Consider the following 72,089-nt stretch of genomic DNA (forward strand, 5'->3'; position numbering starts at 1 on the left):
GTTCACGTACTTCTGAAGCCTGGCTTGGAGAATTTTGAGCATTACTTTACTAGCATATGAGATGAGTGCAATTGTGCGGTAGTTTGAGCATTCTTTGGCATTGCCTTTCTTTGGAATTGGAATGAAAACTGACCTTTTCCAGTCCTGTGGCCACTGCTGAGTTTTCCAAATTTGCTGGCATATTGAGTGCAGCACTTTCACAGCATCATCTTTCAGGATTTGAAACAGCTCCACTGGATTTCCATCACCTCCACTAGCTTGGTTCATAGTGATGCTGTTTAAGGCCCACTTGACTTCACATTCCAGGATGTCTGGCTCTAGATGAGTGATCACATCATCATGACTATCTGGGTCGTGAAGATCTTTTTCGTACAGTTCTTCCATGTAATCTTGCCACCTCTTCTTAATATCTTCTGCTTTTGTTAGGTCCATACCATTTCTGTCCTTTATCGAGCCCATCTTTGCATGAAATGTTCCCTTGGTATCTCTAATATTCTTGAAGAGATCTCTAGTCTTTCCCATTCTGTTGTTTTCCTCTATTTCTTTGCATTGATCGCTGAAGAGGCTTTCTTATCTCTTCTTGCTATTCTTTGGAACTCTGCATTCAGATGCTTATATCTTTCCTTTTCTCCTTTGCTTTTCACATCTCTTTTTTTTCACAGCTATTTGTAAGGCCTCCCCAGACAGCCATTTTGCTTTTTTGCATTTCTTTTCCATGGGGATGGTCTTCATCCCTGTCTCATGTACAATGTCACGAACCTCATTCCATAGTTCATCAGGCACTCTATCTATCAGATTTTATACAATATTGTAAAGCAATTAGCCTCCAATTAAAATAAATAAATTTAAATTAAAAAAAAAGACTGGAAAGAAAAACTTAACTTTTTCATGTTTCAGTTCCTCATTCCTCTGATGAAAAAAAAATTAGTATCTAACATATATATATATATATGTGTGTGTGTGTATATTATATATATGGTATATGTGTATTTTTATAGAAAATTTAGCAGATTTCACATGGAAGGTACCATGAATTTGTGTTGTAAGCATCTTTGTCCTGGATCCCTATGATTCATTCTTCGATATCATTAAACTTCATTCCTTTGCAGATGCAGTGTTATGAGAACATGTATCCTGATTTCATCCCTTAGTTTCACTTTCTTTCATTTTTATTCATTTGCAATGTGACCTACCTTTACCATGCCCTTATCTTTATTTTCAGCGCCACAACTGCACTCCAGTCCGCTAGCTGAAATTCTGGTATAATATCCATATGTATTTCAGTACTTGAAGTATATATAAGCTGGTCTTTCTATTTAATCCCTAAGCCTTATGCCAAAATTGATAAGCATTTATTATTGTTCACCTGGAAAGAAAACAACTAGTCTCTATCCACTCTAATTATATCTCTGATTTGTTGCTCTCTCGGAGAAGACAATGGCACCCCACTCCAGTACTCTTGCCTGGAAAATCCATGGACGGAGGAGCCTGGTAGGCTGCAGTCCATGGGGTTGCTAAGAGTCGGACATGACTGAGCAACTTCACTTTCACTTTTCACTTTCATGCATTGGAGAAGGAAATGGCAACCCACTCCAGTGTTTTTGCCTGGAGAATCCCAGGGAGGGGAGCCTGATGGGCTGCCATTTATGGGGTCGCACAGAGTCAGACACGACTGAAGTGACTTAGCAGCAGTAGCAGGAGCATGTTGCTCTCTAGGTGGTTAAAGGTGAATAAGTAACTTAATTTCTCTTGATCAAGCAGAGAGCCCACAGTAACATGTGCTACGCTGTTGCAGTAGCAGTTTTTTCACAGTTGTTTAGTTTTTGTAATTGGAGTTACTAAACTCAGACTCCCTCCATATTGGGAAATAAATTGTGCTCTGATATTTTGAGCTCCTTGATAAATGGGCAGTGGTAATAGAAGAGTCCTTAGCACTTAGCCTATTGACTGACTATATTTGGCACTTAATATTTATTGAGTGATATGTCATAGGTACATGATGTGGCAAAACCGTAGAATACAAAACATACTGATCTGAAAAGGAGTTAGATGAAAAGGTTAAGATGCTATTCATTTTTAAAAATTATTTTAGAAAGACTTCCCGGTTTTCTAAAACACTATTTAAATAAATTTATTTATTTTACTCTATGTTTTTGGCTGTGTTGGGTCTTTGTTGCTGCGCCAGCTTTTCTCTAGTTGCATTGAGGCAAGGCTACATTCTAGCTGTGGTGCACAGGCTTGTCTTTGCTGTGGTTTCTTGGGTTGCAGAGCAAAGGCTCTAGGGCGCATGGGCTTTGGAGTTGCAGCACATCAGCTCAGTGGTTCAAGGTCCCACACTCTAGAGCACACATTCAAGAATTGTGGAGCAAGGGCTTATTCATTCTGCAGCATGTGGGATATTCCCGGATCAAGGATCGAACCAGTATTTTATCGACTGGTGGATTCATTACCTCTGAGCTCCGAGGGAAGCCCAAATACTACTTTGATGCTTCTCTTTGGTTTATAGGCACGCTATAGTCTGAAAACAAAAGTTACAGCAGCTGGCCTTTTCTTTTGCGGGAATTCACTGTTTAGATTCATTCGGTTCAGTTCAGTTCAGTCGCTCAGTCATGTCTACCTCTTTGAGACCCCATTGGACTGCAGCACAGGCCTTCCTCTCCATCACCAACTCTTGGAGCTTACTCAAACTCATGTCCATTGAGTCAATGATGCCATCCAACCATCTCATCCTCTGTCGTCCCCTTCTCTTCACACCTTCAATCTTTCCCAGCATCCTTTCAAGAGTCAGCTCTTTGCATCTGGTGGCCAAAGTATTGAAGTTTCAGTTTCAGCATCAGTCCTTCCAATGAACATCCAGGACTGATCTCCTTTAGAATGGACTGGTTGGATCTCCTTGCTGTCCAAGGGAATCTCAAGAGGCTTCTCCAACAGCACAGTTCAAAAGCATCAATTTTTCGACACTCAGCTTTCTTTATAGTTTAACTCTCACATCCATACATGACTACTAGAAAAATCATAGCCTTGACTAAACAGACCTTTGTTGGCAAAGTAATGTCTCTGCTTTTTAATATGCTATCTAGGTTGATCATAGCTTTCCTTCCAAGGAGTAAGAGTCTTTTAATTTCATGGCTGCAATCATGATCTGCAGTGATTTTGGAGCCCCTAAAAATAAAATCAGCCACTGTTTCCCCATCTATTTGCCATGAAGTGATAGGACTGGATGTCATGATCTTAGTTCTCTGAATGTTGAGCTTTAGCCAACTTTTCACTCTCCTCTTTCACCTTCATCAAGAAACTCTTTAGTTCTTCTTCACTTTTTGCCATAAGGGTGGTGTCATCTGCATATCTGAGGTTATTGATATTTCTCCCAGCAATCTTGATTCCAGCTTGTATTTCATCCAGCCCAGCATTTCTCATGATATACTCTGCATATAAGTTAACTAAGCAGGGTGACAATATACAGCCTTGAAGTACTCCTTTTCCTATTTAGGTTCATTAAATTTTCTAAAACTCACTCATAACACAGAAACACAACTGTCAAAAAACATGCTGACAAAGGAATGAAGCTTGCTGTATTTTGTAAACACGAGAAGAAAATGTCACTATTTAGTGTCCCATGGACACTACCAAGATCAAAAATCAGTCTCTTATGAATGCCCTACTATACACTTTTCTCCATAAATCCTGAGCTGCTTTGATTAGTTCAGTTCAGTTCAGTCACTCAGTCACGTTCAACTCTTTGTGACCCCATGAATCACAGCACACCAGGCCTCCCTGTCCATCACCAACTCCCGGAGTTCACTCAAACTCATGTCCATTGAGTCGGTGATGCTATCCAGCCATCTTATCCTCTGTCATCCCTTTCTCCTCCTGCCCCCAAATCCTCCCAGCATCAGGGTCTTTCCCAATGAGTCAGGTGCTCACATGAGGTAGCCAAAGTATTGGAGTTTCAGCCTCACCATCAGTCCTTCCAATGAACACCCAGGACTGACCTCCTTTATGACGGACTTGTTGGATCTCCTTGCAGTCCAAGGGACTCTCAGGGGTCTTCTCCAGCACCACAGTTCAAAAGCATCAGCTCTTCAGGGCTCAGCTTTCCTCATAGTCCAACTCTCACATCCATACGTGACCACTGGAAAAATAATAGTCTTGACTAGATGGAGCTTTGTTGGCAAAGTAATGTCTCTGCTTTTCAATAAGCCATCTAGGTTGGTCATAACTTTCCTTCCAAGGAGTAAGCGTCTTTTAATTTCATGGCTGCAGTCACCATCTGCAGTGATTTTGGAGCCCCCCAAAGTAAAGTCTGACACTGTTTCCAGTGTTTCCCCATCTATTTCCCATGAAGTGATGGGACCGGATGCCATGATCTTCGTTTTCTGAATGTTGAGCTTTAAGCCAACCTTGTCGCTCTCCTCTTTCACTTTCATGAAGAGGCTTTTTAGTTCCTCTTCACTTTCTGCCATAAGGGTGGTGTCATCTGCATATCTGAGGTTATTGATATTTCTCCTGGCAGTTTTGATTCTAGCTTGTGCTTCTTCCAGCCCAGCGTTTCTCATGATGTACTCTGCATAGAAGTTAAATATGCAGGGTGACAATATACAGCCTTGACATACTCCTTTTCCTATTTGGAACCAGTCTGTTGTTCCATGTCCAGTTCTAACTGTTGCTTCTAACTCTATGACCTGCATACAGATTTCTCAAGAGGCAGGTCAGGTGGTCTGGTATTCCCATCTCTCTCAGAATTTTCCACAGTTTATTGTGATCCACACAGTCAGAGGCTTTGGCATAGTCAATAAATCAGAAATAGATATTTTTCTGGAACCCTTTTGCCTTTTCCATGATCCATCGGATGTTGGCAATTTGATCTCTGGTTCCTCTGCCTTTTCTAAAACCAGCTTGAACATCTGGAAGTTCACGGTTCATGTATTGCTGAAGCCTGGCTTGAAGAATTTTGAGCATTACTTTATTAGTACATGAGATGAGTGCAATTGTGCGGTAGTTTGAGCATTCATTTGCCAAAGAATGCTCAAAGAAAGAATGCTTTGATTACTTCTTATCAAATAAATGCTTCAGTTATCATCAAAATCTCAAGGAGCTATGAATGCAATAAAATATTTCCTTTTGGACAAATTATTTTATTTTTCGATAAAAGGAATTCCAGATCTTGCAGGGCTTTGAAAAAAAATCATAAGGTTTATCGAAATGTGGCAGATTTTTCTGATACATGTTTTCAAGGCAATTGAAGATACTCTTGAAAAGAGCATTTCTTAATCAAGTTATTTCAGAAACACTGTAGGCCATGACCCTACTTTGGGGATTAAGAGTGAAGTTATACATACTGATGTATCTGAGGAGAGTTTTAATAAAGAAATTGTACAAGATGAATTTGCCAATGATTCTCAAGCTTATTGGACCTTAGAACTCCCTTTATTCCTCTCCTCCTGTTTGTAGCTTGGGTACCACTGATATTTTGAATTTTTTTTTTTTTATTACAGTTAACTTATATCAATTCTGTGAAGCCCAAATGTGGAGAAATCATATTTTACCTTTTTATAATATCCACAGAGAATTCTAGAGTAAACAATTAGATTCTAGAATGATCTCTAGCATTATAACTAGAAATGATAATGGCTGGCTCCTACATGAAATGTCTGGCTGGCTCCTACATGAAATGTCAAGAAATGTCTTTCATCAGCAGCATTATTATTATTTAATTATGCTCATCTGTATGAAGAGTGCTGTCACTTAAATACCCTCCCTGTGTAGTCTGATAAGTAATCATCACAAGGAGAATGCAATTGTGAGCAAAGACATGGAAAAAAGGAACACACGAGACTTTTTTTTTTTCTCTTTGGATCATCTCTTCTCTTAACTTTTATGCCTTGAGATAGTAGGAACACCATAGTGAATGCTCTCCTTGAAAAAACAAAGACTATTTCAAACAATCTATACATTCAGTGAAAGTGCATTTGATTGGGTCTATCCAAATGTCATTGTTGCAGGAAGGGGTCCCTTCTAGGGCCCAAGAGGGGCTCTTGTCTAATGCTCAGAAGTGAATTGTCTGAGGAGAAACATATGCTGACAGCAAGAGGCTTTATGGGAAGGGGAGCCTTGGAGGAGAGCAGCGGGATAAGGGGGCCCAGGAGAGCTGCTCTGCCACATGGCTCACAGTTGCAGGTTTTAAGCTGATGGGGTTAGTTTCCAGGTGGTCTCTGGGCAGTCATTCTGACTCAAGGTCCTTCCTGGTGGTGCGCACATTCCTCAGCCAAGATGGATTCCAGCAAAAAGGATTCTGGGAGCTTGGTAGGACATATGGGCTGGAGTTCCTCTCTCCTTTTGACCTTTCCTGAATTCTTCTGAATGGTGGTAGCTTGGTAGTTCCTTGTTCCTTACCAGGAGTTTCTGTTGTAAGATAACCCATGCAAGTGGGTACTAGGGCCTGGCCAGGGAGGGCAGTTTTAGTCAGTGGTCCCCCTGAAGTTAATCAGCTACAGTCCAAGACTGAGGCTTACTTGTGAGTCAACAGTCAGGGTCAGGCCAACTTGCTGCTGCTGTGAGCTTCTTGAGTCATCATTTTAGGCCTCACTGTTTCACTTGAACAGAGACAATTTCTCTAACTTAATTTAAAAATTTACCTTCTTTCTAATATTCATGTATCATCACCTTCTTTTCTGTTCAGATGGTATATATCCTGCTTCTTTCAAATTAAGAAATAGCAAGGAATTTCTGGCTTTGTGTGTTTTTTGGTCTCCACTGAAAAGGATTTTCTTAAGGGACATGGAGAAAACATTTTTGAATAAAATATTCAATGATCAAATAAAAATATGCAGAGGAAAAGTTGCTAAGGTGCCTCTTGTTCTGTCAAATGGACCCATCTCAGCCCATTTTTCTCTTGTTCACAAAGGGAAGGTAAAACTTTGACATTTTATTCTAGAATAATATTGTTAAAGTTTAATATTAGATGGTTCTAAAGACAAGAATAAATTTTAATGGCCGAAGACAAAAGCTAGCCATTTGTGATAGCCACGATAAAGGGAAGAAAAGGAACTGGTAGCACAAAAGTTTCAAAATGCAAGGCCTTTTATTTATGAACAATTCTTTCTCTTTTATTTTTTTCCACTAGGAATAGTTCCGTTGCCAGTTAGGATATATAAGGAGAGAAAAAAGCTTTGTTTCAATGGTAACCCAAAACTGACAAAATAAAGAAAAATTGTACTTTTCTAAGAAGGTATAGCAGAATGGTGGATTTAAGAAGCAAAAATAAACTGAATTTCATAGAGAAATAAACCCTTCAGAGAGGAGGAGGGTAGCTGCCATGTCCAGCTGAGGGGTCATTGCTAGGTTTGGATGAAGACTATGCTGCTGGGACTGAGGACAGGGTGGGCCAATGGAATGGACTGTAGGTTGGAAGAATCCCAACTCAGCAATTACACCTCTCCACCCCTCTCACCATTGAGTTTAAAAGAAACCTGGTAAAGAAGACTGCTAAGTAAAGAGAAGTCACCTAGTCTTGCGCATTCTCCAAGTAACTAGAATCAAGAACTTGGTGGAATCGAAACCACTGATGAAGTACACCAATCTGGAACTTCAGTCAAGTCTTCCAGCTTGAATGCAAACAATCATAAAAAACTAACAGAACAAATCTGACATCAGAATAGAGTCAAGAAATAGATCCATACTTATATAACCCATTGGTTTCAACAAAAGTGCCAATGCAATTCAAAGGGGTAAGAAAATCTTCTTGAAAAAATGATGAAACAATTTGATATCCATATGGAAAAAAAAAATAATGAACTGACCTGTCTCATGCACCAAATGCAAAAATGAATTTGAGATAGAGTATACCCTTAGTGGAAAAGTTAAATTGATATAACTTCTAAAAGAAAGGTGACATAGCAGGCTGCTTCTAACTCAGCATCTCTTACTGCTGTCACACTTGCCTGGGTCAGACATTGCAACCATGTCCCTACCAGCTTTAGCCTCACCTTTCTTCAGGGAGAACATTCAGAAGACCAGAATGATGACCTTGAGGCTCTTAAAAACCAGGAGAGAAGAAACATTCATGTTATTCCATGATGTGGCTATGGAGTTCACCCAGGAAGAGCGGCAGCTGTTAAGCCATGCTCAGAGGACCCTGTACAGGCACGTGATGTTGCAAAACTACAGCAAACTGGTTCTCCTTGGAAATTCCGTTTTCCAAACCAACACTTGTCATCCTGCTAGAGCACGGAGAAGTGCCCTAGAGAGAGGAGACAGGACATTGGCAAGTTTAACAGCTATTAAGCTTGAGGAAAGGCAAGACAGTGATGGAAATAGAGTTCCTCTCCTTTAAGAAGCCACATCTTTTAGAAACAGACAAAGCATTAAAGTGGGTAGAAATCTCAGGATGCTGATGCAAAGACAGAAATTTCACTTTATGCCTCTTCCACTCTAGACTTCTGTATTCAGCAGTTACAATAACATGTGCTGCAGGATCATTACCTTCCAATCTGCCCAGGTTTGTTTTTCCTAGAACTCTCCAAAGAGCAGGTCTCTGCTCAGCAGATCAGCAGCAGCAGCCGCAATCATTCTACTATAAAAGCTGCTGCTGTGAATAGAAGGTGAAGACAGAGAAGGGGGCTCCGAACCCTTGTTTAAGGACAAGGAAGAGAAATACTTCAAGAATTTTCTCCAGCCCACCTAAAGAACAGCTATTAAGCTTGAGGGAAGGCAAGACAGTGATGGAAATAGAGCTCCTTTCATTTGAGAAGCCAAACCTTTTAGAAACAGACAAAGCATTAAAGTGGGTAGAAATCTCAGGATTTGATGTAGCCAATTGTGGAAATTGTAGGCTTGTCTTTAACCAAGAATCAACCCTCTTTAGTCATCAGAGGACCCACTCAGGAGGAAAGCTGTACTTTTGCCGTGAGTGTGGCCCAAGCTTTAGCTATAAATCAGCTGTCATTATACACATGAGCTCACACATAGGGGAGAAGCCTTACCTCTGCACAGAGTGTGGACAAGCTTTTAGCCAGAAGTCAAACATAGCGACACACAATAGTGAACTCTGGGGAGAAGCCCTTTGGATGTGATAAGTGTGGGCAAAGCTTTAGCCAGAAGTCATCCCTCATCAGAGCTTCCCTGATAGCTCAGCAGCAAAGAGCACGCCTGCCAATGCAGGAGATGAAGGAGACATGGGTTCCATCCCTGGGTCAGGAAGATCCCCTGGAGGAGGAAATCGCAACCCACTCCAGTATTCTTGCCTAGAGAATCCCATGGACAAAGGAACCTGGCAGGGTATAGTCCATGGCATTTCCAAAGAGTTGAACACAGCTGGGTGACTAAACAACAATTGCTTCTCTCATCAGACACCTTTGAACACACTCAAGGGAGAAGTTCTTTGTGTGCCAGCAGTGTGGGTGAGTCTTCAGGGACAAGTCAAACTTTACCACATATCAGAGGACCCCCTTGTGAGAGAAGCCTATCTACAGGGACTGTGGGAGACTTTTTGGAAATAAATCCACTCTCAGCAAACACCCTTGCTGAGGCTTCCCTTGTGGCTCAGCTGGTAAAGAATCTGCCTGCAATGCAGGAGATCTGGGTTCAATCCCTGGGTTGAGAAGATCCCTTGGAAAAGGGAAAAGCTACCCACTCCATTATTCTAACCTGGAGAAGTCCATGGACTGTATAGTCCATGGGGTCACAAAGAGTCGACACAACTGAGGGACTTTCACTTTCACTTCAGCAATACCAGAGGATTAATTCAGGGGAGAATCCTCACTTGTGCAGTGAATGTGGCCAGAGTTTAATTACAAGTCAGATCTGGTTAAATACAAGAGGACACACTTAGGAGAGATTTTTGTGTGTCCAGGGTATGGACAAGGCTTCAGAGATAAGTCAAACCTTACTTTACACCAGAAGACGCACTCAGGGGAGAACCTCCGTGTGTGTGTGGAGTGTGGATGCAGTTTAGGGCTAAGTCAGCTCTCATTACACACCAGAGGACATGCTTGGGAGAAAAGTCTTACAAGTGCAGGAAAAGTAGGTGAGGATTTAGGCATAAGTCTACTTTCATTGCTCATCAGAGGACACATTCAGGGGGGAAGACTTTTGTGTGCAGAGAATGTGGTCAAGGCTTTCGAGGACACACTCTAGGGAACAGGCTTATGTTTTCACTGAGTGTGGACAAGGCTTTAGCGAGAAAGAAAATCTAGTCAGACACAGGCTAGCCCACTCCAGAAGGAAGCACGGAGTGGATGCCAGGAGTGTGGACAAGGCTTTGGCCAGAAGGGAGCCCTCACAAAATATCAGAGAACACACTTGGGGGAATCTCAATTGTGTCCGACTCTTTGCCAGCCCATGGACTGTAGCCCACCAGGCTCCTCTGTCCATGGGATTCTCCAGGCAAGCATACTAGAGTGGGTTGTCATTTCCTTCTCTAAGGAATCTTCTCAACCCAGGGATTGAACCCAGGTCTCCCAGATTGTAGGCAGATTATTTACCACCTAAGCCACCAGGGAAGCACACACTTGAGGAAGGAGCCTTATGTTTGCAGTAAATGAGCGGGAGGCGCCAGGTAGAAGTCATTCCTTGTTAGACATGGGAAGACTCACTCGTAGAGAAATGTTATGGCCAGGGAGTGTAGATGAGGCGTTAGCAATAAATTACACCTCATCGAGCAAGAAAAAAACCAGCTTTAGGGGAAATGGCAACCCACTCCAGTATTCTTGCCTGGAGAATCCCATGGACGCAGGAGCCTGGTGGGCTACAGTCCACGGGGTCGCAAAGAGTCGGACATGGCTGAGCAACTTGACTTCTTTCTGACTTTAAGTAGGTAAGGGGTAGAGGGTGGGCTTGAGATGAACTCTCACCAGGAGACAGGAGAAGACTTTATGTATAAATAAAGCAGTGGTTCTCAGCTAGAAGCGTTTTTACATAACTAGGTGACATTGGTGATGTCTAGAGATATTTTTTGATTGTCACAACTAGGAGATTGCTACGGGCACTTAGTGGTTAGAAGCCAAGCATGCTGCTAAGCATTTTATAATACAGAGGACAACTCCCCACCACAAAGAATGATCCGACCCTAGAAGACTTGGACTCTAAGGCTAGCTCTGGCTTCAGCCCACCGCCGGCCAGTATTGTCTTGGCAGAAGGTTTCTTATACTGTGCAGCAGCTTGGAGCCTTCCTCCCAGTCTCTCTCCATCCCCCTCTCCTCCATACCCAGATCTGAGGCCTCTCTCTGTTTTCTTGTCCCTTTTCCATTTGTTCTCATATATAGTTTCTCCAAAAGTCTCTTGCACATCTAATCCTATCTGTTTTCTCAGAAAACTTCAACTAACACAATTACAAAGAAAAAAATGATAATTTTATATGTAATTTTGGCCTATGTCACCTTAACAAAGTTAACCACTAATATCAGGACAGATTGACATCATCATCCTCCTACTGGGATTCATTGGAAGGGACACTATGGTGCTTTTTTTTTTTTTCTCTAAATATTCCTGTCATAGAATGTATAACCCAAATATTGTCCTAAGAATTAGACAAACAAGACAACTTTGTAAGTCAACTATACCTCAATAAAAATGTTTATTTTTTAAAAATTCCAAACAAAAGTAAATTAGATAAACATAATTTTATTATTAGATAAACATAAAAATATGCTATGACACTGCTAGTGTGTGCATACATGCTCAGTCATGTCCAACTCTTTTTGCAACCCCATGAACTATAGCCCCAGGGTCCTCTGTCCATGGGATTTCCCAGGCAAGAGTACTGGAGTGGGTTGCCATTTTCTTTTCCAGGGCATCTTCTCAACCCAGGGATTGAACCCATATCTTTGACTTAGCAGGCAGATTCTTTACTACGGAGCCACCTGGGATTGCCCTGCAAAAATATCAAGGTCAGGAAAGACAAAGAAAGGTTCATAAACTGTTTTATGTTTTAGGAGACTGCAGAGACATAAACACTTAACACAATGCTTCATATATGATTGGATCCTGGAGGGAAAAACATGCAGTTACAAAATACTATGGATCAGGGAATAGTGTTTAGTCAATATTGCATCAGTGATAAATGCAATGTAAGGTAGTCATGGAAGTCATGCCCCCAGTCTGGAAATGCACATGTGAGTTTTTAAGGATAAAGGGGCACAGTGACCCAGCATATTGACAAACTGCTCAGAAAAAAAATGGTCTCAAAGTGCTCATAGAAAAAAAAAAATGTATGTAAAATATAAATACGTTTTCTAGTAGGAAGGAAGAGGAGAGAGAGAGAACGGATGGAACAAATTTAAACCATTGGGAAATCCAAGTAAATTATATCTGATAATGCCTCCTACCTTCATTGGCTTCCCTGATGGCTCAGATGATAAAGAATCTGTCTGCAATGAGGGAGATACAGGTTTGATCCCTGGGTCTGTAAATCTCCTGGAGAAGGAAACGGCAACCCACTTCAGTATTCTTGCCTAAAGAATTCCGTGGACAGAGGAGCCTGGTGGGCTACAGAAGATAGGATCACAAAGAACTGGACACGACTGAATGACTAACACTTTCTTTTCTTTTCTCCTTTCCTTACAGTTTTCCCTTAAGTTTTATATTACATCAAAATAAAAATATTAGCACAAAATAAAAAAGAAGGAAGGAAGGGTAAGAAAGACAGGAAGGAAGGAAGGTGGGAAGCAAGGAAGGAAGCTCCTGGGGTATTGTGTTGGTTGGTAGTTGGAGCACTAATTACAGTTAAAATTAAACTTGTAGCACAGCCCAGAATAACTCAACTCTTACAGAAATTAGAAGGATTAGCTCTTACCCTATAAAGGAAAAGGGCTTGTATTCTCTCAAAATATCAATATATTAGTCTCTAACAGTTCTTTAAAATACAGTGTTCTGAATATAATGAAAAATTAACAGATACAGAATAAAGTAGGCAAATGTAACCTTACTGAAAAGAAAATAATAGAAGTAGGCCAATAGATCACCCAGTTACTGGAAATGGCAGCAAGGGCTTTAAATCAATTATTATAACTATTTCAAAGAGTTTAGAGGGATATTTCAAAAATATCCTTTCATAAAGAATATTTCAAAAGGAGAATCAGAACTTCAAGAAAAGGACCAAATATGAATACTAATATTAAAATATTCAATATCTGAAGATTTTCTCCAGATCTGCCAAAGCAGTAAAATTAACTGCCATTTTCTTCCATTTCTTCCTGAAATAACTTTCATGGAGATGCAAATGAGTGATTTAAATGAACCCAGAAATAACATTAGAAGGGAGCCATTGCTTTGAAAGTTATTCATCACCTTATTCTTTAGAACTGGGAAAGCTAGTCACTAAACCCTGATCCAGTCAACCACGTGATGAAGATGCACTAAATTTAAATTTTTTTCTCATATTTTGGGCTCTAAATAAAAATGACACTACTTATCTCAACTCTGCCACTTGCTTCCGAAACAGATGTGCTTCAGTTATTCTTGTTTAGAAATGATTTTATTTCCAAATTTAAAACAAGATACTTACTTTCTCTTAAGACACCTGCCTAGTTTTCTTTTCAAAATATTTAATAAAAATCTTATGTCATCTTTTAGCTTGAATTTTTAAGAACTTACATCATATTCTAACTAGAGCAGAAATGCTCTTTTACTGTCTCTCTTTTCCTGTCTCTATTTGTCTCTGTATTTGCCTGTTTCTCTCTCTCTAATGTATGTAAACCAACCATGTCTCCTAACTTAGTAAATATCACATCTTAGCTTTTGCAACTTCAGTTTTGAAGGAGCAATAACCAGTATAAATTTTCATTGTTGACCCATTTTCATTAATCAATATTCCCATATTAAGTTAGGCAGAAAACATTAAAGTAGATAGATGTGATCCACTTATTGTTGGGATTAAAATGAGTGAAATTTCCAGGGAATTATTAGCATTTATTATAGAAAATGACCCTGTAATAGGTATAATATAATCAAGATGTTCTGAGTAACTATGATTCATATTCCTTTTTCAGCTTTCTTTGACATCAGAGAATGATCTGAATCAACCTCAGTTCACTGTGTTAGTGTAAAACAAATACCATTATTGGTTCAGGGTTTTAAAATTTTATTTTTTTCTCCTTTTGAAACTGTGAGCTTATATGACTTTATTTTTTTTGTATATGTTAAATAAAACTTTTGAAACAAAGGCTCTTACTTTTGATCACACACATACACACACACACACACACACACACACACGCATCCCAAAATCTACAATTTCATATGAGATTCTTGTTGAGAACACTTTCCTTGGAAAAGTTTGGCACTAAATGAGCAGCAAAGACACAAGACTCATTCTTATAGGCTTTACATAATAATTCAACATGTGCGATCTTGGATCACTCTATGACCTCTGCTCATGCTCAGACATTGCCTTAAGAATCTAACACTTGGAACTAAAATCAAAATATGAGAGGAGTGAGGCATAGGCGGTGCTAATCTGGAATAGTGCATGTGAGACTGGGTAGTAAGTTTGTCCACAATATCTGCATGTCAAACTTTTCTCTCTGGAGCCTCCCCAAGCAAGAGTAGAAGGAATTTAGAGAGAGGAATGTCTTTCTGTACATTTGATCCTCAGATAAACATTTTAATGGATTTCTGTAAAATCTAGTTTAAGGGAGAATATCCTCTGTCAACTGTCAATTTCAAGATGCCAGCTATGATATTCAATAGAACGGAGGCCACAGGAAAATACCTGGAGTAATTAAGGTGAATTGCCTTTCTTGGCTGGTGGAGAATATACTGGTAGATTTGGATATTGATGGCTTTGGTTACCTCCTACTTTTCTCACCTTCTTAAACTCAGGAAACTTAGTCATAATTGCTGTTTCTATGCAGTACCTTGGCAAATAATGACAAATAAGCTGCCATAATAGTAAGAACAATCTTTCAAATACACCAGGCAGAGTCACAGGAATCTTCTTGGTTCAAATTCTGGCTCTGTCTTCTAATTGGCTCCATGAACTTGGATGACATTGGCTATCTCTGAAAGTTTAATTTCCTTTTCTTCGATGTTGTTAAGATTAAATGATACTGTATAAACTAGAATTATGGTAAGCAGTCATTTAAAAATACTCTTTTCCCTTTGCTGTCTCCTCCTTAACTTGTCCCGCTCGCTTAAATGGACAAGAAACTTTAAGGCTCTAGGACAGCTGCACCTACAGTTTCTTTTATGACCTTGACCAAGTCATGACACTTCTCAGAGTTTCTGTTTTGCCACCTGCAAAACCAAGATCATCACAGCTGACACTGGCTCACTGTGCTGTGACGATGAATGTTGTAACATCCATAAAGCAGGCTGCACTCTGGGAGAAGCCAAGTGCCACTTGCAATAAAAATAACAAGTATAACATTAAAAAATATTTATTTCCCAGGTACTCTCTAAAGAGATCTGGGCATCTGTTGCCTCGGACATATTGGCCTTTAATTAAAAACAAATACCTGCCAGTTTTCATTAAAGTCCATTTTAGCAAATTGTTACTGTCTGTGATATACCTACTGAGTCCTTGCAGATTAACAACATGCCGCTGGGATAAAGCACTGTACCACGCTGGCAGGAAGTGGAAAACACCACCAGGGCAACTCTGTGTACAGTTATCATTCAGCCAACAACACTGCTCACCAAGATTTGATCAACCTTGCCCTCAGCAAAGATTAAGCATTTTAAGTGGGAGATTTTGTGGGAAATTTTGATCACACTCTGTCTGATAGCTGTATGTGCTGAGTATATCTGGTGCAGTGAATCTTTTAGTGTTAGGTTTAAGCAAATCTACTACTGTCTTGCTTCTTATTAGTATCTATTGAACATTTTCACCATTGCATTTGAGGTGTTGATTTATTATCATACCTCTGAGAAAAGTACTGTTGACATTAGAATGTTTTTTTAATGCAATTACTTAAGAGATGAGCAAAACAATGTGTGCAAGTACATGGCATGTGCTTGTTAAGGAAGCCAGAGAGTTTTATAATATTAGTATGTCCTCACTTTTACAAATGCCTCAGCTCTCGTGGGCTAGAGATGGTTTTCTACAGAAGGCTCTTTAAATAATTGGAAGTGTTTCTCCTAGTCAGACTTGGTTGGTGAACATTTTCTACTGAATGCTGAGTGAGTCAATGAAACTCATGTAAAGCACGGTCTCTGTATTCACGGGTAGCATGCTGGAAAAAAAAAAAAAAGAAAACCTTTATATGAACGTCATTCTCCGGATTGAAACAGAAAGTGTAATATAGCTAATCCTCTAAATATGTTGGTGGTCAAGTTATTAACTAGTGTGTAAAGAGGAAAACTATTTTGATTAAAATTCAGGGCCAAATAATAATAGGAGTAAGAAAAGAGACAGAGAGAGAATTAGAGGAAAAATAACTGATTTTCAGAAGAATCCTTTGTGCTTTTATGAACAGCCTATTGAAGATATGTATCAGTGATGTGCAAAATTCAAACAACACCTGTTCTTCAATCTTCTGCAGACTCAAATGGACTTTCAACATTTTTTTCTGTAAGATTTGAATGTTTCTTTAAAATAGAATGATTTACCAAAGACTGCTTTACTTACATAAGAAAACAAATTAAGAGGAAGGAGAACAAAAGGGATCCTTGTTTATAAAGCTGAGCCTGTTTAGAATGTGAAAGGCAAGCTCACATTCAATAAATCTGAGAGGCGCAGTGCTGGTCACCTCCCACCTGAACTCTCCCCTTCTGCCATGCTTCTACCCATCCTCCGCAGAGATGTCAGGCTAATATTTCTAAAGCATCTTGACTCCCAGCTGTTTTACAAATAAATGCATTCAAAGCCTTCCATGATCTCAAGTGCAGTTGATTTTATGATCTTTCTACAGCTTCCCTGGTGCCTCAGGGGTAAATAAATAATCCACTGCAATGCCGGAGACATGGGTCAGGAATGCAGGAGACCCTGAATCAGGAGGATCCCCTGAAGAAGGAAACGGCAATCCTGGATGATCCCATGGACAGAGGAGCCTGGCAGGGGGTTGCCAGTCCATGGGGTTGCAAAAAATTTGACACGACTGAGCAACTGAGCATGCACGCACTGCTGCATTGTACTTGGTTGATTTTCCAGTCTAACTGATCTGCTGAGTCATCCTCATGCTTCCTGACTTAACACCCTTTTCCTCACATTTCCCAAAGCATCGACATAGTTTTGACTTTTCTGTTTCCATGTGTAATGGATATTTTTTTCTGTATTATTGTGACTACTTCTGCCCCATAAGCCAGCATTAATTTTTCTCTCTTCAGAAGTTTCATAGCAATATAACTGGCCTTTCATACAATGTTACATTATATTCTGTACTATAATTACACACACCATCTATGTAGATGCTTTCTATCCTCCACTAAGCCTAATATTACATATGGTACAAAAACTTCCTGAGGTCAGAATTCAGTTTGTGGTTATGCCTGCTCAGTCCATCTACGTCCGAGAGCACATTATATTTAATAAAATATATATATAGCTTATCAAATAAATATAAAAGGAAACATTTTTATCCTAATTTCATCAGTTCTTCTTTCATTGGGTGTAATTTTATATTTTGTTTGCATATTTCTTTATTTAGTTTTGTTGAAAATTACAAACTTGCTTTATAGCCCAGAAAGAGTAGATAAAAGTACAGAAGGCTAGAAAAGCTGGCTTTGGTATCATCAGGATTCAGGTTTTAGAGGATAGGGACCAAAAAGGCAATTTCATAGCAAGAGCAACTCAGTTAATATACTGCCGCTCAGAAGAAATGGAAACCAAGTGGTTTTCTACTGAACTGTCCAGATAGAAAGTGAAGTCGCTCAGTCATGTCTGACACTTTGCGACCCCATGGATTGTAGCCTTCCACACTTCTCCGTCCGTGGGATTTTCCACTCAAGAGTACTGAAGTGGGTTGCCATTTCCTTCGCCAGAGGATCTTCCCGACCCAGGGATCGAACCTGGGTCTCCTGCATTGTAGGCAGACGCTTTTACCGTCTGAGCCACCAGGGAAGATGGAATTTTTCAGAAAAGGGCCAATAATTGGTCTAATTGGTCCACGAGGCTTGTCTTGGGAAAGATGTAACTACTATTTGCACTCTGCCTCTGAAACACTTCCTTGCCTCGTGAAGACACAGTTGCAGTGAAATAAACGAGAGGGCTATCAGGAAGGAAAAATAGAGCCTGTCAAAGACAGGCACACACCCATTACTGAAGATCCATCATGTAGAGGCATTAGGTGAAATGAGGAGACGATCGCTATTATTTTTCATAATCTGTAATTAAGGAAGGTCTTCTTCAAGTGTGTTATTACACTTCATTGTGATGCATTAGACTAAGGCTGTGTTTACTGCTCAAAGGGAATATCTTGCATAATTTTCCACACGATTGCCAGAAAATACCCCCAGAAAGGATATAACACCATTTAATTTTGCTCTAATCAGATTGTGGGTAGGCATATACTCAGAAGTATCCAACTTTCTGACTCTATGTATGAATGGTGTGTCTCTGAACATCCCAGAGGCAGAGATAGCGCCTGCAAGGGTATAAACAATTTCCTTGCATCTTAGCCAGATCTCGAAGTCCTTGGTCATAAAAGTAATTCTGGGTTATAAGAGGCAGACACATACAAACAAACCCAGATAAATATGTGTCTCTGCATGCTTGCTTAGCCACTTCAGTAGTGTCCGACTTTTTGCAACCCTATAGACTCTAGCCTGCCAGGCTCCTCTGTCCATGGGGTTCTCCAGGCAAGAATATTGGAGTGGGTTACCATTTCCTACTCCAGGTAATCTTCCCAAGTCTCCTGCCTCTCTGGCATTGACAGTCAGATTCTTTACTGCCGAGCTACCAGGAAAGCCCAAACATGTGTCTCTACCCTAGGAGACTTTTAGGCACTGTAGGTGTTTATCTAAACATTCCATGATTGTGGTGATAATATTTTTGAAATGAATTCTATTAGTGTTTTGTGGTTAAAGTTTGAGGATGAAAATTAGCCACAGTCCTTATACTTCCCCCATGTCCAAAACTTGAAATCAACAAAAATACAGAGGCAGGACATAAATGCTTTATTTCACCTTTTATGAAATGCTTCTGCTCACTCTGCCTCACTAGTTCTCTTTTCTCTAGCTGCCATATGGATTCCTAGAGCCACATGAGAAACTTCCTCTGCTCATACCAAATTAGGAACTGTTCTCCTTAGGATTGTTCTAAAAAGCAGATTCATTCTTTATTTTTTAATAGATCATCAAATTAAAAGTTTAGGCAGTAGTGCAATATAATAATAATATTTATTAGATAGTTACAAGTACTTTGTATGAGTTGACCAGCTAAGTCCAAGTATTTTGCTTCTTATAGTTGTACAGCCTGGCAAAAACAAATTGAATAAAGCAATACATATACCATCACTCAGCCACACACAGACAAGTGAGACCAAGAAATTTAACTTAATCTCATAAAAAATATTTTTCCCAAATCTTTTTGCATTGAAAGCTCCCGTTTTATCTGATGTGCAGACATTAGTTCCTATAAAACACAGTTATCTTTCCCATTGTTCCAAATGCTAGCGAGTTAAAGTAATACAGATCTTGAAAAGAGAAGATCAAGCACCAGCCTGGTATACTGGAAAAACTCTTGAGAAAGCAAACAGAGACCCAGTTTTCAGTCCTATCCTTCACTAACTAGCCATATGACAATAAAAGTTTTTAACTGCCATGATGGATCTTTCTCTCTCACTCAAGATATGTTCCCTTATCTGTACATGAGAATGTACAGAGAATCTTTCATAGTAGAAAGACTAATGGAATCATGAACACCTGACTTAAGGTGTCAATTATGTCCACTAGATGAGTAAACTATAACTTTCTTAACCTAAGTGAGCCACATTTTCTTCATCTACCAAATAAGGAGTTGAACCAAATCTTTGAGACACTCTTATATATTAATAGTATAAGACCTAATGTAAAACAAATAATTACACACACACACGCCATATACACAGATACACGTGGGATTTATTTCTATGTGCTTTAGTTGTCTGATATTGAGAGAGTCACTTGGGTTAGAAGTATATTGGGAAGAAGACGATTGCTGCTTGGCAGGAAAGCTATGGCAAGCCTAGGCTGTGTATTCAAAAGTAAAGGTATCAGTGTGACGACAAAGATCCATATAGTCAAGGCTGTGGTTTTCCCCATAGTCATGTACAGATGTGAGAGTTGGACCATAAAAAGGCAGAGCGCCAAAGAATTGATGCTTTCGAATTGTGGTGCTAGAGAAGACTCTTGAGAGTCTGTTGGACAGCAAGGAGATCAAACCAGTCAATCCTAAAGGAAATCAACCCTGAATACTCACGGGAAGGATTGATGCTGAAGCTGAAGCTCCAGTACTTTGACCACCTGATAAGAAGAGCTGACTCACTGGAAAAGACCCTGATGCTGGGAAAGACTGAAGGCAGAAGGAGAAGAAGGTGACAGAGGATGAGGTGATTGGATGGCATCATCAATTCAATGGACATGAGTTTGGGCAAACTCTGAGAGATGGTGAGGGACAAGGAAGCCTGGTGTCCTGCAGTCTATGGCATCACAAAGAGTCCGACACGACTTGGAGAAAAACAACAAAAATACTTGGGTTTTGATAAAATGTGTCCACCTTGTGATTGTTAATATATGTGGAATTTTACTTTTGAAATATATAGATTGACATCAATTTAATACCTTTTCCTTAGAAAAAAATGCAAGTTGATCAGAACTTCAACTATCAGTAGATGTGTGATATGTGCAAAGAACATTAAATATGAAATAAAACCAATAAAACCAAATGTATGTATTCTGTTAATCTTCTCAAAGCTTATTTTTTCTGCAAAATGGCCCCCAAACAATCTTGTTATTTTGAGAATTTGATAGAGTCAAATTTGCAACAAATTTCTGAGGTGAAAGCTTTTGGCTTTTTAAGATAACAGTGAGCTAACTTTATTCAATGTATAACATGGGAGGGCTTTCCAGATGGATCAGTGATAAAGAATCTGTCTGCCAAGTACACAATGTGAGTTCGATCCCTGGGTCAGGAAGATCCCCTGGAGAAGGAAATGGCAACCCTCTCCAGTATTCTTGCCTGGGAAATCTCATGGACATAAGAGCTTGGTGGGCTACAGTCCGTGGATTCGCAATACTATAGGACACGATTTAGAAACTAAACAACAAGAATGACAAAGACAGATCCTTGAAGCCCACCATCTTTTCCTTTCTTCCTTTTCCTGCCCCATCACCCACTGCTGGAATGGAATCCAGAGGAGTCATGTGAGCACAGAGCACTAGGGAATTCAAGCTGGGTCAGGTTACACCTTCCTGCACTAGGATTGAGCTGGAATAAATGTAAGCCATATCTAGGGATTGAAATTGGAGAAGGCAATGGCACTGCACTCCAGTACTCTTGCCTAGAGAATCCCATGGACAGAGCCTGGTGGGCTGCAGTCCATGGGGTCACAAACAGTTGGATATGACTGAGAGACTTCACTTTCACTTTTCACTTTCATGCATCGGAGAAGCAAATGGCACCCCACTCCATTGTTCTTGCCTGGAGAATCCCAGGGACGGGGGAGCCTTGTGGGCTCCCGTCTATGGGGTCAAACAGAATCGGACACGATTGAAGTGACTTAGCAGCAGCAGCAGGGAGTGAAATACAGAGAAGTGGTAAACATTGTTCTCAAATTGAGTTGTCTGTGAGGGCGGCCAACAAATATATGGGTTTGTTTTTTGCTTACCTCACTTAGTCATGTTTTAAAGCTCCACAGGGACCTTTTCTCTCCATCCAGTAGGTAATGTGTGCTTAACATTTTAACAATGACCTACTATAACTCCAAAACAGAGGATTTTAATGATGAGATGTGGAAGACAAAAGTGTTCACACAAGGAGTGGGGGAGACTTCCTTTTCTGAATCCAGGGTTGGGTTTTGCTCTGTGATGAAAAATAGTGAGTATTAACTATATGTTGGAGGACTCTTCCCTCCCGTATATGAAGACCATATCTCTGATGTTAATGTGTACCGTATCAAAGACTGACAGGTAACAATTGAAATCACTTAAGATGCTATAACTGGCTCTCATGCATCCAGGTTGGGGAATTTGAATTCTTAAGAACACAGTTTTCCTTAGCATTGAGATGCTCCTATGATGTACTTGAGTAAGAGGCCACAAATGAGTCAAAAACCCTCTCTACAGCTCTGCTGTACCAGGAAACTGACACCTGGGAAATTCAGCAATCTTACTTAATGTAATAACTGCTTGTCAGTTTCAATAGAATCATTTAAGTTCTACGTGTTGTTGTTGTTTAATCACTAAGTCATGTCTGACGGTTTTGGGACCCCATGGACTGTAACCCACCAGGCTCCTCTTGTTCATGGGATTTAACAGGCAAGAATTCTAGAGTGGTTTGTGATTTCCTACTCCAGGGGATCTTCCTGGCACAGGGATCAAAACCATATCTCCTGCACTGGCAAGTAGATTCACTACCACTGAGCCACTTGGGAAGACCCTAAGTTCTATTTACTAATCAATGAATTTTTTTCTGCTTTCCTCTTTTTCTCTCTCTTTTCTTCTATTTTTTAAAATTGTGCTATTTCTGCCTTATCACAACACATCACACTATTTTTACATATAATGTATTGTAGGCACAAGTTAAAAAAAAAAAAAGAAACTTGCCAAGTGTACTAAACTAGAAGATATTTTTAGTGAATCTTATTTTTTGACTTTCAAAGATGCTTTCTTTAATTTGAAACATAATATTTTCCGTAGTACTTGTATATGTATGTGCCGTAACTAACATAGTTCTATATGTACAAAAGTAAAGTATCTTCTGTAACCTCAGGGCGATAATTGTTTAGAGCAATTAATGTTAGTAGTATCTTCTACTGTAAGAATGTTTTGAAACAGTTTTCCTAGAAGTGGGCATTCTTTTACTCATATTCTTCTACTGTTCTCATTTGTAACTCTTCTTCTTCTCTCTTGTCACTTCAAAAGTATTTTTGTGAATTCTAGTTTCAAAATTCTACTAAAAAGACATATTTCAGCCACTGATTCCAAAACCAGATTCTAATTTTTTCAGCTCCTTATAAAAATGGTGTACTGGAAGTCACTTTTGAGATAAAATCTGGTTCAAAAATGTATATGCTTTAGAGACCTCAGAAGAAAGTAATTTCTAGTTTTCTCCTTAACCATAATGATTGAAACATGAAACATTTGTGAACGTTCTTTAATTTAAAATCTTCATCCCTATATGTACATTTATTCATATATTTCAGTCGAGAGATATCAAACTCATTTTAGCTGTCAAGATAGATTTTATCTCCCAGGTCTCAAGTTTCTCATTTACAAAGTAGGGGTAATGGTAATACTTTCCCCCTTTTGTTCCTAAAAATATTGCAGCAATGAAGGTTCACCTGAAACGTGTAAATTTTCTCTGATTTTCTCTGGTGGAGGACATGACAACCCACTCCAGCAATCTTGCCTAGAGAACCCCATAGACAGAGGAGCAGGCCATAGGGTCGCAAAGAGCTGGACACGACCGAAGTGACTTAGCACACACCCATGTTCCATTTTCTTCCCCATATTGTGAGGATTATATTTGATAGTGCAAAAGTGTTTTGAAAATGTCAAGGTTCTATACAAATGTGATTATCTCTGATATGTAGGTCAATTTGGCTGGATGACACAGTATTCATGGTGCAAGAATCACCAATTTAATGTGATACATTTAATTTGAAATTGTAAATTTAATGTAGTTTAATTCAAATAAACATGTAATTTTTATTTATTTTTTGGACTACAAAACTTAGTGTATTTATTATCTGACTGTTGAAAAAAACGTTTGCCAACCCCAGACCTAGAAAAATGCACATTTGCAGTGGAATTCGGCATTAATAAAATTAAAAAATAAAATCCGGCCTGTTTAGTGAAAGCTGGACTGTGAAACAGTGGCACAGACACACGCACTCAAACACAGAACAGGAGCAGAATATTCAACTACGGTAATGTGAAGTCAGTGAAGTCGCTCAGTCATGTCTGACCCTTGCAACCCCATGGACTGTAGCCTACCAGGCTCCTCTGTCCATGGGATTTTCCAGGCAATAGTACTGGAGTAGATTGTGATTTCCTTCTCCAGGGGATCTTTCCAACCCACGGATTGAACTCGGGTCTCCAGCATTGTAGACACACACTTTACCGTCTGAGCCACCAGGGAAGTCCAACAGTAATGTGAGTTCAGAGCAAAAAATAAATTTAAGCCATGATTTAACTTACCAGTCTTTAAATCTAGAACTGATATTTAAGTGGTACACAAAAAATGATTAAAATGGGTTTTCTAAATGTTGAAATATTTTCATCATAAATCTACTCTGCTGAGTTCTCAAGAGCCCCACCACGCTGGTCTTATCCTACTTGCCTAAGACATGTAAGGACCCAGCTTCTAGGGATGAAATCCTGGACCAAAAGGGTCTTCCTGGCCCCTGTTTCAGTGCTGAAGTAGCAACTGTTCTCCATGATTGATATTTTAACTCTACCCTTCTCCCTAACTCTTTCTTGAGGCAAAAGATGATGGATGGATCAAATTCGGGTTCATCCTAAACTGGATAATTTGACCTTGTCCTCCTCTCCAGCCTCAGTATCTCTTATCCACCAGGATCTACTCTTAGAGGCCAGTAGTGGGGGGCTGCTGCAATATGCCTTGACTCTGGGTTACTCAGAGCTATTTCCTCTCGCTTTAGAATGCTTTTCTGTCTCCTTCCTCACCTGGCTAATTCTTTTCATCCTCATCCAGCTCAGATATTGCCTCCTCCTGGATGTTTTCGTGCATATCTTCAGGCTTCTCCTGTGTATTCTCTTAACACCATGCATTTTTCTCATCTAGATTGCTGTCACCCTACCCTGTAGTTGCCTGATTTTGTGCATATCTTTCTTTCTAGATTTATGTTTCTTAGGCAGGCATTTGTTGTTCATTGCTTAGCATATGAATAAATATAGCTAATATGTGGAGGTGAAGTACATATCAGGCCCTCAGAGGTTCTACATAAATTTTATCTTTTAAAACAATTATTTTGAAGAAAAAAATAAAAATTCAGAGAGATGAACTAATTTTCTTGAATGTGTACTTCCTAGACTTTAACCACAGCCTCTCTGATTCCTTTGTCATTATCCTTTTAGCAGTATCACTTTGCGTCTCTGCTGCTGTGTATGCTCAGCTGTGCCCAACTCTTTGCGATCTTATGAACTGTAGCCTGCCAGGCTCCTCTGTCCATGGGATTTTTCAGGCAAGAATACCACAGTGGGTTGCCTTGCCCTCTTCCAGGGGATTTTCCTGACCCAGGGATCAAACCTTTGTCTCATGTGTCACCTGCTTTACAGGCGGATTCTTTACCACTGAGCCACCAGGGAAGCCCAATAAGTTTCAAATATATTCTTTTTTATTTAGCTTCTAAAAGCACTGAGTGTTTGTGTATGTCCCACTATTCAATTTGATTTTCTCCATTGAAATCTGAAAAAAAAAATTGTAAAGTAGTATATCCTACATTGAATTCTTGGGAAACAAATGGCATATGAGATCTAGAAATCAAAATCAAAATTGGCTTAAATGTTAAAATGCTCTTTGAAAATAGTTAAAATTCTGAGACTCTTACTCTTAAAAGCTTTGTGCTTCTATACTCACCTTTTATTTTTTCTCTCTATTGCATCTATGCAGTAATCTTCTTTAAAGGTGTAGCTTTTAAAAAACCGTTTACAATTTTCATGCTTACACAGAAGAGTGACATTCTCTTCACTTTAATGGAATACTATGTTCCTAATATATCTCTCTAGCTTGTCTTTATCAACCTGAAATCTGTGGGAAAATTATCAAACATAGTGTGGCTTGCGATCTCATTGATTATGTTGTGGTCTCTCTTACATTTTATAATTGAAGAGCACATAATGAATATAATAAAGAAAGCCTCGAGAAGGAAATAGCAACCGACTCCAGTATTCTTGCCTGGAGAATTCCAGGGACAGAGGAGCCCGGTGGGCTGCCATCTATGGGGTCGCACAGAGTAGGTTACAACTGAAGCAACTTAGCAGCAGCAGCAGCAGCATACAAATTAAGCTGGTAGATATGCAGAATGGGGAACAACAGGCTGATTCCAAGAGCCATACAGTTGCTGTTGAATTTGGGCAAGTTATTAATCGCATTGGGACTTTATTTTTCTCATTGTTAAGAAATATTGAAATAATCAATTTGTATGTGAGTGCACGCTCAGTCAGGTCCAACTCTTTGTGACCCCATGGTCAATAGCCTACAGACTTCTCTGTCCACAGAATTTTCCAGGCAAGAATATTGGAGTAGGTTGCCATTTCCTTCTTCAGGGGATTGAACTTGCATATCTAAGGTCTCCTGCATTGGCAGGCAGATTCTTCACCACTAGTGCCACCTTGGATGCTCAAAATAATCTCTCTCTCTCTCTCTCTATATATATATATATATATATATATAATATTTATATAAAACAATTAAAATTTAAATATAAAACTCAGGAAAGAAATATAAAACAAAGAAAAGTTTCAAAAGATCAATCAAACTTAAATAAAGATAGGATTTGGGGAATAAGGCATTGCCACTCTAATGGTAACAAGCATTAAAAATATTTGATTTTTCCTCTCAGTTTTCCCCATCTAGTTTAGTATGTAACAGACACATACAACACAGTATAGATGGTGCTAGTCTTTGGTAAAAAGGATCACAATGAACTAAGATATCAATGTCTCTCCACTAGAAAATAGCATAAGCTCAGTGCCATTTGCTCCAGGACAGGTTTCTGTATTTGCTGTTGTGTTCTAAGCACTATAAACAGAGACATGGTAGATAAGAGGTATTTAGTGAATGATGCTTTCTGTTATGATTTTTAAATAAACTATTTGCTAGATAAGTTTTACTTTCACAGCAAAATTGAATGAAAGGTATAGAGATTTCCCATATACTCCCACCCCCAACACATATACAGCCTCTCCACTAAAAACATCTCCCACCAGAGTGATACATTAATTACGCTGATAAACTGACATTCAGTTCAGTTCAGTTCAGTTCAGTCACTCAGTCGTGTCTGACTATTTGCGACCCTGTGAATCTCAGCATGCCAGGCCTCCCTGTCCATCACCAACTCCCGGAGTTCACTCAGACTCACATCCATTGAGTCAGTGGCGCCATCCAGCCATCTCATCCTCAGTCGTCCCCTTCTCCTCCTGCCCCCAATCCCACCCAGCGTCAGAGTCTTTTCCAATGAGTCAACTCTTCGCATTAGCTGGCCAAAGTACTGGAGTTTCAGCTTTAGCGTCATTCCTTCCAAAGAAATCCTAGGGTTGATCACCTTCAGAATGGACTGGTTGGATCTCCTTGCAGTCCAAGGGACTCTCAAGAGTCTTCTCCAACACCACACTTCAAAAGCATCAATTCTTCGGTGCTCAGCCTTCTTCACAGTCCAACTCTCACATCCATACATGACCACTGGAAAAACCATAGCCTTGACTAGACAGACCTTAGTCGGCAAAGTAATGTCTCTGCTTTGACACAGCATAATCACCAAAGTCCATGGTTTATATATTAGAAAAACTCTTGGTGTTGTACATTCTGCGAGTTTGGAAAAATGTTTAATGGCTTGCATCTAACATTATATTGTTTTACAGAATAGATTCACTGACCAAAACTCCTCTGGAGTATGTCTTTTTGACCTTCCATTTCTCCTAGGCAGAAAACCACTGATCTGTTTACTGTATCCTAGTTTTGTCTTTGTCAGAATGCCATATAGTTTGAATCATACAGCAGGTAGTCTATTTAGAGTAGCTTCCTTCACTTAATAATATGCATTTAATTTCTTCCATGTCTTTTCATAGCCTCATTACTCGTATCTTTTTAGTGATAAATAGTATTTCTTTTTTCTGGGTGAATCACAGTGTGTTGATCCATTTACTTACTGAAGGACATATTGATTGCCTCTATGTTTTGGCATTAGAAATAATACTGCTATAATATCCATATGCAAATATTTTGTGAATACAATTTTCCAATTCATTTGCATATACACTCTGTATACACTCATCTATACCTGGGGATAAAGACCGAAACAACTAAGGACCTATAGCCCCTGACATTGCTAAGCTATTAAACCAATGACAGCAATGGCCTACTTTCAGAATTTCTGTTATGTGATAAAAATAACCTCCATTTGCTTAAATAGACTTCCCTGGTGGCTCAGAGGGTAAAGCGTCTGCCTGCAATGCAGGAGACCCGGGTTCAATCCCTGGGTTGGGAAGATCTCCTGGAGAAGGAAATGGCAATCCACTCCAGTATTCTTGCTTGGAAAATCCCATAGATGTAGGAGCCTGCTACAGTCCATGGGGTCACAAAGAATTGGACATGACTGAGTGACCTCACTCACTCAGTATTTATTTCAGCAATTTTGCTTAAATCACTGAAATAAAAATGCTTTTATTTGCAAATGTCATGGTTGTCTATGTTTGAGGGAATCACCAAAATATCTGGAACTGATAAGTGATTATAACAAGGTTGCAGGATATAAGATTGGTATATAAAATCAAATCCATTTCCTATACACCAGTAATGAACAAGTGGAAACCAAAATTAAAAACACAATACCATTTACCTTAGTGACTCCCAAAATAGAACGCTTAGGTGTAAATCTAACAAAATATGTGCAAGATCCATGTGAAGAACACTATAAAACTTTGATGGACAAAATCAAAGATGACAAAATAATATCTTCCTAAACTGACATCCAGATGAAATTGAGTCTTCCTGTTTGTGAGCATGAAATAGCACTCTACGCATTTGGTTGTCTTTGATTTTGTTCATCAAATTTTTGTAGTTTTCCTCATATGGATCTTACACACACTCACGTATATGTCTTCTTTTCTATTTTCATTCTCCACTGACTCCTGGCATATGCAGTTTTATGTAAGTAAAAGAAAATAGAAGAAAAAAAGAAAATTAATAGAGAAATAATGTGATGGAGTAAGATACTGTATCATTTCAGAAAACAAATACAGAGAAATATATCTTCTATTAAGAAAGGGAAAATGTGTGAGCATGAGTGTAGGTTCCTATAATGCGATGACAAGTAAGGAGGGGCAGACTGTTGAGAAATCTCTCACCTGAAACTTCAGATTTCTCCATAGGAAGGATACAAGATCATTTGTCACATATGTGCATCCATGTGTGTGTTCTTACATCTACTTGTTTGCTGAGAGGTTTGAATAATTGAAGGAACAGTAGTTTGGAGTGTTTAAACAAATGAGTTGACTTGAGTAATACAGAGAAATTAAGCACAATACTGGATATGCTGTAGTTTGAAAAGATGATGGCAGTGTTTCTCTACCTCTCTTCTCTCTCTAAGTAGTCTTTTTATTTTTTTTACTTCCCCTCCTAATAATATTTAAATACTATATACTCTTTATGTATATTACACCTTTTGAAGGGTCAAAAACCATTATAATACTAATTATTTGCTATCCCTCCCCCCAAGCCACCTAGAACCAACTTTCATTGGAATAAATAATTTAGAGGTTGAACTCTGCAAGACAGGTGAGAACAGATATGATCAAAAGGGTGATATAAAATTAAAGTAGACTGTATCTTTGTTTTTGTGTAGTGAAAGGAAGATGACTTTGGAATCATATAGTGGACGCGTGTTCTAATTCTAGTTATACAATTTATGTCCTCTCTGAATTTGGGTGTTTTGCTCTATAATTCTTCTGTTGTGATAGTGTGTAAAATGCCTAACACATAGTTGTTAAGAGAGAACACAAGGAATTATTTATTTTTGATGCTATCATTTTGCTATGTTGAGATGATGATTAAGAATAGCAGAGTTAATAGACTGAGATAAAAATAAAAAGTTGAGATATGAAAGAAAATAAAGAAGTAGTAAAAGTAATAGATATGAACAATTGGTTGTGTTCTGAGTAAGATGTTGAAGTTTCGTATTTAAAGCATTTTGGGTTCAATGGTTATGCCTAGGCACATCCCAGGGTATAGCTTGCTAGAGTGGATGTGCAGGACATTGGAGAAGTGATTAAGAATTGTTAGCATTAAAATATAAAGTAGATTGTCAACATGAATATTGAAATCATCCAAGTTCATGGACAAAGGCTAAGTATAGATAGTGAAATAAACCAGGAGATTTGTGGATGGTATTAATAAAATAATGATATATAGAAGCATAGCAGGATGATATGCTATTCACAAAATTCCATTCTTATGCATGAGTGTAGAGATACTGTGAATAGGAAGTGGTAATAATGCCTAAGAATACTGATGCTCCCTCCATTTCATGGGGTTATGTTATGTAGGGAGCAGAAACATCAGTGGTTAAGAGCAAGTATTAGACCCAAATTCTCCTACGCACTATGTATCTAACATCAAACAATTTGTTAAAGTATTCTGAATCTCAAGTTCTATAACATTGGAGCAATAAAGTCTAAACTAGGAGATTATGGTTCTGATAAAAAAGGCAATTCTGTGAAACGCTAAGCAGAGGACTAGACACTGGTAATTTATCAACAAATGGCAGCTATTCCCATTATTATCCTTTACTGGAGAAAAATGGAAATGCATATGGTCCTGGAGAAAGGTAAGTTTCAGTTAAAATAAGGAGTAGCAGAAAAGAGTCTATATTGCTCCAATCATATCTGCTGGAAAGCAATTTGGAAACTGTCATTGCAGCATCCTGTAGCAATCACCTATGGTTTAAAACACTGACTTCTAAGCAGGAGAAAACAAACGAAATTACCTCTCAACTGTGAAGTTTAAAACAGATTCCCAAGTGGAATTTCACAGCAATCACAATTGCATTTTCTCCCTGTAGACATTTCATCAATACCTTCTATTGCCCTGCCTCCTAGTACACTTTCATCAATGAAAGTGACCTTTTAGCCAGTTATAGAATGATGCAGGAGAGCAGCAATCAATGAATCTCACAGATTTTGTAAATGGCAGTCAGTTTATAATTGCTAACCTGCTGCATTTTACCCAAGTATTTGTAAAGAAAATACTACTGTGAAGAAATGCTACATTAATATAATAATGCTGGCAAGAAAATAATGTGATAGAGTTGGAGAGAAGATGGATTTTAATTAGATGATAATCATTAAATGAACTACAAGTTATGATATTGAGTATGTGTTTCAACTTCTTATGGCTCACAAATTCAAACCTTGACGTAAAATCCAAGTTGTTGTTGACTCGCTAAGTTTTGTCTGGCTATTTGTGACCCCATGGACTCTAGTACGCCAGGCTCCTCTGTTCTTAGCTATCTCTTGGAGTTTGCTCAAATTCATGCCCATTAATTTGGTGATGCTATCTAACCATCTCATCCTCTGCGCCTCCCTTCTCACTTTTGCCTTTAATGCTTCCCAGCATCAGGGTCTTTTCCAGTGAGTCAGTTCTTTGCATCAAGTGGCCAAAGTATTGGAGCTGCAGCTTCAGCATCAGTCCTTCCAATGAATATTCAGGGTAGATTTCCTTTAGGATTGACTGGTTTCATCTCCTTGCAGTCCAAAGGACTCTCGAGTCTTCTCAAGCGCCACAATTCAAAAACATCAGTCTTCAGCACTCAGCTTCATTTATGATCCAGCTCTCACATCCATACATGACTCTTGGAAAAGCAAAGCTTTGACTGTCTGGACCTTTGTTGGCAAAGTGATGTCTCTGCTTTTTAATATGCTGTCTAGGTTTTTCACAGTTTTCCTTCCAAAGAGCAAGCATCTTTTAATTAATTTCATGGCTGCAGTCACCGTCCACATGACTCGGAGTCCAAGAAAATAAAATCTGTCACTGTTTCCACTTTTTCCTTTTCTTTTTGCCATGAAGTGATGGGACCAGATGCCATGATTTTAGCTTTTTGAATGTTGAGTTTTAAGCCAGCTTTTTCACTCTCCTTTCACCTTCATCAAAAACCTTTTTAGTCCCTCTTCACTTTTGCTATTAGAGTGGTATCATATGGATATCTGAGGTTGTTGATAAAATCCAACTTGGCATGTGGCAAAAGACCACAGGAATATTTATTATATTATTTCATGTATTATATGAAATTTCGTTTTGGAATCTTAATGTTGGTCGACTAAAACAAGAATTTGTTTTCACGTATACAATGCTGTGGTTTATACTATGAAATATGCTCCAAAAACCCTTGGATTTTCCTAAGTGAGATAAAGGCTTCTTGATATTCATAACAAATCCCTTTGACCCACACCTCAGTTTATGTTAATGAGGTCACTTTTGGAAGCACATAGAATGGGGGCTAGTTACCAAGGAAATCAACCAACCAAGTGATTACATAGTTGTAACTTTCAGACCCACATCAACCTCCAAGGAGGGGAGAGGGGCTGGAGGCTGACTAGATCAACAATGACGATGGACAATGATTAAATTAATCATGTCTATATAATGAAGCCTCCATAAAAATACCAAAGGAGAAGGTTCAGAGAGCTCCTGGGTTGGTGAATACATGGAGAGTAGTGTGCCCAGAGAGAACAAGGATGCTAATTCTGTGCTTCTTCCTACATACTGTGCCCTATGCATCTATGGCCTCCATCTTGCTGTTCCTAAATTATGCCCATGTTAATAATGGTATGGCATCCCACTCTAGTACGCCTCCCTGGAAAATCCCATGGACGGAGGAGCCTGGTAGGCTGCAGTCCATGGGGTCGCTAAGAGTCGGACACGACTGAGCGACTTCATTTTCACCTTTCACTTTCATGTATTGGAGAAGGAAACGGCGACCCACTCCAGCGTTCTTGCCTGGGATGGCGGAGCCTGGTGGGCTGCCGTCTCTGGGGTCACACAGAGTCGGACACGACTGAAGCGACTTAGCAGCAGCAGCAGCAGTAGCAGCAAGCAAATTGGTTTCCTAAGTTCTGGAGTCACTCTAGCAAATCATTCGAACCCAACGAGTGGGTTGTTAGGACCTCCAATCTATAACTGGTAGGTCGGAAGCACAGGTGGCCACCCGGACATGTAGTTGGCATCAGAAGTAGGGGTGGGAGGGAAACTCTTGTAGGACTGAGTCTTTGAGAACTGAGGGTATCTCTAGGTAGATGGTGTCAGATGTAATTTAATCATAAGATATCCAGCTGGAGTCAGAGAATTACCTGGTGGTACAAGGAAAGAAACCCAGATGCTAGAGTTGTTAGAATTTCAATATCCAAGCTTAAGACACACCATTTCCTATTATATGAATAGTAAAATGACACATTGTACATACCATATCCAAGAAACATGAGTTTTATATTACCTCAGAGACAAATGATCACTTTTCAGAAGAAAATCAAATTTGTACATTTTAATTGAGATGCAGTTGATCAATTTTACTGTTACATGCTGATGGAAAAATTTCCCAAAGCAATCTGGTCTCTGAGAAGCACAGAAGTTCAAAGACTTGAATTACATAGCTATTAGAGACTTTAGGGCTTTTGTGTTGTCTAATAAAGGGAGAAAATTGACAAATTTACCACTGTAGAGATAAGAATACCAAAGTAAGCCAACCATTTAAAAATGTTCCTAATATAAAATTTTAGTGTAGAAAAGCTACAGCCAAATCCAACAAAATATAAGAAATGTGAAATTTTATTATCGGAGAATATGGTTTTGTAAAATTATGTTTAATGCCTTAGACCATATTATTAGCATAGGCAAATGGCTATTATTGCTGGTAAAGTGTGGTCATGATCAGTTAATTGAATACTGGAATAAAGTGCCATAAAAAAAAGAAAAATTTTAAGACATGTAATAATGCAAAATAGAGATTGTCTATAGTCAGAGATGGCAGTGTCCATTATGTACTCTTCACAGGTGAGTTAGGTACTTTTTCTTCTTTATCACTGAATCTTTTTGCTTTGATCATACAGTATACCCCAACTTAGGGAATGGGTGTATTAATCTATTTCTTTTGTTGCAGTTAAATGAAGATTTCTGAAACTCAGCATTATTTGCATTTTGGGGCCAAACTTTCTTATGGAAGGTGACCCTGTGCTGTATAGGATGCTCAGCTTCATTCCTAGACTCTACCCAGTTATGCATGCCAAAATGTCTGCAAGATATTGCCAAATGTCCCCCTGGTGCGGGGGCAAAATCACTCTTGATTGAAACCACTGAATTATGTATCTGAATGTTCTTACTGATACCCCTTGCTATGATAATATGCTAATTTTAAAGTCAACTTGTCAATTTGTACTAAGTATTCTTTTGAGATTTTCATGGGAATTGCATTGAGTTCATACATCAAATTGCAAGAATTTCTATCAATGAGTCTTACAATCCATGAACATGATATATCTCTGTTTAGTTAAATTTGTTTAGTTTATCTAAGCAATGCTTTATAATTTTTTCTCATATTTTATTTTCTAAATTTATCCTTGACTATTATGTTAGTTTTGATGTTATTTCAAATGTAATTTGTCTTAATTTTCAGAATGCATTATTCTAGTTACATAAAAACATAATGACTTTTATATATTGATCTTTTATGCTGTAATACCACTAATCTCACATATTGGTATTCCTGTAGATTCCATAGGAATTTTTGCTAATAAGATTGTGCCTTCCTTGAATAAAGAGTGTTTTAACATTTCCTTTCTAATCTTTATGACTTACAAGTTTACTTGATGGCCTTAGTTCACTGGTAAACCATCTAATTTCATGACTACAGTCACCATCTGCAGTGATTTTGGAGCCAAGAAAATAAAATCTGTCAAACCGCTTTTTCTCCTTCTATTTGCCATTAAGTCATGGGACAAGATTCCATTATCTTAGGTTTTTTAAATGTTGTGTTTCAAGTCAGTTTTCTCACTCTCCTATTCATGTTCCTCAAGAGGCTTTTTGTTCCTCTTCACTTCTGCCACTGGAGTGGTATCATCTGCATATCTGAGGTTATTGCTATTTCTCCCAGCAATCTTGATTTCAGCTTGTGATTCTTCCAGCATGGCATTTTGCATGATGTGCTCTGCACAGAAGTTCAATAAGCAGGGTGACAATATATAGTCTTGTCATACTCCTTTCCTAATTTAGAACCAGTCAGTTGTTTCATGTCTGATTCAAACTGTTGCTTCTTCACTGGCATACAGTTTTCTCAGGAGAGAGGTGAGGTGATTTGGTAGTCCCATTTCTTTAAGAATTTTCCACTATTTGTTGTGATCTACATAGTCAAAGGCTTTTGAGTGGTCAATGAAGCAGAAGTGTTTTTCTGGAACTCCCTTGCTTTCTTTATGATCAAAAGAATGTTGGCTATTTTCCTAACTTACTGTTGGTGTTTTTTTTTTTTTTTTTTGGTCTTCTTTTTATTAGTTTCTGAAATGTTAGCTTACATTATTGTTATTAGGTATTTCTTCTTTTCTAATATAGACATTTATAGCTGTGAATTTTCCAGCTTCAGTTTTTACTTGGTATGTGAATAGGAACAAATGCTTAATACTTTGTCAGTCATTCTGTGTGTATATGTTTTAAGGATTTTTTGATATATTAAAGTTCTTAAAATGGGAACTGAAATGGAAAGTGTCCTGTATATATTAACTTTTAATATGATTGTTCTTTGGATGGATCTGCCTGTTAGCTAGAATACTAGAGTGGGTTGCTGGTCCCTTCTCCAGGGGATCTTCCCCACCCAGGAAGTGAACTCAGGTCTCCCATATTGCAGGCAGATTCTTTACTGTCTAAGCCACCAGGGAAGCCCTAAATTCAGGAAACATAATAAAATAAACCATTTGGTTGACATGATACAAGAATTTCAAAACTAGTTGAATTTAATTTTGACACACCAAAAATCTTGAGAACACAGTATTATCACTCAAACCTCTGAACTCTTCATATTATGTTTTGTAACCAAAACTTTATCCCAAGGATTCACAAAATATATTACAAATGACAGCATGGAAAATAATCTTGCCCAGTAACTCCAAGTTCAGCTCTACAATGTACCCTTAAAATGGCAGGACATTGGTATTTAGAGTAGTCTCAAATTTCCAAATAAAGTATGTAACAAAGAGCTATGTATTCATATACGGCATTCACAGAAGAAACTTATGGCCTAAAGCAAAATTAAACTAACTTTCTTGAAACGTTTTAGATTCTACACCAACTGGACAGCCTCTCATCTGGTCTGAAAACTAGTGGAATTTTCAAACCTCTGATCTAGTTTAAGGGCTCAGCTTTAATTTTTCCCTTCTGGCCTGTGTTCACAGCAGCTTTTAAAGACTGCTTTCTTAGCTGCAGCTGCATACTATTTCCCAACTATGGAAAAGACCATTTTTTGTTTTGATAATATTGAATATTACACTTTAGCTGTGCAGGAGTTAGAGGTTATGCAATAAATTATCAGTCTATGCATGGCTGAAATTCAAAAGCAAATTCATTTGCTTAAGGGAACATTCTACAGTAACAATTCTTGATATTACATTCCTCACATGATCCATTTGAAACCACCGAGGATTACGACTTCACGTGTCACTGTTACAACAGACAAAGAAATGTGAACAGCTAAAACATTTCAAAAGTGCAACAAACTTATGAAGTCTCAAACAAAACTTGAATTTTCTGTACATACTCTTGTCGAAGGTATTTCCTATATACCACATTCCTCTAGAAAACTGGTCTTCTATTGACCTAGATTGGCTACAAGACCTAGAGAAAGATAGGCGCAGCTTGTGATTTCTCTCCTGGGACAGTGATCTCTCTCTTCCCCTATCTTTAGAAAGGGACCTAGTCCTGCTGCAAGAGAAACTTCTCTTGTCTTGGAGATTTGTGTCAAGGTGGAATACTCCCCCTCTAATAAATCATCTTGAAGGCAACGACCCCAGGAGGGCAGTGGGCCACAATTTTGACTTATCTTTTCACCTTTTGGCAGTTCCATTTTTACTTGGCAGCCACACAGTGTTCTCCCATCTAAATTTCAGACAGCATCCGCTGCATCTCGGGGATCTTCAAATTCCACAAAAACAAAGCCTGGAGGGTTTCTTGCAACCCACACACTTTGGAAAAAGTTGCACAGTCATTTCCGACTCTCTGCGATCCCATGGACTGTAGCCAGCCTGGCTCCTCTGTCCATGTAATTCTTCAGGCAAGAGTACTGGAGTGGGTTACCATTTCCTTCTCCAGGGAACACACTTCAGAGTGGTCCATAATAGCCAAAGGCTCATTCCAATTCAGTCTTTTTATCATTGTTTCCAAGAGTACCTACACAGACTTTACAGTCCAATCACCAGGAATCATGATGTATTTTGAGGTCATGGGTTAGAAATGCAGATTCAAATCCACCATCCTATGCTGATTCTTCCTGGATGCCTTCCGCCTGTCATCCCCTGATGTTTTGGCACACCCAGCATCCACGAAATAGTCAGCTCATGTTATTCAATAAAAGTCATAGGCTCTGGCCAGAAGGTTTTTTTTTTTTTTTTCATTCAGACAATGTTCCTCAATTTAGTCACCCTCAGTAGCTAGGAGTTATTTCAATGATACATGAGACATTTCTGGAACTCCTCAGTAGGATTGGCCACTGGAACCAGGAAAAAAATTGCTTTGAATAAATTCAGTAAATGAAATTTTTCATTCTTCACAGAGAGATGATCAGTTTTTAGAAACAGCTAATTGTTCTTGCTGCTAAACAAGGCAGGTTATGAAGTTCATCACTAATATTTATGGTTTTAAATAAGATGAGATCAAAATAGTGGTTCATATTTCTCTTTACAAGACTAACTTGTAAGATGGAGTTTCAAAAAATGTGTTGAAGATGGGTAATATTGGGAGGCAAATAGTTAAGACATCAGTGATCGCTTAATTTTATCTGGGTTTGGAGATTTGTTTAAATCAGAATCAAGCAAATAAACTAAAAAAAAAAAAAAAAACTAACACTACAGTGAAACAGCTAAATGTGACCCTCACGGATTTATGGACTAGTCCTTCAGAAAAACACATAATACTTCTTGAACTCTGTGTGAGTGAAATCCCATTTGAATGTGTCCAGAATCAGATATGACTGAACTATTTTTTTTTCTAGGCTTTCCCAAGTTAAATTATGCTGAGTTTGTGGTAGCCTCAACTGAAAAATACAGGGTTCCAGGTGAATAGCAGTTGATGGTGGTTTCTGCTTTGGGGCAATCAGAGACACCTCAACAGTGGTGGTTACTTTGAGGTTCTGTTCAGGATTTGCCGTATATGGGAGTGACTAATTTAAATCTGCTTCTTATTCTCTCCTTTTTGATCAATCTCCTTCATCTCCTAGTTTACATGAGTTATTATTCATACCTTCTGCCATTTCTCATCTTTGATTTTCTACCTTGCCTTCCTTTGTTATGCCCCTTCCATTTCCATTCTTACTGCTAAATGCCATATTTTTCCTATTTCTTAGTAAAGATATTGAAGAAATAAATTTGATTGTATCATTCATGTTTTCATGTCAGGGTTATAAAAAATAGGTCATTGATTATCCTAAGGTTTGGCTATAGTCAAGCTTTTGTCTTAATTTCTCTCTTCTATACTATGACTAGAAGTGAAGGTCACTTGGGATCCCAGCTCCGAGGAAAGCTTTCTAACTAGCCCAGATGGCAGGAGGTACAGGCGCTCTGACATCTCATTCAAAGTTATTCAGTATTATTGGTCATATGATGACTTTGCTTATGCTATAATTACAGCACTGTGACTTATTTTATAACTGGAGACATAACTTTTGAAGTGAAGTCACTCAGTCGTGTCCGACTCTGCAACCCCATAGACTGTAGCCTACCAGGCTCCTCTGTCCTTGGGATTTTCCAGGCAATAGTACTGGAGTGGATTGCCATTTCCTTCTCCAGGGGATCTTCCCAACCCAGGGCTTGAACCTGGGTCTCCCGCATTGTAGGCAGACGCTTTATTATATATATAATTTATGAAATCTTTTCCCATTTACTCCATGACCTTTTAATTGTGTTAATTTTCTTTGCTATGAATAAGCTTTTTAGTTTGATGTAGTATTGTTTGTTTATTTATGCTTTTGCTTCCCTTGTTGAGAAAATATATCCAAAAAATAATTCTAAGATTGATGCCCAAGAGCATGTTGCTTATGGTATTGTCTAGAAGTTTTATGGTTTAAGGTCTTAATATTTAAGACTTTAATCCATTTTGAGTTTATTTTTGTATATAGTGTGAGAAAGTAGTCCAGTTTGATTCTTTTGCATGTAGCTGTCCAGCATGTAGCTTCAATCGTTTATTGAAGATGCTGTCTTTTCTCCGTTGTATATTCCTGTCACTTTTGTCATAGAGTAATTAACCATAAAAATGGGGGTTTATTTCTGGGCTCTCTATTCTACTTCATTGTTCTCTGTGTCTGTGTTTGTGCAAATATTATGAAAGTGAAAGTGTTAGTCACTCACTAATCCATGTACCACTTTGATTATTTTAGCTTTGAAGTGTAGTTTGAAATTGGGGACCACAATAACTCCAGCTCTGTTCTTTCTCAAGATTATTTTCACAATTCTGGGTCTTTTGTCTTCCCTTACAGATTTCAGAATTTTTCTACTGCTCTTAAAATTGATATCAGTGTTTTGATAAGAATTCCATTGAATTTATAGATTGCCTTGGGAAGTATGATTATTTAAGGAGGTTTATTTTCCAACCCATGTTTGTGTCATTTTCAATATCATTTGTCAATGTCTTAACAGTTTTCTGAGTACAAAATTTTTACCTCTTTGATTTATTCCTAGGTATTTTATTCTTTTTGATTCAGTTATAAATGGGATTTTTTCTTAATTTCTTTTTTTGATAGTCCATTTTTAGTGTAGAGAAACATAGTGGGTTACAAAATTTTAATTTTGTGTACTGCAACTTTACTGAATTTATGTTTTGTGGCATCTTTAGGATTTTCTATATATAGTATGTTATGTGCTAACAATGACAGTTTTATGTCTTCCTTTCCAGTTGGAATTCATTTTATTTATTTATTTTTTAGCCTGATTTCTATGACTAGAATTTCCAATGCTATGTTGACTTAACATGTTGGTAGCCAGCATCCCTGTATTGTTTCTGATTTAGAGGGAATGCTTTCAGCTTTTGCTACTGAATATGCTGTTGGCTGTAGTTTTGTCATATATGGCCTTTATTATTTTGAGGCATGTTCTTCCTATAACCACTTTGTGGAGTGTTTTTCTTGTGAACAAAGGCTGTAATTTGTTGGAAGTAGAAATTTTCCTCGTGAAAAACTTGCTGTCAGTTGCTACTGGAAGTTATAGTTTGAGCCAGATCTGGATAATAAAATATCAGCAAAGGTCATTATTCAGAAATCATCAGAACAGAATTATTTCTCCGCCACAGATAGCACCCACACTCCCACACTCCACCAGCACCATACTGAACATGGATATGGTGGTTACAGAAAAAAAGCAGTCACATAACACCCATGACTAAACACAGAGGAGCAAATCTAAAGGGTAAAATAGCAAACCTTTATATTAGAAAATCTTGTCTCTTACAGTATCTTATAGAAAGTGACCTAATAATGCTAAACCTCATTACTCATATCGCATAAGGAAATGATACCTTTTTATGTTAATACATTAATGACTGGGTTTTTTGCACTTACAATAAACACTTTTGTAATCACTACAATTTTGATACTTATTTGAAAGCCAATTATGAAATATTAGATTCATTTTCTATCATTTTTCCTTTGGTGACCCTGTGTTCTTACTGTACTACACGTGTATTCAATCCAGTTACTGTGGGCTTAATGAAGATAAACAAGAAGGGCTCTTAACTGTATCTGCCTAAGAACTTAAAGCCAGTTCTTCATTTATTCCAGAAACTTTACAAATACAGTGTTACAGTTTTTTGCAACTTACACATAGGATCTGAGGTTCAAAGTTATGAAGTAGCTAGTTCAAGGTTATACCACTAATGAATTTAGAATGTAGTTTTGAACTCATGGATGTTTTGCTTCTACTTTTAATCACTATGCAATATTGCCTTCCAAAATTAATGATCCATTTTATTATATAAGGTTAAAGAGACAACAATGTAAATTAATGCACAAGGCTTGGTTTGCTTAAGATTGACGGAAAAAGCGGGGAAAATGGAAAGGCATTTTTTAAAGACAAAATTCTTTCAAAAAACGAAGATCGTGGCATTCGGTCCCATCACTTCATGGCAAATAGATGTGGAAACAATGGAAACAGTGACAGACTATTTTCTTAGGCTCCCAAATCACGCAGTGACTGCAGCCATGAAATTAAAAGATGCTTGCTCCTTGGAAGAAAAGCTTTGACCAACCTAGACAGCATATTAAAAAGCAGAGACATTATTTTGCTGACAAGGGTTCATCTAGTCAAAGCTAAGGTTTTTCTGGTAGTCACGTATGGACGTGAGAGTTGGACCATAAGGAAAGCTGAATGCTGAAGGATTGATGCTTTTGAACTGTGGAGGTGAAGAAGATTCTTGAGAGTCCCTTGGACTGCAAGGATATCAAACTAGTCTATCCTAAAGGAAAGCAGTCCCGAATATTCATTGGAAGGACTGATGCTGAAGCTGAAGTTTCAAGATGCTGGGAAAGATTGAAGGTAGGAGGAGAAGGAGATGACAGAGGATGAGATGGTTGGATGGCATCACCGACTTGATGGACGTGAGTTTAAGCAAGTGCTGGGAGTTGGTGATGGACAAGGAAGCCTGACGTGCTACAATCCATGGGATCACAAAGAGTCAGACACACTGAGTGACAGATCCAAAATGAACTGAAGACAGTATATGTGTTTATTGTACGTAGCCAAGTTCATTGTTTATGCATGCTTCTATGATTTTCTGTGTAGTAGTGCCCTTATACTCTCCTGATAAGTAATGGTAACCAAAGTGCCAAAATGTATCACCAGGGAAGCTCTAACATTTATCCCTAATGGAATTAAAAATGGCCAAGTAATGCATATTTTAAATTTTTTGGAGAACTACTTCATGGAAAATACTAACAGGTTGTTAAGAGGCCAATTACCAGGCACTTTACTCAATAGATTATTGAATACAGAGTGTTTCTGTTTGTTTTGAAAAATAATATTTGTGGAAACATTTCAACATAGTGATTGCAGCAATCAGATGTTCTTGAGTTAGAACTCCCACCACTTTTACCTTCCCAGCACTGAGCTGTGTCCTAATTTCAGGATATTGTAAACTACAGAATCCAAGGCCAAACTGCATTTCAAAGAAATATGAGTGGCTGTAGTCCCACCAGTTCCACTCCACTCATCATAATTATGAAAGTAAAAATTTGATAATAAGAAGCCTTTATGTAAATAAGTTAAATAGCTTCCAATATAGTCAAAAGACCTATCTCATGTTGTTCATCTTTAATGAAAAAAAAGAGAAAATGCTTGAACACCTCACAGTGCTACTGTCTATGTGCTTCTCCATTCTCATGTCCCCTCTCTCACTTTCTTCTCCTTTTGAAAACATGTTTTCTTCTTTCATTATTAATATGGCAGTAGGTAAGGAAATAGTGAGCCGAGTATACAAATCATTATTGTACACAGTGTCAGCAGGCTTCAGAACAGTGAATATTATACTCAAAGAGAAACAAACTGCAAAAACAAGTTTCTAAGCAGATTTAGACCATTAACAGAGACGAGAGAGAAAATAGAAAAAGAATTAGCATTAGGGGCATGAAAATTGAATTGCATTAGATATTTATCACCTCTAACTCTTCAGCAAAATAAGAATAGACATATAATGAATTTTGTCTGTTTTTTTTTTTTTTTCAGAATTGTTCTGTTTTAGTTAGAAATTATTTGACAACATCCACATTTTTTAGTCCTGAAGTTAGTAATACTCCTCAGTTCTGGCAATAAACCAAATAAGAGACAATAATAGTTATTTTTTATGTGTCATCATATTTGTCTTCAACTCAGCTTCATGGTGGAAAGAAACTCTACTTACAGATGATAGAGTATAAATATCTTCTTATGTGTTTTCTAAAGGCTGTAGAACCAGAAAATGTTGAAGCCAGAATTCAGCTTAGTTCCTACTGATGTCATTACTGCTTCTTTCTACTAGGGAGCATCACAGAAATGTCAAAATGTTGGAATACTGCAAGATGCATTTTCATAAATGTTAATGTTTATGAATAAGATATGTTCATAATGTTTATGAACAAGACAATCTATTAGAAATTAGATTATTTTTTCCTGATCAGATAGATCTGCTGAATGTTTGTTTGATTATATACTCAAGAGGATGACTTCTTTTCTATTACTTTCCACAAAGAAATAACAGAGTACAGTAAAAGCTACATGAACAAAACAAAACAAAATTGATTATTTTCAGCACTAAATTGTTTGGTATTAACCAAAGATGGAGTAGGTATTCAAGGCCCAGTGGAAATTAAAATTGACCTCATACTTGTGTAGGATTTAATTGTAGAAACATATTTCACTATATTGTTATAGGCTTTCACCTACAGAAAAGGGGTTTAATAGGAGGCATTATGAAATAAAAGTCATAGAGTTTGCAAATGGACAAGACCACAGGTGTGGGCTTTGAGTCAAATGAGAGGCAAACCCCAGTTTGCTCTGGGTTGGTTTTCTCACTGTGAACATATGGCTTGGTTTCTCAGCCTCAGTTTATTTTAGGTATAAAACAGTGGTAATGGTATCTATAAAATACTACTGAGAAGTAAATCAAAACACACAAATAAATAGTTAAGATCTAGTGCTAAAAGTTCTTGAGTATAGCCAGTGTGTTAGTACAATGTTTGGTACTCCTAGGTTTTCATTAAATGTCTATTTCTTCCATTTAAATGAGACTTTCTTATAGAACAAATCAAAATACTTTTCCCTGGTATTGAGCAACCTGCTCAGTCAATGATTTGAGGTATTAGGGAAAATATCCAAGAAGTGTTAGCTTTTAGGGCATAATGTATGAAATTTAAAGTCTCCTTCCTGGTGCTCACAGTGTCACGATAAACACCATCCTAGGCTCCTCTAATGAATAAGAATTATCATGAAATGTTTCAGTTGACATAATCGAGCCAAGAATTCCACCTGTTTCCTCTCTGAATTAGTTTTCTGTGTTCCAGTGTTTGCTGACCTGGCTGTCTTGAACCTGGCATGAGTGTTAATGTTGCATATCCAACTCTACTTGAGTGCCAGCTGTACAAAGAATATGCTGTTATTTCAGCTATTGGTATTTATTTCAGTTTTTTCCCATTTGGTTTGGGTGGCTGTGCAAAAAAAGGAGGGTAATAAGTGAGAGAGGGAGGGTGGTGCACTCTTCCTGGTGCAGTGAGAACAGGAGGGTGGCAGCTGATGAGGCCCTTACCCTTCACGGCACAATTGTATACAGGACTTGAGTGGGTTCCACCGAAGCCTCCAGGGAAAACTGACCACGAGTGGCTCCCATTATGCTGTTCTTAGAGCCCTCATCTGAAAATTTTAACATAATGCTGTGCATGAATGCCTAGCTGCCAGCAAGTGACCTGAAAGAAACACAAAGCAGACTCAAGGGACATGTTCTATTCTAACAGCACCATGGGACTGCTGGATAGGCCTGAAGTTTTTGGAAAATGTTGGGAGAGTTGCAGACACATTCAAAGGACAATTGCCAGGATTAGAATCATATCACGTGAGAAATCAAGGCAGGGACTAGGAAATAAGGATATTTAGTCTACAGAAGTGATCAGGAGTCAGGGATATAAGTATGAAAATTGCCTGCATTTTTGGAAGTAGTGGTAAATCAAGGAGACTAATTAGAATTTGTTCTGTGTGGCCCCAGACTGTAGGTAAACCCAGCATCATTTGTTGAAAGGTAAGGTACTTCTAGTTTGAATCAAAAGAGCATCCTAGTATTTATCATTATCCAAATTAAATTGTGTAGTCACAAAAAACATAGAATTCCCCTTTACTGGAGTCTTCAAGAAGACGTACAAAGATGATATAGAGCATATTCCATCTTAAATGAGTATCCTACAATAATAAGTCTCTAATCAGCCAACTAATGGTGAAGTTAGGACAATGCACCTAGTCGGCCTGCTTCCATTTGCCTTCAGTAAATCCTCAGGGTTCAGGATCAGTTGTTAGTCCATATGTATTTCTAGTTTGATGGGATGTTGTGTTGTTGTTCTGTTGCTAAGTCATATCTGACTCTTTGTGACCTCATGGACTGCAGCACGCCAGGCTTCCCTGTCCTTCACGATCTCCCAGAGTTTGCTCAAATTCATGTCCATTGAGTCGGTGATGCTATCTAACCGTTTCATCCTCTGCGCTTCTGTCTCCTTTCGCCTTCAATCTTTTCCAATGAGTTGGCTATTTACATCAGGTGGCCATCCATGAGGCAGGAAGAGATTCATAGGAGAGAACAAAATCTTCACTGAGATGTGGGAAAGACTAACACTTCTCTTGCAACACTCACAGGAGACAAGCAGCCACTGGATTTTTCAGTTTAGTGCGAACATGTTCCTAGTCCTGCTTCCTCCCATGGTTAATCATATGACCAGTCTCGGCATTAATGACACCTTATCTTTATAGAGCAGAATATATTTTTGTTCCTCACTTCCAATGAACAAAAACATCTTTTTCATTCCTGAAATAATTTTGAATCCATCTGGATCATTTCCCTCTTCTCAATCTCTATTGCCACCCCTCAAAATTTAGCTTTTTCTCGCTGTGCTCTGCAATTTCATAATAGAATTCTGAATGTCCTCCCTGCTTCCCATTATACCCACCTTATTAGAGTTTTCACTGTGTGGCCTTAAGGAGCTATCTAAATTCAAAAGTAACCCTTTGCAAAACCCTTCAGTGGCTCCATATTTTTCATAATAATGATTTCCAAAATTTCTAGCTTAAGAATCTAATTATTCTGTGTGCGTGTGCTAAGTCACTTCAGTGACTTAGTCCATGGGATTCTCCAGGCAAGAATACTGGGGTGGGTTGCCATGCCCTGCTCCAGGGGATCTTCCTGACTCAGGGATAAAACTAGGGTCTCTTATGTCTCCTGCAATGGCAGGCATGTTCTTACTACTAGCGCTACTCTCATATTTAAATAATAATATTTCTCTATGTAATTAAATGTTTATATATCATAAAATGTTAACATTTGCTTATTATAAAACATTTAATTTACTTTTAAATCACTTCAATTTTAAGAATATATTAAAACTGGCTATTTCATATAACAGTTGTATTTTTATTTCAATTTATTTCTGTATTTTAAATTGGATATATACTATCTAGTAAACCTTTATTACCTGACATTGTGAATAATATTCTTATTGTAAAATGAGAAACTGAAATGTATTCTAATTATAAATATTGTGAGTGTAATATTTACATAAAGTCTAAATTGCAATGCTCACCTTGCTGGGCCAGAAAATTGAAAATAAAAATAAAATGCCATTTACATTTATAAATCCAGGTATAAAGTACTTTCTTGAGTTTTTCACTTAGAGGAAGTTGATGAATAGATTATCAAAAACTATAGTTTATTTTTCAGGTTGGATGTACCACTCCAAATATATCATATAAAGTTTTTGCATTCCCAAAATTATAATTTAAAAATCTCAGAGACAATATTATTTATTATTTATTTTTTAAATTAATTCACTCAAAATTGTAAAAGTCAAATTGTTAAGGTTTGAGCCCAAACCTTGTTTGAATTTTCTCACTGAATTCTGAGTCAATGAGCATTTAATTCAAGGTGGTATCTTCGCAACACAGAATTATCTAATCAAGTTTACTTAGCTTTTTAAAACAATAAAACATGCAAATTTGCATAATCATGTTGTATCAGGTAAGTATTTCAATAATGGATTTTCTTTGTCATGAAAAATTGACTTCTTTTCTCCTTAGAAAAATTTGTGTCAACACCTTCACTCAGCTCAGCCAATGAAATTAGTATAAGCATGGACATTCTGCATATCACTTCCTATTTCATTAAAAATGAATCTGGAATGTCATCAATTTGAAAACTTAATGAATTCACATTTATATGTCATAATTTGACTTTTTTTCTTAAAGCTGTCATCACCTTAATTTACTAATGCTTATCTGTGTAATATCCTATGACTCTCTGAACACATTTCAATAGCAGATTTGATGAGCTGGCACTTCTTTAATTTTTCTGCCATCATGTTATTTCAACATCAATACAATCATTCTATGATTTTTCATTACTTAGTTGAGGGTATATTCAAAATTTATCAAATACTTGGAAATATTTTCTCTTGTATAAGTGCCAAATCCTATGAAGAGACACATGTAAACTGTCATTCAAATAAGCTAGAAATATTTTATATGAACTAAATTCTTAAAACTATTTCATCAAATATATTAGATGCATAAATCATTTCATACAGATCTCTCTGAAAGGCAACACACCCAATTAATCAACTGTACCTCTCTCTCCTTTGTCCTACCTCATTCTTCTTCATGGAGTCTCCAGTTATATTGTACGTTTGTTTGTCTGCTTATATATTACTATCACCCCCTCTAGCAAGTAAGACTTTGTGTGCCTCATTTTCTGCTGTATACTTTGAATCTAGAAAACTTCTGTACTCATAATGGAAGCTCAATAGAAACATCTTTGAAAGAATTAATGAATACTTATTTCTAATTTCTTCTTTGAACTAAATGATGCTAATTGGATTTTAACAGTGACTGTCTTATCTATAACATTTGCTAGCAGTCAGGTCACAGAGGCTAGTCAACACTTCTTTCTTAAGATGTATGTCTCTTCATTATACAAGAGCATTTATAAGATTAAGTTTCCTTCTCATTATTATTCTGGCAACATAGAGTAATTGAATTTAGGCTGAAAGCAAAAAGAGTTATCTTTAACTTATGATTATTATATTTCATTTCAGTATAGTTTAATTTGGCAAGGATCATATGATTATTTTGTACACTCACTATAAAAAATTTCACCTTTTAAAAGTGGGCAATATATATTGCAAAAATCATTATATAAAAATTCTCTTAATTTCTTTGTATATTTTTTGTGATATTTTGTGATTATAGCTACTATTGGAATTTTTTTTCCTTTTTTTAACATAAATTTATTTAATTGGAGGCTAATAACTTTACAATATTGTATTGGTTTTGCCATACATTGACATGAATGCACCATGGGTGTACATGTGTTCCCCATCCTGAACCCCTCTCCCACCTCCCTCCGCATCCCATCCCTCTGGGTCATCCCAGTGCACCAGCCCCGAGCACCCTGTATCCTGCATCAAACCTGGACTGGTGATTTGTTCCACATATGATCATATACATATTTCAATGCTGTTCTCCCAAATCATCCCACCCTCTCCCTCTCCCACAGAGTCCAAAAGACTGTTCTATATATCTGTGTCTCTTTTGCTGTCTCGCATACAGGGTTATCATTACCACCTTTCTGAATTCCGTATATAATTTACCAATTCCAACTGCTTCTTAACTAAGTAGCTGTCCTGATTTCCCAAAATGAATTGGGAGTATAGTGCAAAATTCAACAATCTCCCCCCATAGAAGTGGAATATATAATTCCTATTCAATGGCGAACATTTGACAAGACATCTACCAAAATCTCATAGAAAAATGAACAATCAAGCCTAGAACCATTTCCTTCAATAAAGTATTTCACACATTCCTACTGAGTTCTCTCTCTCTCTTTTTACACTCAAGTACAAAACCAAAGGACATTTAGATTACAGTTCAGTGGAGAAGACAAACAGGTTTCAGGTAAGGTAAAACTAGTGATAGAAGATCTCCATATAACATAATAAAGAAAATAGATTACATTAAATCTCTTTTAAAATAGACATCATATAGACAAATTGGGGGGGGGGGGTGGGGGAGTAGAGTTTACACACAGAAAACCAGTAAAAAATACCAAGATGGAAATTAAATTCTCTGAGAAGAGTATAACATTTCACAGACACATAAAATTTGCTATAAAAACTTTTGCTTAGAAAATTAATTGGATATGACAAGATCTCAAAGACATGAGGATAAAACAACAGAGAGAAAAAGTATATAAATTGCAAAGCTAAAGAAAGACATTGATGAACAAAATAAATCTATCAAAAGCTAATATATAAATGGATGCAATAATTCATGACTGAAAATTCTATTTGCCTATAGGAGAAAAGGTTGGTATTTTATTAAATGAAGAAAAAAATCAGTTAGAACAGTGGAAAAGAAAATGAAAGATGACAAATGTTCCAAAATACTTCCATATAATATAATTTATAAAAGTAATATCAGAAAGATAAAGAATAAATTATGATTAAAAATCATTTTCTGAAACAAGAATATGATCTGAATATTTAAAGGACTAGCATGTGTTAGGAAAAAAAAAATCTAAAATGAAAAAATCAAGCCATGCCTTGGTACATTATTGAATGTCAAACATAAAGGAAAAACAAACAAAAAGAGCCAAAGAAATACAATTTAATCAGTTTTAATGAGGAAGAAAACATGGCTGGACCTTTGCTTTTAACACAGCAAAGTGTAATGTCGACACATAGTGGAAATGTCAAGAGCACTGTGAGTAGGGCCAAAAATTATCCTGATAGTATTATATCTATTGTGTATTTCTGTGCATTCCTGTTATATCTCTGTATCATACCTGATTATATCTGTTGTATAAAGACAATAGATAAGCATTTTGTAGATCTGAAGGCAATATCCAGAATTGAGTTAATAACAAAATCCAACCAATAGACAGTGAAAAACCTATGATCAGAGGTCTAACTTACTCAGTGAGAGAAGCCAAAAACCAATATCTCAGTATCTGAGGACGTGTGGCCCCCATTTTGTACCTGCAATCATCAACAAAATAGAAGGAATGGGATCAGTTAAGGAATACACTTTCCTTATCCCCTCCTAATGGACATAGAGGATGAGGTTTTTGTTATGCTCAAAAGAATACATTTATGTTAAGAATTTAGTTTGGAGGAACCTGTTTATAAAGAACAGTGTGAACATTTAACTCATTTACAATAAAACTAATATATATATATATATATATATATATATATACACACACATGATAACTGTGTTTATATAAAATAAAAATGGTCTAAATCTAAATAGTCTGAAGAAATAGAATAACTCAGAGGCTGGGAGAAAAGAAGAGGATAAAATGAAATTTCTCATAGCAATGAATTAAAACATTATAATACTAAATGACATAAGTGTGACTTTTTTTTTAAAGTTCTGTCAGTTCAGTTCAGTTCAGTTCAGTCGCTCAGTTGTGTCCGACTCTTTGTGACCCGCCAGGCCTCCCTGTCCATCACCAGCTCCGGGAGTTCATTTAGACTCATGTCCATCGAGTCAGTGATGCCATCCAGCCATCTCACCCTGTCGTCCCCTTCTCCTCCTGCCCCCAATCCCACCCAGTGTCAGAGTCTTTTCCAATGAGTCAACTCTTCGCATGAGGTGGCCAAAGTACTGGAGTTTCAGCTTTAGCATCATTCCTTCCAAAGAAATCCCAGGGTTGATCACCTTCAGAATGGACTTGGATCTCCTTGCAGTCCAAGGGACTTTCAAGAGTCTTCTCCAACACCACAGTTCAAGAGCATCAATTCTTTGGTGCTCAGCCGTCTTCACAGTCCAACTCTCACATCCATTAGAATCTTAAATTATAACGTAGTCACAAAGAGTCAGACATGACTGAGCGACTGAACACATACTATCTAGCACAGAACCACATGTGGCTACTAAGCAGTTAAACTGTGGCTGGTCTGAAATAAGATATCTTGTAAATGTAAAATATATTCTAGATTTCAAAAATGTATTCAAAAAAAAGAAAAAATATCTCATTAAACATTTCATATTGATTAAATATTTAAATGATAGTATTTTATATTAGGTTAAGTGCAATATATTAAAATTAACTTCATCTCAATTTTTAAAATACTGTTAGTATGTGGTTGCTAGAAAATATCCATATGTTCTCCACAATATATTTCCATTGGTCAGCACTGACCTAAAATATTTGATTTACCTTATAAAATATATTTCTTCTCTGGTAGGGCTGCACTTTAAATTTTTTGATCTATTATCCAACAAAAATAAAATAAATATTATAATATTAATGATTTTCTTTTTAAAGTTTTTATTTGAAATTCCATTGTTTTCAAACATATATGATTGTTACATAATGCTATGCCAATAGTTTGGTGATTGAAAATCACTTAGAAATCTACAGGTAAGAAACTAAATTAACATCACTTTAAATATGTGGTTTATATTCTTATTTAATGTTTAGGATTTTCTTTACTGATTTTAGAATGCTAAGTGATCTGCTTTTTGTTTTTTTTGGTATTTCAGTTCAAGAATAATGGTTCCTATCATTATTGTCTCATTATTTCGTGATACTGGCTGTATTAAAATCTCATTATCATTTACAGCTATGGCTTGAACTCTTTCAGTCAAATTTTCAGAAAATAAAATCTATTTTTGTATCACTTATCTTTACTTCAAACTCTGTGGTTTAAATGCTGTGAACTGCCTTCCCTTCCACTCATCACTTTATAAAGCAATTTGCTTTAAGGTCACTGATCAAACTAATTATCCCATTTTTCTCTGATGTTCATTAATGTCTTACTGTTTTAATATATTGTTTCCTATGTTTTGTGTGAGCCCTTCTCCTCCTATAAGAATCCATCCTTGTCTATGCTGTTTTCTCAGCACAAGCTCCATAATTTTAATTTTTTTTTATCACCTCTAAGATAATGACCTGTAAATCTATGTCCTAACCCTGAACAATATCCATTAACTTAGGGCACCATATATGTTTTTAGTAAATCTTAAAATTTAGCAAAGAAATACATTTTCTAGCCTGGTGCTTTGACTCATGGCAAGATATTAAGTTTAAAAATTTACTTTGTACATTTTCCTCCCCTAATATGAAAATGAAAAACAAGTTTTAACCTGCATTGACTTAGGGAAACTGTTCTGTAAAGAGGAGAGTGGATCCTTCAAGGACATCAGCTGTTGGCCCTAAATTTTTCTTACACTCCTGAGAATTTTGCAGATATAATTGAGATCCTATATTGTGGATGTGAGAAAACCATTTAGTCTTCCAGTTGTCGTTCAGTGACTCAGTTGTGTCTGAATCTGTGCAACCCCATGGACTGCAGCACCACCAGGCTCTCCTGTCCTTCACTATCACCCAGAGATTACTCAAACTCATGTCCACTGAGTTGATGATGCCATCCAAGCGTCTCATCCTCTGTCACCCCCTACTCCTCCAGCCCTCAATCTTTCCCAGCATCAGGGTCTTTTCCAATGAGTCAGCTCTTTGTATCAGGAGGCCAAAATATTGGGGCTTCAGCTTCCATCAGCCCTTCCAATGAATATTCAGGACTGATTTCCTTTAGGGTTGATTGGTTTGATCTTGCAATCCAAGGAATTCTCAAAAAACTTCTCCAGCACCACAGTTTGAAAACATCAGTTCTTCAGTGCTCAGCCTTCTTTATACTCCAACTCTCACATTCATACATGACTACTGGACAAACCATAGCTTTGAAGAGATGGACCTTTGTTGGCAAAGAAATGTCTCTGCTTTTTAATATGCTGTCTAGGTGCACCATAGCTTTTCTTCCAAAAAGCAAGCATCTTTTAATTTCATGGCTGCAGTCACCATCTGCAGTGACTTTGGAGTCCAAGAAAATAAAATCTGTCACTGTTTCCATTGTTTCCCCATATATTTGCCATGAAGTGATAGGTCCAGATGCCATGGTCCTAGCTTTTAGAATGTTAAGTTTTAAGCCTGCTTTTCCACTCTCCTCTTTCACTGTCATCAAAAGGCTCCTTAGTTCCTCTTCACTTTCTGCCATAAGGGTGATGTTATATTAGTATCTGAGGTTATAGATATTTCTCCCAGAAATCTTGATTTCAGTCTGTGCTTCTTCCAGCCTGGAATTTCATATGATGTACTCTGCATATAAGTTAAATAAGCAGGGTGATAATATATAACCTTGAAATACTCCTTTCCCAATTTGGAACCAGTGCATTGTTCCATGTCAGGTTCTAACTGTTTGCCTCTTGATCTACATATAGGTTTCTCAGGAAGCAGGTCAGGTGGTCTGATATTCCCAACTCTTTAAGAATGTTCTGCAGTTTGTTGCGATCCACACAGTCAAAGGCTTTAGCATAATCAATGAAGCAGAAGTAGATGTTTTTTCTGGAATCCCGTTGCTTTTTCTATGATGCAATGGATGTTGGCAAATTGATCTCTTGTTCCTCTGCCTCTTCTAAATCTAGCTTGAACATCTGGAAGTTCTCAGTTTTCATACTGTTTAACCTAGCTTAGAGGATTTAGCACATTACTTTGTTAGCATGTGAAATGCGTGCAGCTATGCGATACTTTGAACATTCTCTTGCATTGCCCTCCTTCAGTATTGGAGTGAAAACTGACCTTTCAAGCCTTGTGGCCACTGCTAAGTTTCACATATTTGCTGGCATATTGAGGGCAACACCTTAACAGCATCATCTTCTAGGACTTGAAATAGCTCACCTGGAATTCCATCACCTCCACTAGCTTTGTTTGTAGTAATGCTTCCTAAGGCCTTCTTGGCTTCAAGCTCCAGGATGTCTGGCTCAAGGTGAGTGATCATACCAGTAATTCCTAACTAGACCAATGACTAGGGATTAGATTACACAAAGATCTAAACTAGAGGGTACCTAACCAACAGAAGACCCTAAAAAAGTATATAGTCAGCAGTCTTTTTCTGATAATTCTAAAAAAAAAAAAAATTTAAATTTACAAGGGAAAATATATTTAGATGAGCCAACACTAGTAACTAAATTTCAAATACTGAGTCTTTCCCTTTAATGCTCCAAAGATGCAGCTTTGTCTTGGTATTTCTCACATGGCATACAAACTAGGCAAGAGTGCTATCGACTCTGCATAGATTTTCTTACAGTCCACCTTTGAAAGTCTAACATTTTACCATTCATTTAAACAATTTTTATGCTATTGCCTTTTATAATGCTTTCTTAAGTATCTCCAGTTCAAAACAATTATAACCAGTAGAAAGGAACAGTGACCCCACAAGAAATTGATGCAGCCTTGCCTGTGAATGTCCAGGAGTCTCTGGCAGAGGCATGGGTTGACACTGGCCTGTTGCAAGATTAGGGACCCTGAGTGCAGCAGTGTCTTATGGGACCTTTTGAAGGAGGTAGCCATTATCTTCAATACCTCCACCATAGGTTGGCCTCAGTTCAAACAACAAGGAGGGAAAGGAGCCCCACCCATCAACAGATAATTGGATTAAAGATTTACTGATCATGGCCCTGCCCATCAGAATAAGACCCAGTTTCCCCCTCAGTCAGTCTGCCCCATCAGTTCAGTTCAGTTCAGTCACTCAGCCGTATCTGACTCTTTACCACCCCATGAATCGGAACATGCCAGGCATCCCTGTCTATCACCAACTCCCAGAGTTCACTCAGACTCATGTCCATCCAGTCGGTGATACCATCCAGCCATCTCATCCTCTGTCGTCCCCTTCTCCTCCTGCCCCCAATCCCTCCCAGCATCAGAGTCTTTTCCAATGAGTCAGCTCTTCACATGAGCTGGCCAAGGTACTGGAGTTTCAGCTTTAGCATCATTCCCTCCAAAGAAATCCCAGGACTGATCTTTAGAATGGACTGGTTGGATCTCCTTGCAGTCCAAGGGACTCTCAAGAGTCTTCTCCAACACCACAGTTCAAAAGCATCAATTCTTTGGTGCTCAGCCTTCTTCACAGTCCAACTCTCACATCCATACATGACCACTGGAAAAACCATAGCCTTGAGTAGACAGACATTTGTCAGCAAAGTAATGTCTCGGCTTTTGAATATGCTATCTAGGTTGGTCATAACTTTTCTTCCAAGGAGTAAGTATCTTTTAATTTCATGGCTGTGGTCACCATCTGCAGTGATTTTGGAGCCCCCCCAAATAAAGTCTGACACTGTTTCCACTGTTTCCCCTTCTATTTGCCATGAAGTGATGGGACCAGATGCCATTATCTTCGTTTTCTGAATGTTGAGCTTTAAGTCAACTTTTTCACTCTCCACTTTTACTTTCATCAAGAAGCTTTTCAGTTCCTCTTCACTTTCTGCCATAAGGGTGGTGTCATCTGCATATCTGAGATTATTGATATTTCTCCTGGCAATCTTGATTCCAGCTTGTGCTTCTTCCAGCCCAGTGTTTCTCATGATGTATTCTGCATATAAGTTAAATAAGCAGGGTGACAATATGCAGCTGTGACGTACTCCTTTTCCTATTTGAAACCAGTCTGTTGTTCCATGTCCAGTCCTAACTGTTGCATTGTGACCTGCATATAGGTTTCACAAGAGGCAGGTCAGGTGGTCTGGTATTCCCATCCCTTCAGAATTTTCCACAGTTTATTGTGATCCACATAGTCAAAGGCTTAGCATAATCAATAAAGCAGAAGTAGGTGTTTTTCTGGAACTCTTGCTTTTTCGATGATCCACTGGATGTTGGCAATTTGATCTCTGGTTCCTCTGCCTTTTCTAAACCAGCTTGAACATCAAGAAGTTCATGGTTCACGTATTGCTGAAGCCCGGCTCAGAGAATTTTGAGCATTACTTTACTAGCGTGTGAAATGAGTACAATTGTGTGGTAGTTTGAGCATTCTTTGGCATTGCGTTTCTTTGAGACTGGAAGGAAAAGCGACTTTTTCCAGTCCTGTGGCCACTACTGAGTTTTCCAAATTTGCTGGCATATTGAGTGCAGCACTTTCACAGCATCATCTTTCAGGATTTGAAATAGCTAAACTGGAATTCCATTACCTCCACTAGCTTTGTTCATAGTGATGCTTTTTAAGACCCTCTTGACTTTACATTCCAGGATCTGGCTCTAAGTGAGTGATCATACCATCGTGATTATGTTGGTCATGAAGATCTTTTTTTTACAGTTCTTCTGTGTATTCTTGCCACCTCTTCTTAATATCTTCTGCTTCTGTTAGGTCCATACCATTTCTGTCATTTATTGATCCTGTCTTTGCATGAAATGCTCCCTTGGTATCTCTAATTTTCTTGGAGAGATCTCTAGTCTTTCCCATTCTGTTGTTTTCCTCTATTTCCTTGCACTGAACACTGAGGAAGACTTTCTTATTTCTCCTTGCTAATCTTTGGAACTCTGCATTCAGATGCTTACGTCTTTCCTTTCTCTTTTGTTTTTAGCTTCTCTTCTTTTCACAGCTATTTATAAGGCCTCCCTAGACAGCCATTTTTTTTTTTTTTTTTTGCATTTCTTTTCCATGGGGATGGTCTTGATCCCTGTCTCCTGTACAATGTCATGAACCTCTGTCCATAGTTCATCAGGCACTCTATCTATCAGATCTAGTCCCTTAAATCAATTTTTCACTTCCACTGTATAATCATAAGGGATTTGATTTAGGTCATACCTGAATGGTCTAGTGGTTTTCCCTACTTTCTTCAATTTAAGTCTGAATATGGCAAAAAGGAGTTCATGATCTGAGCCACAGTCAGCTCCTGGTCTTGTTTTTGTTGACTTTAAGAGATTCTCTATCTTTGTCTGCAAAGAATATAATCAGTCTGATTTTGGTGTTGACCATCTGGTGATGTCCATGTGTAGAGTCTTCTCTTGTGTTGTCAGAAGACGGTGTTTGCTATGACCAGTGGATTTTCTTGGCTAAGCTCTATTAGTCTTTGCCCTGCTTCATTCCGCATTCCAAGGCCAAATTTGCCTGTTACTCCAGTTTTTTCTTGACTTCCTACTTTTGCATTCCAGTCCCCTATAATGAAAAGGACATCTGTTTTGGGTGTTAGTTCTAAAAGGTCTTGTAGGTCTTCATAGTACCATTAACCTTCAGCTTCTTCAGCATTACTGTTTGCTACATAGACTTGGATTACTGTGATATTGAAAGGTTTGCCTTGGAAATAAACAGAGATCATTCTGTCGTTTTTGAGATTGCATCCAAGTACTGCATTTCGGACTCTTTTGTTGACCATGATTGCTACTCCATTTCTTCTAAGGGATTCCTTCCCACAGTAGTAGATATAATGGTCATCTGAGTAAATTCACCCATTCCAGTCCATTTTAGTTCACTGATTCCTAGAATGTCGACATTCACTCTTGCCATCTCCTGTTTGACCACTTCCAATTTGCCTCAATTAATGGACCTGACATTCTAGGTCCCTATGCAATATTGTTCTTTACAGCATTGAACCTTGCTTCTATCCCCAGTCACATTCACAAATGGGTATTGTTTTTGCCTTGGCTCCATCCCTTCATTCTTTCTGGAGGAATGTCTCCATTGATCTCCAGTAGCATATTGGGCACCTACTGACCTGTTGAGTTCCTCTTTCAGTATCCTATCATTTTGCCTTTTCATACTGCTCATGGTATTCTCAAGGCAAGAATACTGAACTGGTTTGCCATTCCCTTCTCCAGTGGACTGCATTCTGTCAGACCTCTCCACCATGATCCACCCATCTTTGGTGGCCCCACAGGGCATGGCTTAGTTTCATTGAGTTAGACAAGGCTGTGATCCTAGTGTGATTATATTGACTAGTTTTCTGTGATTATGGTTTCAGTGTGTCTTCCCTCTGATGCCATCTTGCATCACCTACCATCTTACTTGGGTTTCTCTTACCTTGGACATGGGGTATCTCTTCACGGCTGTTCCAGCAAAGTGCAGCCGCTGCTCCTTACCTTGGACGAGGGGTATCTCCTCACGTCCACCCCTCCTGACCTTGAATGTGGAATAGCTCCTTTAGGCCCTCCTGTGCCCTTGCAGCCACTGCTCCTAGAATGCGGGGTAGCTCCTCTCGGCTGCTGTGCCTGACCTCGGACGTGGGGAAGCTTCTATTAGCCTCTTATCCTTATTCATCTGAGGGCAGATAGAATGAAAACCATAATCAAAGAAAACTAACCAAACTTATCACATGAACCACAGCCTTCTCTAACTCAATGAACCTATGAGCCATGCCATGTAGTGTCACCGAAGAGACACAGGTCATGGTGGAGAGTTCTGACAAAATGTTGTTCACTGGAGAAGAGAATGGCAAACTGCTTCAGTATTCCTGCCTTGAAAACCCCATGAACAGTATGTAAAGGCAAAATGATAGGACACTGAAAGAGGAACTCCCCAGGTCAGTAGTTGCACAATATGATACTGGAGATCAGCAGAGAAATAACTCCAGAAAGAATAAAGAGACAGAGCAAAAGCAAAAACAGCACTCAGTTGTGCATGTGATTGGTGATGGAAGTAATATCTGATGCTGTAAAGAGCGATATTGCATGGGAACCTGGAAGATTAGATCCATGAATCAAGGCAAATTGGAAGAGGTCAATCAGGAGATGGCAAGAGTGAACATCAACATTTTAGGAATCAGCAAACTAAAATGGACTGGAAAGGGTGAATTTAACTCAGATGACCTGTGGGCAAGAATCCCTTAGAAGAAATGGAGTAGCCGTCATAGTCAATAAAGAGTCTGAAATGTAGCACTTGGATGCAATCTCAAAAACTACAGAATGATCTCTGTTCATTTCCAAGGCAAACCATTCAATATCACAGTAATCCAAGTCTATGCCCCAACCAGTAATGCTGAAGCAGCTGAAGTTGAATGCTTCTGTGGAAACCTACAAGACCTTAAAGAACTAACACCCAAAATAGATATCCTTTTCATTATAGGGTACTTGAATACAAAAGTAGAAAGTCAACAGATACCTGGAGTAACAGGCAAATTTGGCCTTGTAGTACAAAATGAAGCAGATCAAAGGCTAATAGAGTTTTATCAAGAGAACACACTGGTCATAGCAAACACTCTGTCCCAACAACACAAGAGAAGACTCTACACATGGACATCACCAGATGGTCAATACTGAAATCAGATTGATTATATTCTTTGGAGCCAAAAATGGAGAAGCTCTATACAGTCAGCAAAAGCAATACAAGGGACTGACTGTAGCTCAGATCATGAACTCCTTATTGCCAAATTCAGACTTAAATTGAAGAAAGTAGGGGAAACCACTAGACCATTCAGGTATGACCTAAATCAAATCCCTTATGATTATACAGTGGAAGTGAGAAATTGATTTAAGGGACTAGATCTGATAGATAGAGTGCCTGATGCACTATGGACTGAGGTTCATGACATTCTACAGGAGATGGGGATCAAGACCATCCCCATGGAAAAGAAATGCAAAAAAAAGCAAAATGGCTGTCTAAGCAGTCCTTACAAATAGCTGAGAAAAGAAGAGAAGCTAAAGCCAAAGGGGAAAAGGAAAGATTTACCCATTTGAATGCAGAGTTTCAAAGACTAGCAAGGAGAAATAGGAAAGTCTTCCTCAGTGATCAATGCAAAGAAATAGAGGAAAACAATAGAATGGAAAAGACTAGAGATCTCTTCAAGAAAATCAGAGACACCAGGGGAATATTTCATACAAAAATTGACACAATACAGAACTGGTAATAAAAGAAATGGTATGGACCTAACAAAGCAGAAGATATTAAGAAGAGGTGGCAAGAATACACAGAGGAACTATGCAAAAAAGATCTTCATGATTCAGATAAGAACGATGGTGTGATCACTCACCTAGAGCCAGATGTCCTAGAATGCAAAGTCAAGTAGGCCTTAGGAACCACCACTATGAACAAAGCTAGTGGAGGTGATGGAGTTCCAGTTGAGTTATTTCAAGTCCTAAAGGATGATTCTGTGAAAGTGCTGCACTCAATATGCCAGTAAATTTGCAAAACTCAGCAGTGGCCACAGGACTGGTAAAGGCCAGTTTTCATTCTGATCCCAAAGAAAGGCAATGCCAAAGAATGTTCAAACTACTGCACAGCTGCACTCATCTCACAGGCAAGCAAAGTAATGGCCAAAATTTTCCAAGCCAGGTTTCAATAGTATGCGAACCGTGAACTTCCAGATGTTCAAGCTGGATTTTTAAAAGTCAGGGCTAACAGAGATCAAATTGCCAACATCCTCTGAATCATCAAAAAAGCAAGAAAATTCCAGAAAAAATGTCTACTTCTGTTTTATTGACTATGCCAAAGCCTTTGACTGTGTGGATCACAACAAACTGTGGAATATTCTTAAACAGCTGGGAACACCAGACTACCTGACCTGCCTTCTGAGAAACTAATATGCAGGTCAGGAAGCAACAGTTAGAACTGGACATGGAACAACAGACTGGTTCCAAGTAGGAAAAGGAGTATGTCAAGGCTGTATATTGTCACCCTGCTTATTTAACTTCTATGCAGAGTACATCATGAGAAACGCTGAGCTGGATGAAGCACAAGCTGGAATCAAGATTGCTGGGAGATATATCAATAACTTCAGATATGCAGATGACATCACCCTTATGGCAGAAAGTGAAGAGGAACTAAAAAGCCTCTTGATGAAAGTGAAAGAGGAGAGTGAAAAAGTTTGCTTAAAGCTCAGCATTCACAAAATAGCATGGCATCTGGTCCCATCACTTCATGGCAAATAGATGGGGAAATGGTGGAAACAGTGACAGGCTTTATTTTAGGGGGCTCCAAAATCACTGCAGATGGTGACTGCAGCCATGAAATTAAAAGACATTTGCAACTTGGAAGAAAAGCTATGACCAACCTAGATAGCATATTAAAACATTACTTTGCCAACAAATGTCCATCTAGTCACAGCTATGGTTTTTCAAGTAGTCATGTATGGATGTGAAAATTCAGTTCAGTTCAGTTCAGTTTAGTCGCTCATCATGTCCGACTCTTTGCTACCTCTTCAATATCAGCACGCCAGGCCTCCCTGTCCATCACCAACTCCCAGAGTTCACACAGACTCATGTCCATCGAGTCAGTGATGCCATCCAGCCATCTCATCCTCTGTCATCCCCTTCTCCTCCTGCCCCCAATCCCTCCCAGCATCAGGGTCTTTTCCAATGAGTCAGCTCTTCACATGAGGTTGTCAAAGTACTGGAGATTCAGCTTCAGCATCATTCCCTCCAAAGAAATCCCAGGACTGATCTCCTTCCGAATGGACTGGTTGGATCTCCTTGCAGTCCAAGGGACTCTCAAGAGTCTTCTCCAACACCACAGTTCAAAAGCATCAATTCTTCGGCGCTCAGCTTTCTTCACAGTCCAACTCTCACATCCATACATGACCACTGGAAAAATCATAGCCTTGACTAGACAGACCTTAGTTGGCAAAGTAATGTCTCTGCTTTTGAATATGCTATCTAGGTTGGTCATAACTTTCCTTCCAAGGAGTAAGCATCTTTTAATTTCATGGCTGCAGTCACCATCTGCAGTGATTTTGGAGCCCCCAAAAATAAAGTTTGACACTGTTTCCACTGTTTCCCCATCTATTTGCTGTGAAGTGATGTGAAAATTAATATATAAATTAGTGTCTATTTGCCATGAAGTGATGTGAAAATTAGTGTATAAAAAAAGATGAGTGCCAAAGAATTGATGCTTTTGAAGGTACTGTTGGAGAAGACTCTTGAGGGTCCCTTGGACTGCAAGGAGATCCAACCAGTCCATCCTAAAGGAAATCAGTCCTGAATATTCATTGTAAGGACTGATGCTGAAACTGAAGCTCCAATACTTTGTCTACCTAATGCGGCTGCTGCTGCTGCTAAGTCACTTCAGTCATGTATGACTCTGTGTGACCCCATAGTCAGCAGCCCACCAGGCTCCCTCGACCTTGGGATTTTCCAGGCAAAAACACTGGAGTTGGTTGCCATTTCTGTCTTCAGTGCATGAAAGTGAAAATTGAAATTGAAGTCCCTCAACTGTGTCAGATTCTTTGCGACCCCATGGACTGCAGCCTACCAGGCTCCTCCTTCCATGGGGTTTTCCAGGCAAGAGTACTGGAGTGGGGTGCCATTGCCTTCTCCAACCTAATGTGGAGAACTGACTTATTGGAAAAGACCTTGATACTGGGAAAGATTGAAGGTAGAAGGAGAAGGGGATGACAGAGAATGAGATGGTTGGATGGCATCACCGACTTGATGGACATGAGTTTGAGCAAGCTCTGGGAGCTGGTGATGGACAGGGAACCATGGCGTGCTGCAATCCATGGGGTCATAAAGAGTCAGACATGAATGAGAGACTGAACTGAAGTGAACTGATGACCTGTGAAAAGTCAAAGTTTTAGTTTCTCAGTCATGTTTGAGGATACTTTGTGACCCAGAGGACTGTAGTTGTCAGGCTCCTCTGTCCATGTCCAGTATTCTCCAAACAAGAATACTGAGGTGAGTAGACATTACCTTCCCTGGGGATCTGGGCTTGTGGTTGCCATCTGAATTGGAGGGCAGTGTTGGGCAGCTGACTCCTTCACTGGGTGAATAGTGGCAGAATTGAGCTAAATTGTAGCACATTCAGCTGCTTTAAAAAATTGTTGATGGTGGAGAAACCTTCCCACCATGTTGGGAAACCTTTCAAACATGTTGGAAACTGGGTGTGCACAGCCCTTTTAAAAATAATATTTAAAACAACAGCTGAATTAATAAGACCTAACCATGTAAATGGAGCTTCCCTTGTGCACAACTGGTAACGAATCCACCTGCTATGTGGGAGACCTGGGTTCCTTCCCTGAGTTCGGAAGATCCTCTGGAGAAGGGAAAGGCTACCCACTCCAGTGTTCTGGTCTGGAGAATTCCATGGACTCTATAGCCCATGGGGTCACAAAGAGTTGGACATGACTAAGCTAATTTCACTTCAACCATGTAATACTACAATTTCTAAGTCATGACTTTGAGGTGTCTGCTACAACAAACATTTTATATGAGAATTTCTCTGAAGTCTACTGAGGATATAATCATGATATGGCTCACATAATTGTGATTTTTTGCTATACTAATGGAAGGAAATTCTAAATATGGATTAAAAATTAGTGAAAATAAAGATATTAAAAATCTTTATTGAAATTTATAGATCTTCTGATTCTAATGCAAGAATCCTGTGTGAAGAAAGTCTGTTCTTGAGTGTTACAGTAAAGTAAGAATTTCCATTAACATTCTGTGCACATTGTCTAAATTTTAACTCAAATGTTCTTACTTTAATTGTCAGCCCTCCCAAAATCAATTAAAAGTGGCAGCAATTTCAGGTAGTATGTTTTTACTGTTTTCTTTGATACCGCTAGAATACTAACACTATAATTCCAAATTTCATTTTTACTCAGATTATTTTCAAAAAGGATTCAGGATTATTTAACTTATGATGAAAGTCATGAAATTATACTGTTTAAATGAAGACATGAATTTAAAATCCATATGAGGTGTGATATTATGATTTATAAGAAATAAATATTTGGTATTCTTCCACAGCTCCTGGCTCACAGCTCTTAGAACCTTTAGAATTTCCTAAGTCCTAAGAGCAATGGAAGTATATTTTGTCATAATATTTGGTTTTATTTTCCATTTCTACAATCTGCTTCAGAGCCATAAAAGTGAAATGGATATTTTGTTATTCATAATAAATCCTTTCCACAACTGAGTTTATGTTAATTATATGACTTTTGAAGAGCACTAACTGCTGCTGCTGCTGCTAAGTCGCTTCAGTCATGTCCGACTCTGTGCAATCCCATAGACAGCAGCCCACCAGGCTCCCCTGTCCCTGGGATTCTCCAGGCAAGAACACTGGAGTGTTCCGTCTCCAATGCATGAAAATGAAAAGTGAAAGTGAAGTCGCTCAGTCGTGTCTGACCCTCAGCGACCCCATGGACTGCCGCCCACCAGGCTCCTTGGTCCATGGGATTTTCCAGGCAAGAATACTGGAGTGGGGTGCCATTGCCTTCAGAGAGCACTTAAGGGTGGGGCTAATTGCCACAGAAACCATTAATGAAAATGGAAACTGAATTTTTGGTTCACCACCTGGTTTTCTGGAAGGAGAAAGGGACTAGACCTTAAAGCAGTCCCCAGTGATCAATGATTTAATCATGCCTGTGTAATAAAGCCTCCATAAAAACCCAGAAATGCCTTCCCTGGGTTCAGATGGTAAATAATCCCCCTGCAATGAAGGAGACCTGGGTTTGATCCCTGGATCAGGAAGATTCCCTGGAGAAGGGAATAGCAACCTACTCCAGGATTCTTGCCTGGAGAATCCCATAGAGAGAGGAGCCTGGTGGGCTACAGTGCATAGGGTCACAGAGTCGTACATGGCAAGTGACTAACACACACCACACAAAAATCCAAAAAGAAGGTGCTTGAATTGGAGGGCTTCCAGGTTGGTGAACAAATGAAGATTTGGATAGAGTGCCTTGGAGAGAACATAGAAGCTCTGTGCCCTTTCCCCATACTCTGTTGATCTCTACCATTTGGCTTTTCCTCAGCTACATCCTTTTACAATAAATAAGCAATCTTTTTCTCTGAGTTCTGTGAGCCAACAAATTAATCAAACTTAAGGAGAAGGTCATGGGAGCCTTTGATCTATAGCTAGTTGGCCAAAAGTACAGGTAATAAGGCTTCCCAGGTGGCTCAGCGGTAAAGGATTCATCTGCGAAAGCAGGAGACACAAAAGACATGGGTTCAATTCCTGGGTTGGGGAGTTGCACTAGAGTAGAAGATGGCAACCCACTCTAGTATTCTTACCTGGGAAATCCTATGGGTAGAGGAGCCTGATGGGTTACAGTCCATGAGGTCACGAAGAGTCGGACATGACTGAACACACACATACGCAAGTAGCAAACAACCTGGACTTGCAATTTGCATTCCACGTTGGAGGAGATCTTTGAAAACTCTGATTTGTAGTCTTGTAGGCTGCTACCTAGAAGCACAGGTAATAACTGGACTTGCAACAAGGATGTGAAGCTGGAGTAGGGACAGTTTTGCAGTCTGAATCCTTAAACAATGGAATCCAACACTCTCTCTGGTAGACACTGTCAGAACTAAGATGAATCCCTGAACACTCTGCTGATGTCCTGAAAACTGCTGTTTGTGTGGGGACCTCTCAACAGTGAAAGCGGGTCCATGAACCAACTTTACCAGAGGAATATGAACTGAAAATTTTGTCAGAGATTTAAATATGTTTATAGTAATTTCTATAGTCTTTTATGTTATAGAAGTAAACTCTATATATAATCTTTTATGCTATGACAAATAAAACCATTTTTCGTAGACTATACTTAAATTATTTTTCTCACAGTTTATTTTTCAAATCCCATATTTTAACTAAAGCACTGAATTAATAACTCAAGAGAAAAAAAAATGAATCTATGAGACAGCCTAGATCTTAATCACTGAATTATATTTTTACATGTTATAAAAACAAAAATTTACTTCATTCTTTTCAGAATTTTGAATGACATACCAGAAAAATTTGATACCATGATATACTAAAAATACAATATTCTTTGTCATCTTAGTCATTCAGCAATTCTCACCAATCTGTAGGTAATATTGAATATTGAATCCCAGGGAAATTTCAGCTTGAGCTTCTGTGCTTCATTGTCAAGTGATTGCCTATTCAGGAAAAAATTCTGCACATGTTGGCATAGGAATTTAAATGAAACTTCCTGATGACTGTTGCAAGTTAGAAGCAACACCTGCTGCCTTTTTGAAATAATTTCCTTTTTTTTTTTTTTTTGGTTTTCAGTGGGCTCTGTTTAATGAGTTCTAGACAGATGCTTGCCTCAGATGTCACCTTGCACAGCTGGGGCTGCTGAGTCAATAAGCACATTTCTGTTCGATTCTTGTCTCCTTTTGGCACGGCTGCCCTCCTTTTCAGTACATTAAGTTTGAGGTTACCGTGTGGATGATTCCACTGAGCTCGGTTTTATTTGGGATCAAAATCTCATCCCATGCAGATAGATCACCATCCTCTTTTTCTTGGGTTGAGAGACTTTGGTACACACTTTCCTGAGTCTCTGTACTTACATATCTCAGGAACAGAGCTTATGAAAAAGAATACTTTCCCAAATGAGGCAAAATATCAGCAATTTGAGAAAATAAAGAGTTTTCATGAGTTCATTGCGTACATCTTTTCGGTTTATCAGTGATATTATCAAAAGAGGGGACCCACAGATGGGGATTGGAGCTATAGGGAGAAAACAGTCTCTGTAACAATTGTTTCAGTCCAAGAGTGTCTACTGAACCCAGACTCACTCTCACCAAGTTAATTTTTTCAAACAAGAAGGTTTATGAAAAGCACAAGTAATGCAGAGCCAATTTATTTCAGAGACATGTCAGTTTCCAAATGGAAAATCACTTTTCTCATGGTCCTTTTCTTCTTAAGGCTTCCCCAGCAGCTCAAACAGTAAAGAATCTGCCTACAGTGTGGGAGACTGAGGTTTCATCCCTGGGTCAGGAGGACTCCCTGTAGAAGAGAATAGCTACCCACTGCAGTAATTTTCCTGGAGAATTTCATGGACAGAGGAGCATGGCAGGCTACAAAACAGTTGGATACAACTGAGCAACTGACACCTTTCCCTCTCAAGCAGAGAAGGAAAGAGAGGAACAGTTGAAAACTCGTTGAAATCATCATTGTATCCTACCTTCAAACCAAATATTACACAACAGATATTGGTGCTTTTCTGACATGTCTTAATTTCCAGATAATGCACAAATGTTACAAAGTAAAGAGAAAGTGACAACATCCTATTTGTTATGACCTAGAAAAAAGTTTTCCCTTGGATATAGATACCCATTGAATAATGAGAAGTGAAATAGATGTCAGTCACTCAGTTGAGTCACTCAGTCGTGTCTGACTCTTTGCGACCACATGAATCACAGCACACCAGGCCTCCTTGTCCATCACCAACTCCCGGAGTTCACTCAAACTCATGTCCATCGAGTCGGTGATGTCATCCAGCCATCTCATCCTCTGTCACCCCCTTCTCCTCCTGCCCCCAATCCCTCCCAGCATCAGGGTCTTTTCCAATGAGTCAACTCTTCTCATGAGGTGGCCAAACTACTGGAGTTTCAGCTTCAGCATCAGTCCTTCCAATGAACACTCAGGGCTGATCTCCTTTAGAATGGAGTGGTTGGATCTCCTTACAGTCCAAGGGACTCTCAAGAGTCTTCTCCAACACCACAGTTCAAAAGCATCAATTCTTCGGCACTCAGCTTTCTTCACAGTCCAACTCTCACATCCATACATGACCACTGGAAAAAACATAGCCTTGACTAGAAGGGCCTTTGTTGGCAAAGTAATATCTCTGCTTTTCAATATGCTATCTAGGTTGGTCATAATGTAGGAGAAGGATTATTTTTTAAAATCTCTTGCTCTCTAAGTTTGGAAGCCGAGATATTTTTTAACAGAAATTTCAGATAATGGATGAACAAAATTAATGGAAAAGCCAAAAGGATTCTGTTAAGAAATTTGTGGACCATCCTTGATGGTCCAGTGGTTAAGAATCTGCCTTGCAATACAGGGGATATGGGTTTAATCACTAGTCTGGAAACTAAGATCTCACGTGCTGCAAAGCAACAACACCTGTGCACTACTTTTGAGAGTCCTCATGTCGCAACAAGGAGCCTGCATGATGCAACTAAGACTAGACCCAGCCAAATAAATAAACAAACAAATAAGATTATTTGGATAAAAATAAACTTAGGAAAGGAGCAGAACACACTAAAAAAAAAATTTAAGTCAATATTTTAAGACAGTGTTTCAGGCCCTGTTCCAATATTCACATTTTTAGGGATTTGGAAAAATCACTTGGCTCAGACAGAAAGGTATCTCCCTGCAATGTGGGAGACAGGTTTGATCCCTGGGTCAGGAGGATCCCCTGGAGAAGAGAATGGCTATTCATTCCACTATTCTTGCCTGGAGAATTCCACAGACAGAGGAGCCTGGTGAGCTACAGTCCATGGGTCACAAAGAATGGGAGACCACTGAGCAACTAATGTTTCACACAAAAATCACTTGACCTCTCTTTTGAGTCCCCTCATCTGGTTTTATATGGAGTTTTTGTAGGGATCAAAGGAGATACATTATAGAAGTCTGCTTTGAAAATTGCAAGGTACAATAAGTGTATTGAATGTTATTATGAACACTGACCAAGAGGAATTTTTTATTTATTCATATGTTCCCAAATAAATATATAGTTCTCACCCCACTCCACCCCCAAATATATAAGTACTCTTTGAAAGGAAAAAAAAGTGCATGTATTGAGTGCCTAAAAAGTTAAATTGTAGTAGGCATTTTGCTGGGGAAAGAGAATTGATGAGCACTGAGAAAACAGAGAAAGTATATATCTTTAAAGGGTTCAATTGCTGTAACCAGATTTCCTGTGTTGTTCTCTCCCATGCAGTCCAAGGTCCCGAGAACAATTAACCTCAACAATCCAAGGACCTGCGTGGAGGCCAAGTGAGCAAACATGGTAGGTGATAAATAGATTTAGTCAAAAATATAAAGTAAACCATATGAGAAGTCTTAAATTTGTAAACCTGTATGTCACGATGACTTTGAAAATGTTCCCAAATGAGTAGGTAGGCCACAATTGGCATTTCAACAATCCATGAACCCTAAAATTGAAGTCTTCTGGTGGATTTCAGGATTTTGAGCTGTAATACTCCCAGTCAACAACTCTGGTTAAACTACATACATGGGTTTAAAGAACATCCACAAAGCATTATTGACTAATTTTAAAAGAAAGTAATATGGCAGGGGGAAAATATTCCAAATCAAAAAATAAACAATAATAACACAAATATAAAAAAAAAGCATTCCCAATCCTGTCACATAAATTAGAGCAAACTAATGCCAGAGCCACAGATAGCATTAGACTGAGAAAAACTGAAAAATATTAATGAACAACCAAAAATCTTAAGTGATAAGAGTGCCTTGCACAATGCAGGCAATGTAACTATATGCTATGCCTGTCTCATGCATATAACTCTGCTCTAATAGAGGTCCTGTGATTACACGTTTAATTGCATGAAAGGGAACATAGTGATTTTACTCCCCATTAATCACTGGATTCAATTTGCCTGATTTTTCAGGAGTCTCTCATTTGTGAAAAAAAAAAAAGAACAGAATTCAATGTCAAACTAGCCAAGCAGGAGAAAGACTTTCTCAGTTCTGATTATTGAAAACTATAACATGGATCAAGGAATATCCTCTGAATTCATTCTGTTTTTCTTCATCTCTTGTTTCTCCTGGCTCACTTTTGGAGTAGAAAAAAAGGAAAAAAAAATGGCTGCTGCAAAATATAGAATCCTAACAATTTAGCAACACAAGAAGAAAATTTCCTTTCTTTTACCAGTATCCCCTGCATAAGTACTAGAATTTATCCTGAATTAAATAAACAGAAATTTATTTTATTTATTCTAATCAAATGGATGCTTGATTAGGGTTCAAATATCCATTCTGAAGGCAACATTAAAACCAAATAAATAAATAAATATATGTATAAATATATATACATATATATACATATACATATATATATATATATATATATATATATATATATATATATATATATATAGAGAGAGAGAGAGAGAGAGAGAGAGAGAGAGAGAGACTTGTGTCATACGTCCAAAGTAAGACAGGGGTATTTCCTCTTGGAAAAGATAAGTTTCTCCTTCCAAAAAGAGGAATGGATTCAGGGCCTGGGACAAAACAGAGATAAAAACAAATCAACAGGTAACTTTTTACTTTTACCCTTTAAACCGTATCAGTTCAGTTCAATTCAGTCACTCAGTCGTGTCCAGCTCTTTGCGACCCCATGAATCACAGCACACCAGGCCTCCCTGTCCATCACCGACACCCAGAGTTCACTCAGACTCATGTCCATCGAGTCAGTGATGCCATCCAGCCATCTCATCCTCTGTTGTCCCTTTCTCCTCCTGCCCCCAATCCCTCCCAGAATCAGGATCTTTTCCAATGAGTCAACTCTTCTCATGAGGTGGCCAAACTACGGGAGTTTCAGCTTTATAATGTCTCCCAATAGCAAAATCTCCTTTGTTTTATTAGTATTTTAAATGAAATGTTTTTAATATTTCATGACATATTTTGTTTGTTGATGCTAGTGCTATGCAAAGATCATCTATTTCTAGCCTTTCAAAGTTTGGTATGCTGTGTTTCTATTTCTGTTGGCCTCAGGTATTCTTTAATCTCTTTATTGAACAAATAATTATTTAGGAGTCTGATTTCTACATATTTGTAAATTTCAACTTTCCTTTTGTTATTGATTTCTAGTTTTATTTCATTGTGGTCAATAATGATGTTTGATATGATTTCTGTCTTAAATTTTTTCAGACTTGCTTTGCTCTTCAATAGAATGTTCTATATATGTCTGTTAGGCTCTTGTACCATAAAGTACAGTGAAGTCCAACGTTTCCTTATTGATGGTCTGATTGCATGATCTCTCTCTTGTTGAAGATTGGTATTGAAGTCTCCTAGACTTCCCTGGTGGCTCAGATGGTAAAGCGTCTGTCTACAATGCAGAAGACCCAGGTTCAATCCCTGGGTCTGGAAGATACCTTGGGGAAGGAAATGGCAATCCACTCCAGTACTATTGCCTGGAAAATCCCATGGACAGAGGAGCCTGGTAGGCTACAGTCCATGGGTCTGGAGAGTCAGACTTGACTGAGTGACTTCACTAATATTATTGCATTGTTATATAATCTTTCTTTGCCTCTGTTAATATTTGCTTAATAAATGTGGTTTTTCAATATTGGATGTGTATCTATTTACAATTGTCATATTTTCCTGATGAATTGACACTTTTACCATACAGTACACTTCTTTATCTCTTATTACAGTCTTTGTCTTAAAGAATGATGCATTTCCATACAAATCTTAAAATTATTTGTTCTAGTTCTGTGAAAAATACCGCTGGTAGCTTGATAGGGATTGCATTGAATATGTAGATTGCATTGGGTAGTATACTCATTTTCACTATATTGATTCTTCCAATCCATGAACATGGTATATTTCTCCATCTATTAGTGTCCTCTTTGATTTCTTTCATCAGTGTTTTATAGTTTTCTATATATAGGTCTTTAGTCTCTTTAGATAGATATATTCCTAAGTATTTTATTCTTTTCGTTGCAATGGTGAATGGAATTGTTTCCTTAATTTCTTTTTCTACTTTCTCATTATTAGTGTATAGGAATGCAAGGGATTTCTGTGTTTTGATTTTATATCCTGGAACTTTACTATGCTCATTGATTAGCTCTAGTAATGTTCTGCTGGAGTCTTTAGGGTTTTCTATGTAGAGGATCATGTCATCTGCAAAACAGTGAGAGTTTTACTTCTTCTTTTCCAATTTGGATTCCTTTTATTTCTTTTTCTGCTCTGATTGCTGTGGCCAAAACTTCCAGAACTATGTTGAATAGTAGCGGTGAAAGTGGGCACCCTTGTCTTGTCCCTGACTTTAGGGGAAATGCTTTCAATTTTTCACCATTGAGGATAATGTTTGCTGTGGGTTTGTCATATATAGCTTTAATTATGTTGAGGTATGTTCCTTCTATTCCTTCTTTCTGGAGAGTTTTTATCATAAATGGATGTTGAATTTTGTCAAAGGCCTTCTCTGCATCTATTGAGATAATCATATGGCTTTTATTTTTCAATTTGTTAATGTGGTGAATTACATTGATTGATTTGCAGATATTGAAGAATCCTTGCATCCCTTGCATACCCTTGGTCATGGTGTATGATCTTTTTAATGTGTTGTTGGATTCTGATTGCTAGAATTTTGTTGAGGATTTTGCATCTATGTTCATCAGTGATATTGGCCTGTATTTTCTTTTTTTGTAGTATCTTTGTCAGGTGTTGGTATTAGGGTGATGGTGGCCTCATAGAATGAGTTTAGAAGTTTACCTTCCTCTGCAATTTTCTGGAAGAGTTTGAGTAGGATAGGTGTTAGCTCTTCTTGAAATTTTTGGTAGAATTCAGCTGTGAAGCCATCTGGACCTGGGCTTTTGTTTGCTGTAAGATTTCTGATTACAGTTTCAATTTCCATGCTTGTGATGGGTCTATTAAGATTTTCTATTTCTTCCTGGTTCAGTTTTGGAAAGTCGTACTTTTCTAAGAACTTGTCCATTTCTTCCACGTTGTCCATTTTATTGGCATATAATTGCTGATAGTAGTCTCTTATGATCCTTTGTATTTCTGTGTTGTCTGTTGTGATCTCTCAATTTTCATTTCTAATTTTATTGATTTGATTTTGCTCTCTTTGTTTCTTGATGAGTCTGG

General features: G+C 38.2%; 1 non-coding gene and 1 pseudogene across 1 annotated transcript; both read right to left on the reverse strand.

Moving 5' to 3' along the window:
• Positions 1 to 17,922: 17,922 nt before the first annotated feature.
• TRNAC-ACA (transfer RNA cysteine (anticodon ACA)) lies at positions 17,923 to 17,995 on the reverse strand. The gene has a single exon. It is a non-coding gene; the product is annotated as a tRNA-Cys (tRNA).
• Positions 17,996 to 36,461: 18,466 nt separating this feature from the next.
• Positions 36,462 to 53,606, reverse strand: LOC138083516 (serine/arginine-rich splicing factor 3-like; annotated as a pseudogene).
• Between the last annotated feature and the right edge of the window lie 18,483 nt (positions 53,607 to 72,089).

This window comes from Capricornis sumatraensis, chromosome 8 (genome assembly GCF_032405125.1).
Source record: "Capricornis sumatraensis isolate serow.1 chromosome 8, serow.2, whole genome shotgun sequence".
Taxonomy (NCBI): Eukaryota; Metazoa; Chordata; class Mammalia; order Artiodactyla; family Bovidae; genus Capricornis; species Capricornis sumatraensis.